Source organism: Malus domestica, chromosome 07, assembly GCF_042453785.1.
Source record: "Malus domestica chromosome 07, GDT2T_hap1".
Taxonomy (NCBI): domain Eukaryota; kingdom Viridiplantae; phylum Streptophyta; class Magnoliopsida; order Rosales; family Rosaceae; genus Malus; species Malus domestica.
The window spans coordinates 32,607,254-32,664,844 of NC_091667.1; the positions used below are offsets into that span (position 1 = coordinate 32,607,254).

The 57,591-nt window shown below is 37.3% G+C and overlaps 7 protein-coding genes and 1 pseudogene across 9 annotated transcripts; 3 read left to right on the plus strand and 5 right to left on the minus strand.

Moving 5' to 3' along the window:
- Positions 1 to 729: 729 nt before the first annotated feature.
- LOC103420770 (21 kDa protein-like) lies at positions 730 to 1,591 on the minus strand. The gene has a single exon (XM_008358805.4). It carries the CDS (start codon positions 1,546 to 1,548, stop codon positions 949 to 951), a length of 600 nt encoding a protein of 199 aa, XP_008357027.1. The 5' UTR covers positions 1,549 to 1,591; the 3' UTR covers positions 730 to 948.
- Positions 1,592 to 13,841: 12,250 nt separating this feature from the next.
- On the plus strand, positions 13,842 to 14,452 carry LOC139197832 (21 kDa protein-like). Its single transcript, XM_070825819.1, has 2 exons — positions 13,842 to 13,854; positions 14,100 to 14,452. Exons 1-2 carry the CDS (start codon positions 13,842 to 13,844, stop codon positions 14,450 to 14,452), a joined length of 366 nt encoding a protein of 121 aa, XP_070681920.1.
- A 9,757-nt stretch (positions 14,453 to 24,209) lies between these two features.
- LOC103428499 (21 kDa protein-like) lies at positions 24,210 to 26,540 on the minus strand. The gene has a single exon (XM_008366600.4). It carries the CDS (start codon positions 25,038 to 25,040, stop codon positions 24,396 to 24,398), a length of 645 nt encoding a protein of 214 aa, XP_008364822.1. The 5' UTR covers positions 25,041 to 26,540; the 3' UTR covers positions 24,210 to 24,395.
- A 2,975-nt stretch (positions 26,541 to 29,515) lies between these two features.
- On the minus strand, positions 29,516 to 31,206 carry LOC108173708 (pentatricopeptide repeat-containing protein At4g25270, chloroplastic-like; annotated as a pseudogene).
- On the minus strand, positions 31,029 to 33,503 carry LOC103439646 (UMP-CMP kinase). Of its 2 annotated transcripts, XM_008378221.4 has the most exons (9): positions 33,264 to 33,503; positions 33,094 to 33,153; positions 32,947 to 32,980; positions 32,741 to 32,858; positions 32,488 to 32,644; positions 32,161 to 32,241; positions 31,974 to 32,081; positions 31,655 to 31,719; positions 31,029 to 31,394 (listed from the first exon to the last, which is right to left on the minus strand). In XM_008378221.4, the coding sequence occupies exons 1-9, from the start codon at positions 33,327 to 33,329 to the stop codon at positions 31,388 to 31,390; spliced, it is 696 nt and encodes a 231-aa protein (XP_008376443.1). In that variant the 5' UTR covers positions 33,330 to 33,503; the 3' UTR covers positions 31,029 to 31,387. The 2 variants fall into 2 exon arrangements, with proteins under 2 accessions (XP_008376443.1, XP_008376444.1); XM_008378222.4 differs by lacking the exon at positions 31,974 to 32,081 and having other exon boundaries at positions 33,264 to 33,498.
- Positions 33,504 to 37,387: 3,884 nt separating this feature from the next.
- Positions 37,388 to 38,798, plus strand: LOC103439648 (MYB-like transcription factor ODO1). The gene is made up of 2 exons (XM_008378223.4): positions 37,388 to 37,674; positions 37,927 to 38,798. The coding sequence occupies exons 1-2, from the start codon at positions 37,412 to 37,414 to the stop codon at positions 38,501 to 38,503; spliced, it is 840 nt and encodes a 279-aa protein (XP_008376445.3). The 5' UTR covers positions 37,388 to 37,411; the 3' UTR covers positions 38,504 to 38,798.
- Positions 38,799 to 41,481: 2,683 nt separating this feature from the next.
- LOC103439649 (probable serine/threonine protein kinase IRE) lies at positions 41,482 to 49,767 on the minus strand. 2 transcript variants are annotated; one of them, XM_008378224.4, is made up of 16 exons: positions 49,215 to 49,767; positions 49,010 to 49,077; positions 48,041 to 48,217; positions 46,613 to 47,932; positions 46,271 to 46,443; positions 45,811 to 46,060; positions 45,558 to 45,650; positions 45,331 to 45,471; positions 45,109 to 45,201; positions 44,620 to 44,907; positions 43,783 to 43,871; positions 43,579 to 43,630; positions 43,439 to 43,495; positions 43,192 to 43,350; positions 42,850 to 42,930; positions 41,482 to 42,072 (listed from the first exon to the last, which is right to left on the minus strand). In XM_008378224.4, exons 1-16 carry the CDS (start codon positions 49,633 to 49,635, stop codon positions 41,983 to 41,985), a joined length of 3,552 nt encoding a protein of 1,183 aa, XP_008376446.4. In that variant the 5' UTR covers positions 49,636 to 49,767; the 3' UTR covers positions 41,482 to 41,982. The 2 variants fall into 2 exon arrangements, with proteins under 2 accessions (XP_008376446.4, XP_028961923.2); XM_029106090.2 differs by lacking the exon at positions 41,482 to 42,072 and adding an exon at positions 42,399 to 42,708 and having other exon boundaries at positions 42,827 to 42,930.
- A 2,031-nt stretch (positions 49,768 to 51,798) lies between these two features.
- On the plus strand, positions 51,799 to 57,245 carry LOC103439650 (mitochondrial intermediate peptidase, mitochondrial). Its single transcript, XM_008378226.4, has 17 exons — positions 51,799 to 52,137; positions 52,237 to 52,318; positions 52,421 to 52,473; positions 52,635 to 52,689; positions 52,811 to 52,949; positions 53,036 to 53,090; positions 53,424 to 53,646; positions 53,817 to 53,912; positions 54,021 to 54,140; positions 54,252 to 54,377; positions 54,505 to 54,660; positions 54,854 to 54,970; positions 55,492 to 55,617; positions 55,712 to 55,779; positions 56,008 to 56,143; positions 56,271 to 56,430; positions 56,693 to 57,245. Exons 1-17 carry the CDS (start codon positions 51,932 to 51,934, stop codon positions 56,944 to 56,946), a joined length of 2,172 nt encoding a protein of 723 aa, XP_008376448.1. The 5' UTR covers positions 51,799 to 51,931; the 3' UTR covers positions 56,947 to 57,245.
- The last annotated feature ends 346 nt before the right edge of the window (positions 57,246 to 57,591 follow it).

Genomic DNA, 57,591 nt, shown 5'->3' on the forward strand with positions numbered 1-57,591 from the left:
AGTCCATAAGACGGATTCGGATCTTCTAGGGATCAACGTACATGGACCGTTGATAAAAAAATCATGCGGCCTCTATTAAATGTTTTTTATATTTTTAAAAGTAAAGTAGTCTTGCTTTGCATGAAAAATATAAAAAAAGAAAAAATTATAGCCACACGATTTTTTATCAACGGTCCGTGTTCGTTGATCCCTAAGATCCTTAGGGAGGGGATCCAGCGAAGATCCAATTCCGTTTTTTTGGTATTTCTTTCTCCTCCACTCTTTAGCTTCTAGTTATCTTCATTGGAAATTCTATTATATATCAATATTGTCTAGACCGCTAAATCAGCATAAGGTTTTGCGTGGCAAACTAAATCAACGTAAGGTTTCGTGTGGCAGACAACACTCTCAGTTTATACATAGGAATTGAAAAATTAACTGCTCATTTTAGTACAATAAAAACTTTTAGGCATTTTGTATACAATAAAAAAAAAGATTTCTAAGCTGACGTTATTTAATAAGATAAGACTTGGTTGTTGTTGTCGTTGTTTGATTTAGAAATATAGTCACTCAATTAACAGGATTCAAATCACGCTCAAGCGGTTAAAATTACTGACAGATATTAGCGTGTGAGTGGTTACCTTATAAGTGAATTGGATTGGTCCAGCTCAATAGGGTTTGTTAATTAGTAAGTTTGTTATAGCAGTGCTCTGTAACTCTGATTTCTCTGTAACTTCGAGACATTCAATATTCTCAACATACAGAGATTTAATCCTTCTTTTCTTCTTCATTTCTCAAATTTATTTATACAAATACAAGACCAATTTCTTACTTGTAGAGACCCATGGGTATATTCACAAAGAAGAACCACACGTACAATTCGAATTTAGCAACTTATAACACAGTTTCTTATCACCCAATATGCTAATTATCTTAAGTAGGGTAGGCTAGACTGGCTAGTTGATTAATTTAATCATGAACTGAGGCGTATATGTTGATCAAAGCCAAAGCATTGCTAGTCAATTGTGCAATCTTGACAATCCTGCCCCCCACAATAGTCTTCAACTTCCCGTTCATCCCATTTTCCTCAAACCCATCAGAGCAGGTGGTCTCATCCGTCAAAGCCGCACTGGCCCATGTTTGTACATCACTTATCATAAGCTGAAAATCAGAGCTTTTAAAGCGTCCCATCTCAGCTATAGACCTCTTAAGCTCATAGACCGAATCACTTAACTCTTCGACACAGTCCCTCATAGCTCCGACTTCTTTAGGCTCCATTCCATGGCTGTGGGAGAGCTTTGACATCATGGTAGAAGTTGATTTGGCAGAGGCAAGCGTCACGTTAAGGGCTGCGCATGCCATAAGTTTAGGGCTTGTTTGGATTGCACCTGCATGGCTTGAAAGAGAAGCAAGGCAAAGCTTTGGGTAGGTTGTTGCACTGCAAGATGTTTTCATGAATTCATTGTTGGTTTTTTGTGCATCGTTTCTGGCTACTGAGGGTGAAGAGAATATGCAGCAAGTAAAAGAAAGTGTTAAGAGAAAAGATGTGACAAAAGATGATGATGCCATCTCCTTTTTGTGTGAAGAGAGATTAGGGAGGGAATGGTGCCAATTTATAGAACTAATTTTAAAAATAAAATAATAGTAATGATAATAATAAAAATGCACGTGATAATTCTAGCCGTCCAAAAAGGAACATGGTAAAAAAAATTTGGGGCCTTGACACTGGAAATACTTATATTTTTCTTTTGAATAATGCTACAAAGACTCTTTTTTTTTTTAAATTAAATGATATATCACAAATTATTTAGTTTTCAAATTTAATTTAAAATTTTGATCTCCCTAACATTTCCCCTTTTCTTTTTGGGGTGTGATATCCACACACCCCATTTTACTTCTCACACACCCTTCTAATTTTCGACCGTCAGATCGGATGAATTGAAGAAGATCAACGGATAGAAATTAACAAGGGTGTGTGAGAAGTAATTTGGGGTGTGTGGATAGCACACCCCTTCTTTTTAAGTTAACAATGGATTTTCATATCTTCACCAAGAACACACGGTTATAAAAACAGGGCATGGTAAAACTACATGGGAAAAAATCCGGTGAAGAAAAAATAGTTAACCCTTGCCAACACAATTACTCAATTATAATAATAGGGAATTGGCACTCCAAAATTTTCATTTTGTATTCTAGACTTTTTATATTTAAAAATAACAAATACACTTGTAAGAAGTGCAAAATAAAATTAAAAAAAAAAACGAATACCAGTTCCCTAATATTATCATCGGATATATACAACTTACGAGCCAAGGTACGTGGTCCGACGATTTCCAATAAGAAAATCCCATTACAATTCTCTCTCTCTCTCTCTCTCTCATTTCAAAAAATCATTCAAAACATCCATTTTAATGGTTTCATCATCCTTTGCAATTGTTCTTCAATGTTACGTAGCACTAAGTAGTACCGAAAAATGAATAGATGAGATAAAAGAATAATCTAATAATTGTAAAAATTTGCTAATGACTAAAACACCCTTAGCATTAATTACTATGTAGCATTGAAATTGCACATCATTCTTTAACCAAACACCAGCTAAAACTTTATTGAATTACTGAAAAATTAAGCTTTTTTATATACAGTTTCACGACCAACTTCTCAATATATACTATTATGCTTGGTTGCTTACAGAACCACACGTACATTTACCTAACAAGAGAGCCACACTTGCAATTCAAGTGTACGTAGCAAATTTAGAACACACAGTTTCTTATTAAACAATATAATATTGCATGCACCTAATTCTTCAAAAATTATCTTAAGCAGAGCAGTTGATATGTTTAACCATGAACTGAGGCGTATCTGTTGACCAAAGCCAAGGAATTGCAAGTCAATTGTGCGATGTTCACAATTATGCCCCTCACGACAGTCTTCAAATTGCCATTCATCAAATTTCCGCCAAACCCATCAGAGCAAGTGGTCTCATCTGTCAAAGCAGCACTAACCCAGGTTTGCACATCACTTATCATGAGCTGAAATTCCGAGCTCCTAAAGTTGCCCATCTCAGCTATGGACCTTTGAATCGCATCAACCGAATCACTGAACTCTTCGATGCAGTCCCTCATGGCTCCGACTTCTCTAGGCTTCATGCCATGGCTTTGGGAGAGTTTCAACATCATGATAGAGGACATTCAACTTTTGGGGCCCAAAAGCTGGAGATACATCTGTTTGCAAGTTGGTTTTTCTGGTTTCTTTGTCATCTTCCTGCTGCAATTTGGTCAATTTGGTCAATTTTGGGTCTAAACTCGAAGGCAATGTGAAACAAAAGAGCCTTACTCGGACTTATCTAAATCATTGTAAATTTGTAATCTATCGATACCAACTTGATTGGCAAGTGAAGACATTCAACTTATTCGTAATTTGCATCTGTCTTTCAGTCGACATGTATTCAAATTATACAATTAAATCTCTCCTTTAATTTAACATACGTAGCACTTCCAAAAGGAATTTAATGCATGAAAGGGTCCATATGGATAATGAAAGTAGCTGAAGATTTTTATGATAGAGTAGAGGTTAGCATCCGGTGACGCATGTTTTATAGTACATCAGTCATAAATTATTTTTTCAAAAAATTAGACGAATTTAAAATCATTAAGATATTCATTTGTAGTTTATACGGTTCTATGTACAAATAAACACTAAGTTTAATCCAATGGTCATATGATTTTAGATTTGAATGATTTTTGGTAAACATAATCGTTGAGGGAAGATCTAAAAAATAGACTGTTCGGATCGTTAATACATTAAGAAATGTGCCTACGAAAATATATGTCAAAAGCTCGTGTTCCCAAATTCTAATTCTATATATAAATATCACAAATGTCGTAACTTAGCTGTGGCTAGCCTTGATTTAATGTTGTAACTTTGTTGTGACTTAGGTGCATTGTAAGTCGCTTTCTATACTGTTTGTAAAAGATTTAAAAACACATCATAGTGCAACCCAATAACAGCTTATAGCTTCTTTGTAATTATATTTAGATTTCGAGTCTTTAAATTTATGTTTTACGTATTTACCGTATTTTATTTAATTCAACCATAATTATAATAATCCAATGATTTATGTGCATGAATATCGTACCTTTCTCAAAACAAAACAAACAAAATACTTAATTATAGGTGATGTGTCATGTGATAAATCGTTGTTTTATTATAGTAGTGGAGATTCAATGAAATGCTAATAAATGAGCATAGTCTAAATATAACCGACTCGGAATCCATTATATGTATATATATTTTTGTGTGAAGGGGATCCATTATATTTAAACTCACCAGTTACAAGTGAATTTTGGTAAACAATATTTAACAAAAAGGTGCAGCATCACCACCAAACAAGAGATCTTTTTCAGCGTGTTGGGCATATAGCCCAATACACCAAGTGTAATAATGCAATTAGTTAAAAATTTGAACAAAAAAAATTACAACTAATTATATTACGGCACTTGGTGTACATGCCGTGTTTTCTGGTACGTTGAAAAACTTCTCCCAAAACATATCGTTGAGTAGACTCTTGTACCCATAATAGCAAACTTAATAAAAGGTGGAAAATGATCCTCTCCAAATCCCTTTCCACCAAATCCATCTACTTTGGGATTCAGACCGTAGGATTTTAATCCAACTGCTATAGTTATTATAACTTTTAAAATGATTCTCGACTCGGATCCTGGACCAGTGGATTTGGTAGAAAGGGATCCGGTTCCCTTTCCATAAAAGGTGATCTTATTCCAAAGCAAATTTAGAATAGGCAAAGTTCTTTAAAAAATTGATCTGCACATTCAACGAGGGAAATAAAGAAAGATACGTACAGGTCATTCATTTGTATTCTTAGTTGTGCCTAAGTTTACTGAAATACAAAAGTGGCTCCAACTTCTGATCCATATGAAAAAACATCCTGATGAGAAGGAGATCATTTCGATCAGGCTTTAACAAAACAAAATATAGAAAATCATAAAAAAGTATAGCATTATAAAAATAAGACTTTAAAATATAAATTCATTTAATTATCTCAGTATAAGACACATGCATTGTGGAAACTTAATTGTATGTTAATACTAATCCACACGAAAATCATGGTGTTGTGAAGTGGGAATATTAATTAATTTTTTTGTCCTCTTTCAAAATGGCCCAAGAAAACACTCACTGGAAATTTTCTCAAGACCATATTTTTCCAAGGCAGAAAAGCTAAAATCGTGAAAAAAGGAGGGTAAACTTGATATTTAAAAAGTTGCAAGGGACCTCTACGTCAAGAAGTTTATGTTTATTTTTTGCTGCATAAACTTCTTGTCTTTGTTTTTGGTACAATTAAGGAAATTGAACCATGAATTTATCCTAATCTTGACGAGAAAACTAATAATTAATGATGATCATTACATTAATGGAAAAAAAAACACAAATCCTTGCTTTCTTCCATAAATCATGTGATTGAGAAGTTAACATTAACAGGTAGACTTGATTGCTTTGAACATTGATCGAGGTGGATGCTTCATAATCCAATTTTAATTGATCAGTTGCTTACGCCGATGAGCGACCGCATCCACAAGCTCCTCCACACCAACCGCCCAGGAACATCGCCCATCGTCCAGCAGCGTTTCGCGCTACTCTAAAGCATTGCATGTGCCATGCGCGCATGTTCTTCTTTTAGGTATCGTTTGGTATGCAGACGGGGCGGAACGAAACGTAATGGGACAGGACGGAACGGAGAGGGGGCAAAGATGTTCTCGGATGAAAACAAAGAGGAAGAAGAATGAGACTGAGAGGTTATAATTTTGTGTTTCACGAATGTGGAACGAGTCGTTCCAGGGGGTGAGACGGAATGTAAATTTACCCAAAATTCGTCCCATGGAACAGCACGTTCCACCAGTTTTAGGCGCACCAAACGTGGGACGGACCGCCTCGTCCCGCTCCGTTCCATCCCTTTCCACGTACTAAACGGTACCTTAGGATTTTGACTTTGCTCTTTATTTACGGTCCTGTATGATTCGTACGTGTCCACATGTGAATCGTGTGATACATCGCATACAGCAACCTTCAACCTCACGCGAGCGGCGGCAAGTGAAGATTAATGAAGAGCCGGCTACCTGCCTCTAGAAGCAGAATCGTCCTTTTAGTAGCAAATGCAAATTATATTCCCTTCAATAAAAATTTAACTCTCCTCAAAAAATATGTCACCCTCAACATTTTCTTTCTTAGCTTATTTGGCACGTTCCTATTCGTTCCATTGGGGTATTGATTGGTCTTGGTTTGACATGATTCATGATGAGTTTGTAATTATGAATTCTTGTGACGTTTTTTCGCATGTGTGACCTCTTGATTATATTCAACATGTTTCTATTATGTACATTTTTTACAATTTCTTAATAAATTCTATATTACCTCAAAAATAAAATTCGTGTAGAACACTAATATAAGGCTTGGCGTATTTGTTACGTGTTAAGCTTTTAAAATGATTAAATGTGTTTTTTTTTTTTTTGTCAAACGATAGATTTTGTTAGATTATATGTTAGATTAGCCACCGACGAGGCTTAAACTCACGTCATCATGTAAGGGCTCAGCACATTTCCACCACTGTAGTAAAGGGCCACTTGCAAATATGCTTTTAAATTACCAAACATGGCTTTGTAGGAGTTTTGAGTAGAAATCTCATTCTATCTCATTGCCCCACATTGGTCACATTTCTCACTTTATAACACTTTGTCCCTCTTACCAAAGTGATTGGAAAGATGGACCATGAAGAGCAAGATTGGGCTAGTTTGGGCTTTGAGTGTGATAATTAATATATAATTTATTAATTTCAGATTTTAATTATATATTTTTTATATCAACAGACTCATCTTTTCAGATGAAGTTTGAAGATGACGAAAGAACACCAAGAGTTACACAACCCTCTGAGCAAATGCCTCCCAGAAATGCATCCCAAATTTATACTTGTTGCAAATAGGCATATATACATTATATATACATCTATTTGCATTGCATTTTACTACACATAAAACCACATCTTTCCCTCTGAAAAACCAAAACCTTCTTACTGAGAGAACCACAATTATACTCGCTAGAAGTCAATTTTCTCTGAGATTTTGACTTAGATCGTTGAATCCTAGTGAAGCAAATGTCTATTGAACTATAAGCACATATTAGAGATGAAATTCTATTTCAAAGACATTGTTGTACGTAAGCCTCGATCATCATTTTTATATGTTTAACATTAATTTTGTTTTGTTCATACTCTCTCAATATACTTAGTTGCAATGATCGTTTATTAGCATATTCAAATATATATATATATATATATATATTATCATTGATTGATTGATTGCTTATTATTATCCAACCGTCTCTAACCATGTGTTTGGGCCCAAAATATTATTTTGGGCTGAGCTAAGAGTAATTCTCGGCCCAGTAGTATCCATCTAGAACGTTGTCATAGGCTGTCTAGTAAGGGTCGGTCGAATCCTACTGCGAAGATGATTGGTTTAGATAAAGGTGAGGTAGTTGAAACCTAGTGCAACAATGAGTCTTAAGGCTAAGGACGCTGAGAATTAGGGGATGAATTTGGTTTGTTAAAGAGCTTGGTTCAAAGTCTTTTTGGAGTTAGAATTGGCTGAGACCTAATCAGATTAGGTTGAGGAGTTCTAATCCGAGTATGATTCTAGCTTGGCCATGAATGGGTTTGCTATTATAAATAGAGGAGGAAGTGCATCATTCAAGTCCTCTCCAATTCAACACACAAATTGACCTACGCAAAGCTTCTCAACAACCTTTGATATTTTATCCTCTTCCCTTTTCTTCCGCCAACACATCTTCAGTTTGGATAAACAACACTGTGAAGGCAACCGACGACATCTTCAGTTTAGATAAATAGCACTGGAGCCGTAAAACCAGCCAATCAATGAGTACCTTCAGTTTGGATAAACAACACTGCTTCGAGATCGACTGGTTATTTATCCAAGTCTTGGTCAACAAGGATTTTCATGTTCTTGTTGGTAGATGTCATCTCATCAGCCTTCTCGGTGAAATGAGGTGTTACATGTTACTAGGCTCAACACATTGAACACCGAGTTGTTTTATGATTGGGTATTCACAAGTATTTTTTAGAGTTCGGCATTCTGATGGCCAAACCACATTTACCATCAAGACATACATCTCTTTCGAGTATTTGTGTTCATAGTCTGGTGCCAGTTCGGCGTGCCTATACTCTCACGAATATAAACACTGTGACTGAACCCGGCGCCGACGATTTGTGAACTTCGCAAAACTAGTAGCCTTATCTTCAGGCTCTATAACCCAAAGGCCGAGACGTGTTCCTTCCTTGGCCGCGATCGCAAGATTAAGAAGTCAGCAGCACGCTCAACGCGACATCATCATATTTTACTCCCCGGCCGAGCTCGGCCATCGAGTTGGCACACCCCACACATAATTGAAGGACGTAGTTAGCTCATTAATTACTCGATATGCGCGCCACGTAGGCTTGATAGTTTTTAAGGTCAACACCATGAATGAAAAAAAAAAAGATAAAATACAAGTGTTTCTGGATCCAAAAGAACAATGAAAGTGTTTTTGTAAAAGAATGACATCCTATGTTTCTCTTTCATGAAGCTATTACCTTCTTATAAACAAATTGATGTGTTTTCCTCATTGTTATTGTTTATACGTTTTTCACTATATTATTAGCTCTTTTATATTCTACTTTTTTTAATCTGCTGGGTCTAGCGCACGAACTAAAATGTACCCTCAAGCTAGCGAATGAACATGTCCCATCTCATCGATTGCTTGTATTTTATTAAAAAACACATAGGGGCCATAGTTTGGATTTTTAAGATGGCTAGCCTGGACTTCATTTATTTTTATTTTTATTTTCAAGAAGCTTGGAGTTTCAAAGTCACCTGAGGGGTGCCTATAAGTTGGTATTGGCATCCTATCACACACAAACCCATCAATCCAAGACAACAAAAATGGGTGCTCAAATTTTCAAAACCCCAACTTCAAATTCACACCATGCTCTCACATTTCTTCTCCCAGTTCTCTTATTGATCATCACAAACATGCAAACAACTGTGGCAACCTCCTCTTCCTCTCAAACCTACAAAACCTACGTCAAAACTGTAGAATTCACAGTTTCTAAATATCTCTCTTATATTAATTCTTTGTTAAAAGTTACAATGGTATGGCAGTGTATATATAAACAATATACTGCCCTTACAATTACAATTATACCCTTGTCTAATCTATCTATTTACATAAGAAACCTAACAAACTTTTAACAAACATCTAACTAATTTTACTTGATCCTTTACACCCCCTCAAGCTGAACTTGGATGCATCAAAAGGACCAAGAGAAAGCTTGGATTGCAGGTATAGAAATCGGGATTTAGACAGAGATTTGGTATGAATGTCGGCTAACTGATCTTGAGAGCACACATACTGAACTTTGAGAAGATTGGCAAGGACCAGTTCTCGAATATAATGGTAATCAAGTTCTATATGCTTGGTGCGAGCATGGAAAACTGGATTGGAAGCAAGAGATATTGCAGACAGGTTGTCACACCAGAGAGAAGGAACATGAGGAAGGTGAAAACCAAGATCCTTGAACACTTTACAAATCCATGTGATTTCAGCTGCTGTGTGGGCTAACGACCTGTATTCGGCTTCAGTTGAGGAACGAGCAACCGTTGGTTGCTTCTTAGCACTCCAGCTGATAAGATTGGATCCCAGAAATATACAATAACCACTAGTAGAGCGTCGATCAAACGGACAGCCGGCCCAATCAGCATCCGAATAGGCAGTAAGATGAATATCACCTTTCTTGAACCACAAACCATGACTGACAGTGGCTTTCAGAAATCTGAGAATGCGTTTAGCTGCTTGAAGATGTGGTTCACGGGGAGCATGCATAAATTGACAGACCTGATTTACAGCAAAAGATAAATCAGGTCGTGTCCAAGTTAAGTATTGCAAGGCACCTACAATGGATCTGTACTCGTGTGGATCAGGTAACAAGGAACCTGTGTGATCAAGGGGGACTGACCCAAGAGGTGTAAGACAGGGTTTTGCACCAGCCATGTTTGTCTTGTGAAGCAAGTCAAGGATATACTTGCTTTGATGTAGGAAAAGACCAGCAGAGGATCGCTGAACCTCAAGACCCAAAAAATAATGCAAGGGGCCTAAGTCCTTCACAGGAAAAATAGTACTGAGTTTCTGAATGAAACTGTGACAAGCAGTAGGATTTGGACCGGTGACAAGAATGTCATCGACATACACCAAGACAAAAATAGGGACAGGTGTTTGAATCACAAACAGGGAAGCATCAGATTGTGATTGATGGAAACCCAAGGACTTCAGAACTACAAAGAGTTTGTCAAACCAGGCCCGATGAGCTTGCTTCAATCCATACAAGGATTTTCGAAGTTTGTAGACATGATGAGGATAATTGGGATCACTGAAACCGGGGGGTTGCTGCATATAGACATCTTCTTGAAGGTCTCCATGCAGAAAAGCATTACTGATATCCAATTGGTTGAGAAACCAATCATGTTGAACTGCAAGAGATAGAAGAATGCGAATGGTGATTGGTTTGGCAACTGGACTGAACGTTTCCTTGTAATCCAAACCAGCTTGCTAATGAAAGCCTTTGGCCACAAGCCTAGCTTTGTATCGATCTATAGTGCCATCCGGATGTTTCTTAACCCTAAACACCCACTTACAGCCAACAATATTCTGATGAGATTGAAACGGAACGAGAGACCAAGTGCCTGTGGACTGTAGGGCATTGTACTCATCCTGTATAGAAGATCTCCAATGGGCATGTTTGGAGGCCTGAAGATAAGTAGAGGGAATAACATCAACAGTGTCGGGTAAATGATGGTTGGTGGCTGAGTAGGCTTTGGGTTTAGAGATACCAGCTTTAGATCGTGTGAGCATAGGATGGATATTAGTGGGAGGAGGAGAGAGTGGAGATAAGGAGACTGAATAGGGATGCACTGGAGAAGGCAGTGGAGGTACAGGAGAATGTGTGCTGGAGGGATTGATCAAAGGAGCAGGTGATGAACTCAAAGGAGCAGGTGATGAACTTAAAGAAGCAGGGGAAGAAGGAGCAGAGATAGGAAATTGCAGGTTGACATAAGGATTTACTTGAGAAGTATCAGCAAAGGAATGAGGGGGAAGAACAGTGGCAGAGGAAAGAGTATGGAATGGAAAAGTGGTCTCATCAAATAGTACATGCCGAGAGATATAAACACGTTGGGTAAGTGGATCAAGACAACGATACCCCTTGTGCTGAAGACTGTACCCAAGAAATACACAGGATTTACTCTTACTATCCAGCTTGGATGTCGTATAGGGTTTGAGCCAGGTATAACAACCACAGCCAAAAACTCGAAGGCGAGAATAATCTGGAGAAGTGAAGAAGAGGAGTTCCCAAGGAGATTGCAGTAGACCACCAAGTGGAAGGCGATTAATGAGATAGATAGCAGTAGAAAAAGCTTCAACCCAAAACATATGAGGCACTTGAGATTGCACTAAGAGTGTACGAGCTGTTTCAACCAAATGGCGATGTTTCCTTTCAACGCATCCATTTTGCTCAGGAGTATGAGGGCAACTAAATTGTTGTAAAATGCCATGAAGTTTAAGAAAATGCTGAAACTGATGACTTGTAAACTCACCCCCTGAATCAGATCGAACAACCTTGATTTTATTACCAATAGTGTTCTCTACATAGGATTTGAACTCCACAAAGGTTGAAAATACAGAAGACTTAGACTTTAAGGGAAAATATCAACTATACTTGCTGTAATCATCAACAATAAGCAAGTAATATCTATAGCCACTGACAGATACAACAGGAGACGGCCCCCAGACATCACAATGCAACAATTCAAGACTGGTTGAAGATGCAGATGGAGTAGTGCCAAAGGGAAGCTTGTGATTCTTTGCCAAAGCACAGTCTTTGCAAAAGAAGTCTGGAGACGATCTGCCTTGGACAGCAACTTTATTTGTAGACAGAACTTTCCGAAAGATAACAGAAGAGGGGTGACCAAGTCTGCTGTGCCAAATGCGAACATTAGTAGAACTACTTACTAGTGCAGTAGGAGAGGTAGGAGCGTTGGAGGAAGAAGAGCCTTGAAAAGGAAAGAATCCACCTCTAACTGAGCCCCGCAAAAGCGTCATCCCCGTAAAACGATCCTTGACAGAGGATCCATGAATGTCAAGAGTCAATGAACAATCATTATCTTTGATAAACTGATAGGCAGAGAGTAGACTGTGTTTCATATGAGGCACATGAAGAACATTGTGTAATTGAAAAGAAGAAGTAGGAGTATGCAAAGTAGATGTGCCAGTGTGAGCAATAGACAGACCTTTACCATCTCCGATGTACACCTTGTCTTCACCATGGTAGGGAGTTGGAGATTGAATATTGGAGATATCATTTGTAATGTGAGAGGTAGCACCCGAATCTATGAGCCAAGAATTGGAGGACTTCGCAGTGTAATGAGCACACATGGCAGCAAGTTTAGCTGGGGGAAACTTGCCTGAGATTTCTGGATTCATTCTGTCGAAGCAATCAAGAGCTTCATGACTAGTAGAACCACAAATTTGATAGGGAGTTTTATGACCTGAAGGAGAGGCATGACGGTTGAATCTAGAATTATAAGAACCACGAGAGAAACCAGAGTTGGAGTTGCTACGATTAAAACCACGATTGGAGCCTCGATTGGAACCACGGGTGTAGCCTCGATTGGAACCACGATTGTAGTTGCGGTTAGAATTATACCGAAAAGAATTCTGAAGTGGTGATGCTCCAAGAGTCTGAGCAGCAAGAGCTTGTGATGGTGTGGGAAGTAGAGGCGGTTGGCCTTGCACAGAAAAGGCATGAAAAGGCTCAGAGGAAGAGATTTTCTTACGACGCTCCATGGATAACTCCTTAGTGAGCAACATGCCATGTAATTCATCCAAAGAAGTAGACGAAAGGCGAAGTAAGATAGAATCAGTAAACGATTCAAAATCATCAGAGAGACCAGCAAGAGTTGCAGCAATGAGATCACGATCAGTGAGAGATACACCAGCAGCATTGAGAGAATCGGAGATCTCCTTGATTTGTTGAAGATAGTCAGACATGGACTGAGAACCTTTCTGAATATTTTGAAGCTTCGAACGCAATTGATGAATGTGTGCATCCGAGACACCACCAAAACGATGCTCAAGTTTGAGCCAGAGATCACGAGCGGAAGAGACACCGACTGTGAACGGAATGATTTCCTCAGAGAGCGTTGAATTGAACCAGATCAGCAGATTCTGATCTTTCTCATACCATTGCTCAAAAGCAGGATTAAGAGAGCGATCAGGAAGAAAGGGAGATGGACAAGGCTCAGTGCCATCAACAATCCCAAGGAGCTTGTAGCGACGAAGAATCGGAGCAAACAAAGCACGCCATGGCAGATAATTGGATCGCCGGAGCTTGATCGGAACCATGCTGCCAATGTTCTGGATCGTGAGAGAATTATACATCTGAGAGGAATTGAGATTTGGGGAAGAAGAATTAGGGTTTGAAGAATTAGGGTTAGGAGGAGGCACCGACTCAATTGGAGATGAGGATGCAGAGGGAGACGCCATTAAGATTCAAGAAAAAGAAGTCGAGAACCTGAATCGGAGTAGAAGAACAACACAATCAATGTCACCGGAGAAGAAGATCAGAGAGGAGCAGAAGAAAATGGCAGGATCGAAGAAGCCGTGAGGCGATTTGGCGATGGTACCATGTAGAATTCACAGTTTCTAAATATCTCTCTTATATTAATTCTTTGTTAAAAGTTACAATGGTATGGCAGTGTATATATAGACAATATACTGCCCTTACAATTACAATTATACCCTTGTCTAATCTGTCTATTTACATAAGAAACCTAACAAACTTTTAACAAACATCTAACTAATTTTACTTGATCCTTTAAAAACCGCCTGCAATTCAACCACATACCCACTCATTTGCTACAAATCCCTCTCCTCGTACGCTTCCAAAATCAAATCCAACCCTCGAAAGCTTTGTATCTATGCCCTCTCTGTGACCCTAACAGCTTCGAAAAATGCCTCTTCCGTAGTGTCAAAGCAGTCTAAGAAGGCAGGACTAACCCCAACTCAGAAAGGGGCCATCAATGATTGTTTAGAAAATATTAAGGAATCCATCGACGAGGTCAAAGATTCATTGACTTCAATGAAGAATTTGGGGGTCAAGGGTGGGGACGTGCAAGCGCAATTAGATGATATAAAGACTTGGGTCAGTGCTGTCCTCACAGACGACGCTACTTGCACTGATGAATTCGATGATGTGAAGGTAAGCACGGCGATTAAGACCGCAATCAAGAACAGCATTGTGCCTGCTGCTAGGTTAGCTAGCAATGCTCTGTCGCTCATCGACAAACTCAGCTAGTAGTGCAGTTAGTTAACGTACCCTTGTAATTCCTCGACTCTTATCTATTTTCTTTTTGGTATTGAACTTTAAATTGCTGGTACGTAGTTCATAGATTTTTACAATTTATGTTTTGGTTGTTTATGTTATTAAAAGTTGTTTGAAATGGTTTTTCTGTAATTTGCTGGAAAAGTAATGTCTTGTTTGTTGTACTATTTTTTTATGTATTTATCAAACTATTGTACTATAATTTGAGGAATTTGATTTTTGAGCAACAAATAAGCTAAGCTGCACGTTGAAGATACGATCTCATGATCCGTAATAATTCTCGATCGATAAAACTTTGACTCCTTAGCTGTCTTATACAATTTTTATCCGGTATATACGAACTTCCGATGTGTGTTCCCAGAAAACAGAAATAGAATGAACAGATTTAATTAATTGGCATTTCAAACAGACATGAGTACATCATATAGGATAACTTCTGTCTTGAACGTTATTTGGTGTTTTTATATGGTATCTGCAATTTTTCCATTCCAATTCCCATGTGAGTTTCACAATGATGAATGAATGAAGATTCCAAGCATGCATGGTTAATGCTTTATTATGATTTAAGGAAAAGATCACACATCTTTTTCATTTTTCATGAACATCCTTATTTATTTCTAACCCTTGAACAAAAAAAGCAAAGAAAAATTAAAAGGCATAAATAAATAGAATTGTACATAAGCAGAACAAGAGGGCAACAAAACTCATTTCCCTATTTCAAATATGGATTTGTCGTGCGTGCGAGTTGTTACAATGAACGGATGGTTATTACCCAATTCTAACTGGCTACAGATCTGCTGTCCCGATTTTGATGTCTCGTTTATGTCTCCCTTCTTATTTGATTGACAGGTGTCCACTACTTAACCCAGTAACTAACACCGTTAACTTTCAATATATTAAAATTAAAAAAAATAAACATTAAAGAAAAGATAAAGAATGCCGGTAGTAAAAGTTCGATCCTTTTCCCCTTCTACTCTCGCTCCAATCGTTGATTCAAGAGCACAGCGACGGTTGACGGAGATGGAGGTGAAGGATTTCGTGAGGGAGAATGAGAGGGAGTGTGATTTAACCGAGGGGCGCTTTAGAGAGAGGAAGAGAAAATTGAATTGGGCGGAGGCTGAGGAGCGGAAGGCGACGGAGGGGTTTGGGGTAGGGATGGGCAATGGTTATGGCGGGCGGGTAACCGCGGTTAATTTACCCATAACCGTTTATGTTCATACCCGCATAACCGTTTACCCGTTGGGTAATTGCCTAAACGGTTATACTCATACCCATAACCGTTTATAAACGGTTAACCATATCCATAACCGCATACCCATTTAACCGTAACCGTTTAATACTCGTTTACCCATTTATCATTTTAAACCCGTTTATCTTTTTTTTTTTATCATTACCCTTTTTTCACCCGTCTACATGTTTTTTAACAACTTGAAAATTAAAAAAAAATTGTCATAATTTTTTTTTTGACAATTAAACACCGTTATAGGTATATTCATCATACATTTCCATATTTTAATTTTTTAAGTCCTTATACCATTTCAATAATTGAAATAATAGTTTACGGACGATATTTTTAACTGTTACCAATGAAGGTAAATATAATATTTGCGAAGTATTATTGGGTTACAAAAATTGTTTAGAAGACATTTCTGTCAAAGCATTTGTTTCAATTTCATGGTTACCCACAAGGAATTTAAATTAATTTGGCCAATTCCTTAATGATGAGAATCATCATTCCTGTAGTAGTGTTATTGAGAAAATGACCGATGAATTCCTTGCTAATTTATTGGGTGCTAAGTATTATTGGATCGAAAACATGATTTGTGTTAGTTTTACATATATAAAATAAATGGGTAAACGGTTGCCGGTTTATAACCGCGGTTAATACCCATAACCGTCCATTTAAATTTCGCGGGTAAACGGTTATATCCATAACCGTTTATTTATCTAAACGGTTACCTATATCTGTAACCATTTAATTTAAATGAGCGGGTAATCGCGATTATCCATAACTAATGGGTATTTGCCCATTCCTAGTTTGGGGACTGATTAGGGAAATGGAGAACGTGGGGTGATGTGGTTTGGAGGGTGGCTGTCGGGAGCATAGATTTAAAAATCGATAATATCGGCGATATTTCGCCGATATTATCGTTTTTTTCATATAACGATATTTCGTGAGTATTTTTTTAATTATCGTTAATATATCGCGATAATATTATCGCGAGATGAACCTAAAAATATTTGAAAATTTCTGAAAAGTCTCAAACATGCACATAAATGGATTCGAACCCCTCACATCTAACTCCTTCAGCGACTTGACCACTATACCACTTACATTTTTGTGAAAACATGCTAAACTATTTATATATATGGTTTTGTTTTGAATTCTTTTTGCAAGAAACAAATTTGCACATATTCCAAATTTTTTGTGGTATTATATTTTAAATTGTGTCAATTAATTACTTAGTCAATGGCATGTGGTTTTTAATTTTTCTATTTTTTATTTGGTCACTTATATGTATGGTTGGAAAAAATTCCCGAAAATCCCAAACCAAACCGAAAAAGTCCCAAACCAAAACCATCCCGAAAAATACCGAAATTTTCGATATGGGATTGGTTTCCAAATCCCATTTGTTTGGTAATCCTGAAATCCCGAAAAATACCGAAGTATTCGGTTTCCTATTGACTTTTGGGTTTCGGTTCTTGAAAGCCATTGCCATGGTTGCTAACTACTCTTCACAATACACTTACTGTACACATAGTGATGATGAAGATAGTGAAAATTTTGAACCTCATAGGAACTCTATGTGGTACTTAGTCACTCATGTATCTTACCATGCAATGTATAAAGTGTAAAATATTGTACTAATTCATTATATATAAATAATTATGGTGTGTTTAAACTTCTTTCATTAATTATTATATATTTTCTACACTCACAATGTTTGCCAGCTCGCTATATAATCAACTTAAATCAGTTAAATCCATCATGCAATGCATTTCCTTCCAATTTTTTGTGATAAACTAATAGATAATTGACTAAATAAACATCCTGCAAAGTTTCAATAAAAATTTCCAAGTTTTTCTTACAATTTCCGTGGTTTCCATGTAATTTTTATCGATATCGATATTATCCCGATATTTCCATCGATATTTCCGTGTTTTCGGACTACCGATATTTCCGATATTACCGATATTTTCTTCATTGGTCGGGAGTTTATGGGGTGGGTATCTGGAGTTTATGGGGGTCGGGTATCGGGAGTGTTTTTCATTTTTTAAAATTTTTTTATTAATTTTATAAAAAGTTAACAGTGTTTTTGTGGAGTTAATTAGAAAGACATTTGTCAAAAAACTAAACAAAAGACACAAAGGAGACATGGAATTCGGGACAGCAGATCCTAAGCCATTCTAACATCCTAATGTACAAATATTGTATGAAAAGTCAAAGATAACAAAGGAACACATGTTTTGTTGAGAGACAAAAGAGGGAACACAGGTTAAGAAGGGTATTATATCTTATTTATTAAATTTTACTTTTCACATGCGACTATGCGAGTATGCATGTGACGATCTAGCTAGAAGGTTTGGGTTGGAGCAAATCTCTTCTGATTTTAAAGTAGTTTATTACGTTTAGCCCGTATAGGAGGAACAATTAAAATACAACCCAAACCCTTATTTTAGTGATGCTTGGTTGCACAAACGAAATTCAACAACATCAGGTGCTCCATTAAGTCTCTTCTGAACTTTGCTGCCCCCACATAACAAAAAATAAGGAAAAATTAGGATACTATCCTTTATTTACAACATCAAACCTTATTGGTTTTCAATTTTTGATCTAGGGCATTTGACTTTCTCCACATCAGCATTTTTGCATTTAAAACATGACATGTCACCATCTTGCTTAAATATTTTTAATTTTTGTTAACCTAAACAACCCATCAAATATATTATTGTATTGACTCATTTATGCATATTAATTTTCGAATTTTGATACCATGAATTGAGATCTATCTCCTCCTACAATTTAGGCAGAATAAATCATGGTTAAGTTAAAATCAGAAAGTCCATTTGAAATCAATGTCTCTCTTTCGTGCAAATTAAAGTCTGTTCTGTTCGCTCCCTAAATCCGCCATGGCACCTTGCGGGCAAGCCGGGGATTTACTTCACATACGAGATTGGTGGGTGCGGGCGTGCCACTACTAGATGCCGCTAGTAGACGGGATTTGAATGATTGAGGTTGCGCCTTTTGACTTCAAATCAAGAGATTGTGTCATTTGAGTGGGAGTTGCTCAAATTAAGGTTCTTTGTTTGCCTTAAAAATAAGGACTTTACTTATATGGAGAGATAGAACAATATGTAAATGACAAGGTTGCTTGGAAATATAAATGACAGAGGAAAGTGACTAAAATTGCAGATTGCTTGTAATTTATATGGCTGGAAATGAGAACATAAAAGCTACAAATGAGATCGATACCGCAAGTGAGCAGCAGAGCTAATAAACTAGATAAAAGAAGGCTTTTGGCAAATCTGGTTTGAGCAGAGTTTGTGCTTTTGTTTGTTTGTTTGAGTATCTATAATCCTTGTGCATCTGCTCCTTTATATAGAAGTCTGGAGGAAACCCTCCTGCTAAGGTTTTGTACTTGCCCGAAAGAGACTTGGGCAGCTTGCATTTCATTGCTTGGGCAACTTGTATCTCACTTGCCAACTTGCATGGAGAAATAATATAAAAAAAGGGAACTTGCATTTTCACCACATGCTTTCATCACATGTTTTCCCACTTGTAATAAACTAACATTAAAAAGAAGCAAGTTGTCTTCTTTCATCACACATTCTTGCCCGAAAGCATGCATAGTGTCTTTCCACCCACTTGCATGAAAAAGCATGCACTTATCTTGATTAAACAATTCTCTTGGCAAACCTCCACCACCCAAACAAATGGGAGAAACAATATTATAGTGCCAAACCCCTCTACTTGAAGCCAAATATCTTTCTAAATTAGCTTTCTTGCATATTAATCCTTCAAATACCATATTTTACCCAAATTGCCCAAATAAGTAAAAATGGGTATATTTTGAGTGCAAACATGTTCTTCCTCCTGTCATCTTTTTCCTCCATGACCACTTGCCTCACCTATGCTTGTAAGCTCCCATCCAAAACGATCACCCCTCTCTCTCTCACCTATGCTTGTAAGCTCTCATCCGAAACGGTCACCTCTCTCTCTCCCCAGTACACACAGACGTAGCTTTTGTAGTCTGTTTCTTTTTCTTTTTGTGGGCTAATCAGTTTCATATGGTACATGCCCTTGATTTTATTTGACAAAAAAAAAAAAAAAAGGATAAGTTTCTTTTCGTTCTCAATGGATTCATTTTTTTTTTCAGGAGTACATCATGGGTACAATGTTTTCAAGAGTATGTAATGACGGTGATTGAATTTGTACCCACAAATTAATATTAGAAAACTTTATTTTAATCCCTAAAAAAGATGAGTTTTAGATTATAACCATATGTAAGATTAAAATTCAATTGTAGTCCCTAGCACATTTAATCATATCATTTATTAGTTGTATTTTGATGTTTTATTTTATCTTTTTATTTTTATTTTAATGTATTAATTACATTTAAATTTTATTTTTATTTCATTCATCATAATATATTTTAATGTCTACATTTAGGCAACTAAATTTTTTATAATATATATTCCGATAACAATTTTGTATGTTCTTCATTTAGGTACATTAATACATTTGAATATTTTGGTATATCTATCGGTACAAACATGTAGTTACATTGATTCAATAAAATGCATTTCGATCAATATAATGCATTTCATTACATACACTTTGATACACACACTTGAGTATTGACTTTTAGGTACATTAATTCAATTATTATTTCGGTAAATACATTTAGGTACATACATTTTGGTATTGATATTTAGGTACATACATTTTCGGTATTGACATTTAGGTTCGTACATTTTGGTACATACATTTCGGTATTGACATTTAGGTACATTAATTCAATATAATACATTTCAATACATACATTTAGGTTCATTATAATATATTTCGGTACAATCATGTAGGTACAAATATTTTGGTACAAAAAAGTCAATTTTATATATTTTGGCACAATCATTTATGTACACTTATGTATCTATATATTTTTGTATCACAATTTTTTTTTAATATTTTCTCATTTACGTTCATTTCTAATTAAAAAAATTAAATATGTGCATATTAATAAAATTAAAATTTAATATTGAGAGATTAAATAAAAATACACATTAAATAAGAAAAAATGAATGTAAATTTTGATAAAAGTACACTCAAGGGATTAAATTGAATATTTAATTTAGCATCAGGTTTTTTTAAAATTTTGATCTTTTGCAAGGACTAATGTTCAAAAACCCCAATTAATATTTATGTGTTTATTTAGAATATTTAAGTATTGTATCCATGTTTATATTTTTCAAGCTTTCTGTCTTGTTTATGCATTTTTTATGAGTTGGATGTATTTTTCAGTCACATGGGTACATTTCTATTGCAAAATGTACCGCAATTTTTTATTCGTTCATTTTGCATTTGGTTCCGTGTGTAGGAGTGGGTACATTGTTATTTCGTGTGTTGGACTTGGAACTGATTAATGGTACATTTTCCAACAAAAAAGGAATGAGAAGAATGGTAAATTAGTACAAACCATGCTCACAACAACAATACTTTCTGAAAAAATATGAGCATAGCCTGGAGCCGGAGGGTAATTTTTTAACCATGATTGAGGAGGGTAGTCACATGGGCACATTTTGTAGCTAGGTAATGGGTACTATATTGTTTTGCTTATGGGTCCATTTCCTTAATTACTTTATGATCAACAATTTCAAATTAGTTGGACGAAAAATCCTTATTTGTTTACAATTTGGTTTTCTTTGAATTTAGATGATGGAGATAAGAATTTTGAATTTCCATGATTACATTGAATTCAGACAATTAATTATGCAAATTGAGTGAGCAAATTAAATATTTGCAACAAATACATTTTTTAATTTAAAAAATGAAAAAGCTGACATGGAAACCTATTAATACTAATATGTTGAGGTGTACAAAGTCAAAGAGAACTTTGATAAAAAAAAATTAAAAACTAATAAGGTTTCAATTAAAGAATATTAGTAGTCGGGGACCGTATCAAAAGTCTTTCAAAAAATAAAGGTCATTAGAGATTTATGGTCTTGGTCAATGGTCTTCTTAAAAGAAACAAAAACCAAGCTTGGAAGTTACAACTAATGTTAAATTTATTACAAGAAGGAGATTGTTTGAAAGTATTACAATAATTCATTGAGGAGGGAGTTTTGAACCCGAGATGTATGGGTGAAAACTCAACACCCTATCCACTAAGATATTGGACCTGTTAATGCACAAAACCGGAGGTCTTGGAACAACGTAAATCATACCGTGAACCTGCATGAAATGTAAATAACACAGATGTATCGTGGTTCACCCCAAGGTTTGGACTACGTCCACACTGATTATGTATTTATCTGAGAGGTGAGGGAGAGAACCTCTGAATATGAGAGGGGATGTGAGAGGGGTGAGAAAGCTTAAGGAATCGCCTTCTCTAATTGTGAGGGTGATGTGTCCTTTTATAGAATAAGGACTCCTCACTTATTACATATTTGCCAATTCCTTTATCACATAATTACATTTAAGTCCCCCGAGTATTTGTACGAGATTTAAATATGGAGGCCCTAAATATGGTATAAACCGGACCAAATGATACATTATGTTAGAAAGTATATTACATGGCTGATTTTATTACATTATAGGAAATTGAACCATCTTCCATTCCTATTCTAATTCTAAACAAAGAAATGCTAAGGAAATTCTCTCAAAGTGTGACTCTCTATGCACTCTATGTCACCTCACACTTTAAGGTTTATTCCCGTGCGAAGATATAAAACATTGTGCAAAAAACATAAAGTGGCAGAAAATCCATAAAAAGTCTCACTTTTAAAAAAATCTCCCCAACATTTCTCTTCTAAACATTACCTTACGCTCACTTCATTATTTCCTCACTTGGGGTAACTTTAAAACCTTAATCAGTGAGTCAGCACTCTTTATTTGCAGTCAAATTTAGTGTGTCCCGAATAAAAAATGGACATACACATATATAGATCGATTGAGCACATGATAAAATTAAGGAGCTTCTAGAGCATCTTGAATCATGACCTAACAAGCTCTTATCTAAATTGAAATTTGAATAAACAGCACTAAAACTCAACTCTAACCATTGACTAAGTACTATATCGCCAAACTATCTAGCCCGCTCTCATCGTGAAAATTGTTGTAAATATTAGTTCACTCATTCCACACCACCTTCCCAAACTTGGCGTTTCTCATTAACAAGAAGAACATGAGTTAAACAAAATGTTCCTTTATTAGAACAATATATTCCTCTCTATATTCATATTCAAATCTCGCTCTTCATATTAACTGAAATATAGTTAGAATATGAAAGACAATATACAAAAAAAATTTCAAATCAAATATTAAGAAGGGCAAAAATGGTGGCCACAATCATGATTGGTGGCATTAATATATAGTGCATGTAATTTAATATCTTAATGGATATGATGTTGGGTTCTATTTATGCGTCCCATATTTAAAATTTTTCTCTCCCTTAAATTAATGTTATGGTCTCCAACTCTTCTATTTTCACAAATAATAATAAATTAAAAAAAATTAGTGTAGTGTGCCCCAATGCAATCGATATATATAATATGGAGTCGATTCTTGGGACAAATACATGCTAAGAAGTTTGCCAATCGTCGCTCTCATTTGCCAGCGTTCTTACGTGCCCACTCACGTGCTCACCGCCACAGGCGAGTCCCCACAACCACCACCCCCCCCCCCCCCACCACCACCACCATTGTCTGCTCCCTTTAACATTTTCACACTTATCCTATTTAATTTCTTTTCCTGCTCCTCCCCCCCCCCCCTCCTCTCTTTGTCTTGCTTCCCTTTAACATTTTCACACTTACCCTATTTAATTTCTTTTCCTGCTCACTCACTACTCGGTCCTCAACCAATTATTGTTTTACATCACGCCATAACGTACTCATGAGTTGGAAATAATTGTGTAGCCAATGCTCGACTTAATTGTAGTTTTTTACCAAAACAAATGAAGAATTATTGCATGTTTAGGAACATAGTCTATGTGTTAAACAAATTTTGAATGTTAATATTTATTGATATTATACTTCGCCATCTATTCATATTATAACAAATTGAACTGATTCTACTGTATTGTATTTCGGTTTTTATCCCTTCAATCAAGGATCTCATTTGATTAAATCCAAATTACCCCTTTAATGTGACATCCCACATCGTTCAGGGGAGTGGATCCTCTAAGCTTTATATGTATATTCTCATCTCTACCTAGCACGAGGCTTTTTGGGAGCTGGCCTCGGGTTCCATCGGAACTCTGAAGTTAAGCAAGTTCGCACGAGAGCAATCCCAGGATGGGTGACCCACTGGAAAGTTCTTGTGTGAGTTCCTAGAAACAAAACCTTACGGGCGTGGTCGGGGCCCAAAGCGGACAATATCGTGCTATGGTGGAATCGAGCTCAGGATATGGTGGGGGCCAGACCGGGATGTGACATTTAATCAAGGATGATCATTACTAATTTAAGCTCCAAAACAGGTTTAATTAAGTTCCAAAAGATAGAGATTTACCAATTACCAAAAAAGCAACCAACATAACTTCACATATGGGAGATTCAAAACATTTGAGCATATACTATATGCCCCATATCTATATAACTTACTGAATATGCCAACTATACATCAAAACCAAACAACATCATCAAAACAGTTCTAAGAAAACCAAACCAAAAACAAAATAAACAAAAACTCAGCAGCTCATCAGTGCTTGCCCGCAAACCGGTTGCACAAGGAGAGTGCATTACTAGTGCACTGAGCAACATTAAGCACCTGAGCTCTAACGGCCGACTTGATCTTTCCGTTCAATGTCTTCCCGGAGAACCCATCAAGACACGTGTTATCATCAGTCAAAGCAGCACTGACCCAAGTCTCCACGTTGCTCATGTGCCACAAGAAATCCTGACCCTTGGATTTCCCCATGTTCTTCAGCTCCTGTACGGACTTGCTCAGCCTATCCACGGTGTCCCCTATCTCCTCCATGCAGTCTTTGATGGCTCCGTACTCCCTGGATTTTAGTCCCTTAAACTTGGCCAACTTGGTCACGAATGTTTTGGCGCTCTGTGCTTTTGTTAGGCTGACGGACAAGGCGGCCTGGGCCAGCTGGCGGGGGCTTTGTTTGATTGAACTGGCGTAGGAAGAGAGGGATTTGATGCAGACTTCTGGGTAGGTGGTTGCGCTGCATGAGTCTCTGATGAAGTTCGTAGGAGTTGTGGTGGATGAAGATTTGGCTGTGGAAACAAAGTAGACAATGGGGAGAAGAAGAAGCAAGACAATTGAGGCTTTAGCCATTGAAGAAAGTTGGAGTTGGAGTGGGAGTGGATTTGGGAAAGGTTGAGATCTGTGCATGGGAGATGACTCAGATGAGTGTGAGGGGGTGCGTACTTATAGAGATATGATGTCCGCACACTATCTTTCTTTGGTGGATAGGAACGTGGAAGGGGCAAAGCTAAATGTGTAAATAAAGGGCTTATGATTTTATATTATCTTTGTCAACTTCATAGAAATTTAGGCACATGATCAGTCTGTAATTTTCAAAAAGTACCTAATGTTTTGTCCACCGACGGGACACGGTTTCTATTTTTATAAAGGTTAATGTTTTTTACACACTAATTTTTACTTCTTAGTCTTACGTACATTTTTCAATTTCTGATCGTCAAATCAATAAAGTGAAGTCAATAGTTAAAAAATAATAAAGATATGTAAAAAATAAAAAGAATTGTACGAATAGTTACGAATACAATTCCCGTAAGGTTTGCTAGTTAAGTGGGATCCACATATTACTCGGGAAGCAGCTGTTGATTGAGGCTAAATATTGAAAGAACAATAAAGTCCCATCATGTGATAAACAAGAATATGAGATTAGGGAACAAAGTGTTTGCAATTCCTTTAATTAATTCCTTTTCTTAAGCAGGTTAAGGTTTTTGGGAATTGTTTAAACATAAGCTGCCAAAGTGTGACACTATTTCTAGTAGAGGATGACTTTTCTAAAATTTCTGCTCCGACTTCCTCTTCTCAACCAACGCATGTTTACGGGCAACAATTTGGGTTCCATTTTACCGAATTCAAAGGCATCAATGGGAATCTAACAAACAAAACACAAAAACAAAAAATAAAAATGGAAGCCAAAGTTTTTGATAAAGTGATATTTGTCTTATAAGGTATTAGATAATTCATATATTTTTTATACGTTTTATATATTTGGTTGTGAATGTTTTAGTATGTTGTAATATATTTTTGACAGCCCTATAGTTCATACGAACAAAGAAGAAATCGAAAGTGGGAAAGCAAGCAATGTGAAGTGAGGCGCCAAAAGAACAAAGGCTTAGAGCAACTCCACCATTGGAGTTTGCTCAGGGGACAGGCAAGGAAAAAGGGCCCTAGAGGCCGGGCTGTGGACTCCAGCATGGGGGAGCCCGAGGGACTGTGGAGGCCAGAGCAGCGAGCCTGTGAGGAATTGCCAGCCCGAGAGCTCGAGTGGATCTGACGCAGGGCTGACGTCAGGGCGACGTCAGTCATAATATAAAATTAATAAAAATAAAAAATATTAATAAAAAAAAAAGTAAAATTAAAAAAATTAAAAAAATTGTAAAACCCAGCTTCAAACGCAACGGCTCTCGTCGGAGTTCGTCGCCGAAGTGATGAACACCCACAGACAAATGGCAAAGATGGGTGGCTGAGGTGTGGGAGCTGCTGAGCTTGAAAAATGGCACAAAAATATGGGAGAGATGGGTCGTCGGAGATCGGGACTATTGATGAAGGCTGAGGTGGGTGGGATGGTGAAGATGGAGGAAGAGAGGTGGCAGTGGGGGTGGTGAAGATGGAGGAAGAGAAGCGAGGAGGGATTGGTGCGTTGGGGGCGGGGGGGGGGAGACGGGTTGAAAACTGGGTGTGGTGGGGGGGGGGGGGAGGATGCGTTGCTGAGCTTAAAGAAAAAATGGTGCGTTGGCACCATGTGAAAAGAAGAAGAAAAAAAAAGGTTTTGAAATGGTGTGCTGCACCATATGAAAAGAAATAATAAAAATAATTTTTTAATAAAAAATCACGAGATCGATTAAATATTTTATCTGAAATTACAAATAAAATTATTTTATATTATTTAGAAAAAAAATTAATATTTTATTGTCTATTGCCAGACTATTGAAGGGCAATGATGGAGAGCAAAAGTGTAGTGCCTGGAGGATTACTGTTTATTAGAGCAGTTACTGTTCACTGGATGGACAACATAGTGTATTACCTGGGAAGATAGTTCCAACGGTAGAGTTGCTGCAAAAAGTGACCAAAACCCTAATAAATAAGGGAAAGAAACAAGAAAACAATGTGAAAAGAGATGTGGAACCCACAATTACAACGAACAAAGTAATGTGAAGGGGACATACGTACCTACCTAACTTCATGCATGTAATGATTTTGCTTGTGTTTTTACCGGTGAATTACATTTCATCAACTACCAAGAGAAAGAAAAGGTTGCCACGCCTTTTGCTCAAGTCACGACTCCCGATTATCAAAAGGCCGAACCTAAGATTTATGGGATGTGCTATCCACACATCTAATTTTACTTCTCACATATTTCTTGATAATTTCTGTCCATTAATTTTCTTTAATTCATCTGATCCGACGACCAAAAATTAAAAAAAATGTGAGAGAAATAAAATAGGATGTGTGAATATCACACTCCAAGATTTATTTGCAGAGAACTATAGAGATTTTTCAATATGTCGACCAAGTTTAATACTACAATTGTTTAGAAACTTGAAGAAAAAAAATTTCAACCGATCGTATTATGATACTAGTATACTAAACTATATTTTTGGATCATTTGAAAATTTTATTCTGTAGAGATAATTGGAATACGCTGCAGAATAAGTTAACGGTGATTGCTCCTACCACTGCATAATGTCCCCACCAAACTGCATTATTTGAAAAACAACATAGTCATGTGATCAACAAATGAGCTATAAAGTAAACAATTCAAGCACAATATTATGACAATTTGCAGCCGACAGGCCGCTATCAAGGTTTTTGCTGGCTGAAAAAAAATGGCCACTGGTACTAATTTCCTTTCTTAAGCTGAAAAAATGGGCACTGGTATGAAAATTTGGGCGTGACTCTTTAGAGAAATGAAAAAATCAGTTACACCTATTCTATGGTGTTAAGCAGCTGTCTCATTGTTCAATAATGATTTGGTTTGAAGAAAATATACAACTAATTATGAAACATAATTTTTTCGGAAGAAGATTGATGCTTTAGCTTTGTTACTGTTAAGAAAATAGGTTGTCCATACCATGAGCAATTATTGGATTACTAATGTAACTAGAGCCATGATGAGCATGATTATACCAAAGAAAAGAGAACGTTTTAGACTGATCATGAATAACGAGAATCAATTATTCGTCGGGAACGTTGAGCTTAAGTAGTATACCAAAAGGTAAATGCTCGTTTGTAAGTGCTTTTAAAATGACCTGAATCTCTTTTAAAGAAAATTCTATTGGATTCCAAAAGCAGTCGAACTGTTTTTTGTGTTTCTTGCATGAAGTACTTAATGCTTTTCTAATATTCATTTGTATTTTAACTAAAAATTAATTTTAAAAATATTTTTATCAAAAGTTTTTTTCAATTATTTTAAAGGAAAACTAATAAAAATGGCTTGAAAACTTTGAGTTTTAACGAAAATGAAAAAATAAAGGGTAAAGTGAATAGTACAATAATTGACTTTTTAGTATAAAAATTTAAATTTTCGTTAAAGTAAACAATACCGAAAATTTTTCGTTAAAGTTCCCTTATTTTAAATCACTTTCAAACTATCCAAAGACTTTTTAAGATATAGAGACCGAAAGCAAAGAATAGTACAAGACTAGCTAGCTAGAAGTATCTGTGGAAAAAGATATATTTTTCTTTTAAAAAATGTTGAATCATAACAGTGCTATCTTTCTATATTAACACAAATTAATTGAAAATTGCATAGTGGTAGTGGAGATTTAGGTTTGGGAGCCTAAGAACTGAATAATAGGCTTTATAAAGTTTTGATCATTTGTCCTTAATAATACAAACCATAAATGTTACTTAAAAAAAAAACAGTTTAAATTATAAGCGCTTTTACTAAAAGTTCTTTCATTAGAAGCATGAATTTTTTTAAAAATAAAAACTTAAGTGCTTCTTAAGAGCATCTGGTACTTATCCAACATGTTTTTATAACTCATAAAGAGTTTTAACGTTTTCAATCAAATCTTATCAAAATTGCTTTTAATTATCTAAAAAATTTAGCCATCTTAAAAACACTTCAAACATGCGGGAATCTAATCTTTTTACAGAACAAACAACAATTGCTTGAACACTAGAGAAATTCTAAGTGAAGGGAAAAAGAAATGAATGTGTTTATTTTTCTCTTATGTTGGACATGTACAAGTAATATTAGATATCAGATTTCTTCAGAAGCTTTTTGCAATTGCATGCGTCTTCTCTGTCACAACGAAGACACAGAAAAAGATGAACAGGTAGGGTTTTTATAGCCACGAGTAACCCACATTCACTTGTCTGCGGTCCTTCAACTTTGTATCAATTTTGAACCAGAAGGACTCAAGGGCCAGCTAAAATTAGTGGCAAGACAACCACAAGATTTAAATTTTGTGGGTCTATGAGTCCAATCCTCTATCCACCATCATCAATCTATCTCTCTCTGCATCCTCCAACCTACCCACATTGCCATAAACCCTCATCAAAAGCTCGAAATTACACTCGTTATCCAGCTCCAGATCGAAAACCCTCTGCAGCAACCTCCCCGATGCTCACATTGCCGTGAAGGTAGCTAGCATACAGCAATGCACCCCACAAAGCCGGACCAGCATCGAAGTCCATTCCATTATGATCCCTTTAGCTTTTTTGTTTCGGCCTGCCTGCCCTTCCGTAAAGATTCACCATACAAGCATAATGTTCCATCATTGGATTAATTCTGTATCTATTTTTTCATGACAGAAAATAGTCTCTGGCCGTCCTTCACCAAACCCAAATTGGCGCAAGCCGATAAGATTGACACAAATGTGGTATTGTCTGGCAAAGCACCGTCCTTCTCCATCTGATCAAAATACAGCAAGGCTTCCCGGCTTTTAGAATGAGCTGAAATGATTGTATCCCATGTTACAACATCCCTCTCCGGCATATGACTAAACAACCATCGTGCTCAATTCAGCTCGTGATGTTTGGAATATGCAGCAATCAAGGCATTGGCAACGGACAAGTTCCACTCAACTCCATGTCGAACTACCCATCTGTGGATTTGAACAACGAGCTCCAATGATGGGACCGCAGCGAGGACTGTAGATGTAGAAATAGAATCCGGATGGTGCCCTTTATCAAACATTTAGCGAAAGATGTCCAGTGCCTGCAGCAAAAGCCCGCCACGCATGTAACTCGTGAGCATTGTGTTCCAAGAAACCTTGTCCCGATTAGCAACCTTATAAAAAACTTTCCGAGCTTTCACAATGTCGCCACATTTGGCATAAATGCCCACCTGTGCATTAAGCACAAACCTATCATTCAACAAACCCAAACGCACAACATGCCGATGCACAGCCTCACCAATCTGAATGAACCCAATTCCCCAAAAGCCTTCAAAACTTGAGGGAACGTGAACCGGTCTGGTTCAATCCCCTCTTCCTCCATTTGAAAGTACAACGCCATAGCATCCTCGTACAAACCCAATTCCGCATACCCGAGATAAGCGCATTCCATGCAAAAGCCAGCACGTCCCTCTAAGGCATTTCATCAAAAACCTTGTGAGCCTCCTCCATAAGCCTACTTGCAACATAAAGTCTATGCAGCTTCGGCTAGAGGCCTACCTTTCGACGCAAAAGGCTTCTGGGAAAGAGCTTATGAACCCGGAAGCCATACTCCATTGCTTCTAGCTGCTAGCATATTCCAAAGGGAAGCAAAGGTTTGGGTGTCGATGTTTACTCCTTTGTCAATGGATGTTCCGAGGTCCTTAAGAACGGCGTCGAGGGCTTGAATCTTGGTCTGGGCAGGGGGTTTGGTAAATAATGTGGGGGGTTGGGGTTGAGGAGGGATTTGGTGTTCTGATTTTGGTGAAGTTGTTTCTGCTTCTTGTTCTTTTTGCTTTTGGAAGAAGAGCAGATGCTCAGTTTTGCTGTGTGGAAGCTTAGCAAGTGAAATGTGGTCACCAATTTTTGAAATATTGTTTGCAAACTTTCAATTTAAAAGGGCCTATAATCTACTGGGCGAGTACACTGCTTTTCACCAACAGGGCGGATGACACCAAATACTTGAAAAAAAATTTTAAAAAAATTTAGGTACTGCTCTGACCGATTGACTTAACTCAGGTAGGCAACAAAATTATAATCTTTTACCGTACTACAGTACATGCATCTTAAGTATCAGATTAGTTTTTGGATTAACAGTAATGAGATGGGCCAGACCTCAGTTATACATTTTTCACTTGCTGCATAGTTTTCCTTCCGGCTAAAGCGGGGTACATGCAACCATCAAAGTGACAAAGTGACATATCCGGGGCAGATAAAATTAACCCAGTTGATAAGTAATTGATTTAGATTTCACCATGCTTTTTTTAGTAGAAACTTCCACTCGTCGAGACTCTTGTGGACAGCAGGCTAACCTCTGGTGATCTTTCCCAGAGAGAAGAAAGCATGAAATCTTGCAAGCTCTGCTATCTTTTACTCGAACGCTCATTTGCTGCAGAAAGAAAAACAAGTTATTGACTCATTGGCCCCTCATACCAACTAAAAAAAACCTCGTTAGCCTTAAATATGAGCAGAGGCTAACTTCTGGCACAAAATTAAAATTCTTTTAGGCTGTAATCTACGTTTTCATGTCATATATAAGTTTCTAATATAAAAAGGGTACAGAACCTGGATTATCAAGGACATTGAAAATGGAGGATTACCAAGGACGATGAACACTGAAAACAGGATATGGGGAATAACAGAATGTACCTCAGCGCAGCAAAAATTGGCCGAACTTTTTCAAATATGTCATCCACCGTTCCCACTGCATTGATCTGCACACATGAACTTATCAATTTATACTTCATGCAATATAAGTTAGACCCGAATCAAAATGGTGTGCAACAAACTCAACAAGAAAGACACAAAGAAGAAGTAATTAACAATTAAATACACATGTGAACAAAAGATGAAAGGGAAATTATCAGAGATCAGCTTCTCAAGGCTAGAAAACTTCAGACACGCAAGAAGCTCGAACTATCAAATGCCACGAACCTAAAAGCATTCAACCCGTGAATGCGCCGTTTACCTTGTGAAGTTTTCCCGTTTTTGAATAGTGATTGATAACGGGCCAATTTAATTCGTCAAATATTTCAAGACGTTTTTTTATTGTTTCAATATTATCATCAACTCGGCCCTGCAATAAGCATCAGACATTAAATAAATGCAGGCACATACACAATCCAACCCTATAGAAAAACATAACACATAAGCACCTGATTACGATTTAGCACTCGCTTCACCATCTCCTGTTCAGGACAGTCAAAGAAAAGCACAACACTTGGTTCTGTGCCAATCTGCAAGTTTGATGAAGCTAGGAATGAGGAATAATTTGGTGGAAAGTGAAACACTGCGGTAGATTTCACATTTATGTGCATGACATGATCTAGCAACTTTTCTTTCGAAAACACTTAAACTAAGATATTTAACTGCTAAAGATTAAGTTGATCCTGGCAGCAAGGTCAAACAAGACTTGAATTTTCTGAAGCATTAAACAGAGTCAACATTGCCATATTGGCTCACAAGAATAGAAGGAAACTTACAATTCGTTCAAATGCCTCGCGGTTCTGCTCGCTTCGAGGGAAGCCATCAATGAGAAACTTATCATTGTCACTTGATTCCATCTCCTTTTGAATGAGCTGGACCGTCACTTGAGAAGGAACAATTCTTCCTTCTCTAATTGTACCAAGAATCACCGAGCTGAAATAATAATTCCAACCGCAATTGAATTAAGAAGACCACGAAATGCACAAAGAAGCTAACCATAAACAAACAATGAGAACGAAGAATTATTACCCATATGCGCTATTGGAAGCTATCTCCCTCCTCAACAGATCCCCTGCACTGACATGAGTGAACCCAAATGCCTCGACCATCTTCGCACACTGAGTACCTTTTCCACTACCAGGACCACCTAAGATTCAGAGCACCACAGTTACAATCTCTACGGCTTTCCGAAAAGATGCATAAAAAAACATAAGATAAGCATCCCAAAATCTTACCTAGCACAAAAGTTATATACGGAGCAACCCTTGACTGCATCAAACAACATAATCAAATCAAACATGATAAAAAAAACTGCATCTTTCTTACATCATAAGATCCCATTCAACAATTCGTAACTTGGGTTAAATCTACAATTTCCTTACCGGCGTTGGAATCTCGGATTCCGAGGAAAACGATTCCCAAACCTTGAATGTGCATGCTTCCTGCGGTCGGTCAGTAATCAATAACATTTCATCGGGAAACGAATAAAAATATCGTAAATTGGTGATTGCGATTGAATGCGAGCTGAGGGAGAGTGTGGAGTTGCATATACCTGGCAAAGTTTTGAGGGTTTCGAGCGAGAAGCCAGAGGAGAAAGAGAAGCCGCGCGCCTCCACATGTCTCTGTAGCGTTGAGTTGCTCCGATTGTTTTAGCTTTTTTGGGTTGACGTTTTTCACCGAAGCATTACGTCGAACAGGTAGATTGCGTCATTGCCTCCTGGTGGGGGTGCACCGCACGTTGGTCCATCTTCGTTCAGAGGGAGACGAAACAGAATTCGAATGCTTATGGGCTGTTAGAACTTTAATCCACCAAGTCCATTTCATATTTCAATTGGGCTCCAAGATGAATGGTTAGCGGAAAATCCCAACCCATCAGAAAAAGAAGCCCAAAATTCATCATCCTCATCTTCATCATCTTCAACATCATACCTACATAGCACTCTTTTTATGGGACTCTAACAACGTTCTCAGTTGGACATTCTCGGTTCTTTTTTTCATTCTGTAATATTGTTTGATGGTTAGAATTGTCAGTTATTTCGAATTTAGTTAATTTTTGCAAAAGTTTAAAAGATAACTTGAAAAATAAACGATTCATAAAGTCTGTTTCCTCCTCGGGATGAGAAATAGAACCAAAAAAGTAGAATGAGAAGGTTGTTATTCATGCTCTTTCTATGAGCTAAATTTAGCGGCACACATGTGTAGGCTAATTCTAACTATTGGTCACGTGAGATTCACAAATGTATTAATGGTTAGAATCAATTAATCGTACGCGCGCGTACAGACTAATCTCATTGGTAATATGCGTGGAGTTCACAATTTATCAATAACCAGATAGTTGCCAACACACAAAATTCACTTGGCCATTACATTATTATCATACCGTCAATCAAAACCGAACTCTACTCCGAAGCAAATCAAAAGTTAACAAACTCAAAAACACTCGACAATGATTTGATAATTGGGAACTTTTCATTTGATTTAAGATTTTAGATAATGTCGGCTTTGGTGAATGATGGGTTTAACATTTTCTTTTTTGCACGCGAGGAGGTGATTTGAAAGAAAACTGTGGACTGCATGGCCAAAGACAAAAGGGATGTTATCGTTTGCTGCCGAAACACTCAAAGTTCATGTCGAGTTTATTAATATTTTGAGAGCAAACAACTCCCCCCACCACAACCCACCAACATCTTTGAAAAATTGAACACCACACCTGTTGAATTGATTGGACAAAGGTGAGCTACTTGAAGTTTTGGAAGGTTAATTATGTTTAAGTTTTAGCTTAATGACGATGGATGAACTCACGCATTACATCACTAATTTGGATAATGATATCAGTAGTTGTGGATCTTAGCAATAACAAAAGGGTTTTGATATGCGAAAGTTGTGTATTCAAATGCTTATTGTTTGCAAAGAGATTGTAGCTTAGCTGGTTAAGAACATTTATTCATTTTTCTAATACCACATGTATAAAAATAGGTTTTTCCAGCTAAAATAGTCTTTGAAATTGTCATAACCCTTCACTTTGGTTCCTAAGATTTAAAATCGATAGAAGTGATCCTTAAGATTGTCCACGGTCTATTGTTTGCTCGTTATATGAAAAATTTCTATTAAATTGAAAAAATCACCAGTTCAATGAGAGGGTTGATATGACAAAAATTCTTTCAATATAACAGAGATTTTTCACATAATGACCAAATGATTGCTGGTGGACTATCACATTGACCATTTCAATCGATTTTAAATCCCAACGACTAAAGTGAGGAGTTATGACAATCTCATAAACTATTTTGGCTAAGAAGTTTACAATTTTATAAGGGATAGATCCTAGGGTTAGTGGTGCTGACGATATGGGTGATGGAGTGCTTAAGTAAGAGTGAGACTAGGGTGACTGTGAAAAGGTATAGAAATTGGAGTATAAAATTGAAAAGAAAAGATAATGGAAAGGAAACTGTGGAAATGCTTAGGTGTAGCTTTGTGATTGGTTGAACCATTTGCAATGGAAGACTCCAGAACCAAGAAGGACAGTGGAATAAAATCGAATGGAAATAGATAGATCAATCAATTTCAGGTCCCATGTGCACTTTCTGTTTATTCCCTTCCACCAAGCAAGTGCACTCACGCGTCACTAGATTTACTTTATCCTCATAATTGTTTAATTCAAGCAATAATTTACATTAAAGCACAAGGCAAAGACAGAGAAAAAAAACATAGAGAAAAATTTAAGAAGATTTGCAAAGATACTTCAAGAAAAGAAATAAAGTATTTGGAGTTAACGGAAAACTTGACAGACAACATAATGCAGTAATATTTTAGAATTCGTATATATAGCCCGATTTAGCAAGACAAAACTTTGTTGTTGTTGTTTTGTTGAACTACATTAAAATATGAAGGACTAAACTATTTTAGCCATGGTGACTAAGCTTAAGTCTGTTGATAAACGTTTATATTGTGTACAATTACAACATAATCTTTGGACTAATTAGGGTTATCAGGCATGCAATTGCAAAGTCATTTTCTTGTCATGAACTTATCCTCACAAGTCACAATGCAACTGGAATGATACCTTGGAAAGGACCTTCTTGTTGCTCTATTGGGACCAAAGTTTCACTAATTAAATATGTTTTTTTCCTATACATTCATTAATATATTATTTAAAAAATATATATACACACATACACACTTTTAATTTATTTATATTAGGAACCACAAAAGGACTTTCTTTCTATTTGTATACTCTTCAATTCTTATGTGACGGTGCATGCTCACGAAAAGTGTGGATAACACTCCCTTTGTGCGGAAATATTGCACATGGAAAAAGGGTTTCTTTACTTGTTTCTTGGTTGATGATGGCAAGAGGTAAAAAAGTAGGTTGGCATATGCATTCTTCAAAAACAAAGGTAGGGAAATATGTCAAACATGAAATGATGGACATGACCAATACCCGTGCGTGCAAGGGCAGGATAAATTTTTTTTAGTGACGAGAACATGGGCGGTAAATCACGTATTTTTATATAAGTGGTGAGAAATATTTTTTTTTTTTTAAGTTATAACACACATATCTCATCATTTGTATAGTGACACGTTATGTATCACCTCATGTGCCGATCACACTGAAAAATTTCTCAGTAAGAATTTTTTTTATTGTGACTCTCTCCAAGGGTATAAATAAGAATTTTCGTATTGGTTCAAATACTTGCATTAGGCTGGAGTTGGCTTTTGTCTAACAGTAGATACATTTTGGCTACGTAAGAAAATTTTGAGTATAACCAAGGTATAAAATATCGATGATATCGGAAATATCGGTAGTCCAAAAACACAGAAATTTTGATGGAAATATTGGGATATTATCAATATCGATAAAAATTGAATAAAAACCACGGAAATTGTAAGAAAAACTTGGAAATTTTTATTGAAACTTTGCAGGATGTTTATTTAGTCAATTATCTATTAGTTTATCACAAAAAAAATTGGAAGGAAATGCATTGCATGGTAGATATAACTGATTTAAGTTGATTATATAGCAAGCTGGAAAACATTGTGAGTGTAGAAAATATGTAGTAATTAATGAAAGAAGTTTAAACACATCATAATCATTTATATATAATGAATTAGTACAATATTTTACACTTTATACATTGCATGGTAAGATATATGAGTGACTTAGCAAGGTCTGAAATATCGATGATATCGGAAATATCGGTAATCCAAAAAAATATCGGTAGTCCAAAAACACGGAAATTTCGATTGAAATATCGGAATATTATGGATATTTTAGATCATAAGTATAACTGACAATATATCCCTAAATGTCTCATTCAGCACTAATACGTTTTCTATTATGAAGTAGAATCTCTTTCGCCCCATGCATGAGAGAAAAAGACGGTTGATGCTACAAGAAACAGGATTTTTTAAGTTGGTACCTACAATTGATGCTATAAGATAGTAGATATATTACCTGGATATATACAAAATATTTGCCAAAAATTGCTAAATTCCATGGTAACCATCGTATCACTTTTAATTTGTGGTCCAATATTCAGTTGTGGCATACACGCATACAAGTCAAGCGTGAGACAACCACATTTTTTGTTTTTCCGTTTTTTTTTCTAATTTTCCCTAAAAGCATGGCAGTCACCACACTAGTATATAAAGGTGGGTGGAGTGGGGCTTTGGCTTAGGAAGTTGCCTAGTGACAAAGTGATGGGCAGGCAACCTTGTTGTGACAAGCTTGGAGTGAAGAAAGGGCCATGGACTGCCGAGGAGGATAAGAAACTGGTGAATTTTCTCCTCACGCATGGCCAATGTTGTTGGCGGGCTGTCCCCAAGCTCGCTGGCCTCCGTCGCTGCGGCAAGAGCTGCCGCCTCCGGTGGACTAATTACCTCCGCCCCGACTTGAAAAGAGGCCTCCTTAATGATGCTGAAGAACAACTTGTTATTGACCTCCATGCCCGCCTTGGCAACAGGTTCTTCTGTCTTTCTAAACTTCTACCTTAATGCAAAACTTTTCTGATAGCATGCACATTCAATTCCTCATTGGTGAATTTATTTCTAAACTTCATTTTTAAACACGACGACGATATTATAAACTATTGTAATTTACAAAAAATTAAATTTAAATGTTCACGTCCGAGCATACTGCTATAGTCGACTGATCTAACCTAAATCTGCTTATGTCTAAATGTCTTAGCACAATTCTGAACTATGATTTTGTGTAGGTGGTCTAAAATTGCAGCAAGATTGCCTGGAAGAACTGACAATGAGATCAAGAACCATTGGAATACACACATCAAGAAAAAGCTTATCAAGATGGGGATTGATCCAATTACTCATGAGCCTCTCCACAAACAGGCCATCACCCCAGAAGAAATGCCTTGTGAAGCAAGCAATCAACCTGCAGGCTCAGACGTGAATATTCCGCAGAATATGGATATCCCAGAACATGAAGTCTATAGCAACAGTGAAGCAAGCAATCAACCTGCAGGCTTAGACATGAATATTCCGAGGAATATGAATATCCCAGAACATGAAATCTCTAGCAACAGTGATGGTGGTGGCTCTGCAAGTGAAAATTCCCCAAGCAATGAGTCTCAGTCAGCTGAGCCAAACCCTAATTACAGTGAGGAAGATGACCCATTGTTGAGTTTCATATTATCCGATACATTTCTCGAGGATTTAACATGGGACTTTTCGACCTCGTCAGAAGACGGCTCAGCTGATAATCCAACGGAGGAGAATAGCTTAGCATGGTTCATGGACTGTAAGGATTTTGGAGTTCAAGATTTTGAGCTTTGATTGTGTGAAGGGGCGTGATTTTCATACATCATTTTTTTTTCTTTTTTCACACTATGTTGATTTGTGGCATTCGGATCGAACAAATCAAGGGAAAACAAAGAACAAAAATAAACATGTGTGAAAGAAGAAAAAAAATGAACATATGAAAATCATTTTCCTTTGTATGAATTAATACACGTGGACATATTTTATATTTTCAGTACATAGCCAAAGTAACAAAAAGTGACTGCTTGCTATGGTGACTGATCTGTTTTTATTCTATCTTATAAATGATGAGGCCATGGAAACGAAGAAACCCAACTTGTTAAGAAATTAGGTTATTGTCTTAAGCGTTTTTTAATTCCCACTAACATTATAATTAGTGGAACTTGTGTAATTCAAAAATGTAGAGAACTTTTGAACACTACAATTAGCCAATTCCATCCAAATATGGGTGGGTTGGTAGAGTGTCCTTTTGCTACAAAGCCATTCACTTTTTGTGGTTTGTACTTCGTAGTATGTTAAACAAAAGCTACCATATCAATTGAAAAATAAATTAGAACGATCTAATTGTCGAATGATATTCGGTCTTCATTAAGTTGAAAGTCATAAATTTGACTCACACGAATGTTAAAAATGCGAAGCTATACAATGTGTATTTGTATTATGCAATTAGTTGACACTTATTGTTGAATGGTTATCAACCCGTTGTGGATAATTTTTGTAACCCCACAATTTGACAAAAAGAAAAGCAAAAATAAAAATGATTTATATGTAACTTTTTGGTACAGTTAATATTATTCTTCATATAAAAATGTGAGAAGATAAGGTGAAGAGAATCATGGTTGATCCAACTAATATCTTGTACCCTACCCTTCTATTATTTTGTCACCAAGTTGTGTATATAACTCTAAAATGGGAATTTGGTCCCCAATTCTTATAAATTCTAAGGTGAGATAATAACCAAGCCAAAGGCAACGTATAACGGGCAAAGTTTTAAAAATCGCTAGGTGCTAATCAAGTGGCAGGCAAAGGCTTAGCGCCTAAGGGCCTAGACGGGTTTTTAATTTTTAATTAAATTTAAAATAAATAACAACAAAAAGATATAAATAAGTGACTACAATTGCTTGAATACATAAAATGAAATATGTAGTAAGAGTTATTTTACAAGAAAGAAAGTCTAGAGTTTGAATATTATGTTCAAACCCTTAACCTAAAAAAAAAATAAAAATTGAACTGCCTAAAGACTTCACTGATTTACTAAATGCCTAGGTCCTAATCGAGGCACCTGACCTCCGCCTAGTGCCTAAGCCGCTTTTTAGAACAATGATAATGAGAAGAATGATAATAATGTGAGGATGATATACCCTAATCAAACACAAGAAACCCCTCAATGAGTGGCCAACTCCAAAATAAAGGTCGGATTTCTTTATCAGAAAAGTAAAGGCCTACTTTCAATTGAATTTTTTTCCTATTTTAATGTACCTATCCCCTAACTATTTTGTTGAGTAATATTTCATTCTCAACCTATTTTTTGTTGTTTTTCGACCATTTGGTAGGCATGGAACACAAGATATTCTTCATTTTTAACTCTTCTATCGATCAATTACATGTTAATTAGAACATTACTTTTTCTTTTTTAAGAATAAAACAAACAAAAGAAAGAAGAGGGTCGACCCCTCAAATGGTGGGTATTTTGTATGATTGTATATGACAATAACGAAGAAATTGTGTGAAATAATAAAAATCAACTCATGAAACGGGTTTACTTTTGGGTTTTATAAACACCTAATTATGGCATATCCCACCAAATCCAAAATAATGAGGCAGCTACAGCCTATACCAAATGATCCAAATGTGGATTCATAAAGTGAAACCCTAATTTAAAATACATTCCAGTACCCGGGCAAGGATCCTCTCCGGATCCTGTCAGTGCGGAGCCTTGGGATCAATTGATCTTGTTCGTTCAAAACAAATGGAATGGCTACAATTCTGCAATCTTCTGTTCGCTACCTTCTCTCTCCTCTTCTTTCAATGCCTTCTCTTCTCTTGTTCGCGAATCGAACGAATTCGCAACAGAAGAGGCATGTCGTCATAAACTGCGCCAGAATAGATGCTGCGATCCCCGACGAAGGCGCGCTTCGTGCACAACGAGCGCTTAGATCGGAGACGGTGCGCTCCAATGGCGTGATTTGTTTTTTCACCGTTCAATCTGTGGTGAATTAGCAGGATCAATTGATCCAAGGCTCCGGACAAACAGGATCCGGAGAGGATCCTATTCTCCAATACACCACCATTAGATGCATCACTACCATTGTTCTCTGACATAAAGAGGCAACGATGTATCACATCCGGGTTTACCTATTTACATGTTTGTTTCAACTCCAGTGTATTAAAAGCGTGAGGCGTGGGCGAAACGTCCGAAGGATAGCCCGGCTTAGACGTGAGGCATGAGTCGAAGCAGGACCTAAATTTGTAAAGCATGAAGCGAAGCCTTATGGAATCTAAATTTTTTTAATATATACACTGAATGTACACATATATTATATTAAAAAATAAAAAATTATTAACCAATAATCACTGTGACACATATATAGACATATATGATATTATATATATATATATATATATATATATAAAATAAAGAATGAAAAGCATAATTAGCGCATATATAACAATGCATACAAACAGCACACATCCAATATATAAAAAATAAAAAAAAGGCAGAGACAATAGTGCAAGGAAGAGGTATGAGATAGTTAAAACCTACCCAAAATTTGAGTTTGGGAGTTTAAAAAAAAAAAAAAAAAAGCCATGAGGCACGCCTTCCACCGCCTAGGCGGCTCCGACTAAACCTTACGCCCACTCCCTCAAAACAAAAGCGGCAACCCTCAAGCCGAGCCTCAGAAGGCGCCTAGGCACGTCTTGAGACGAGCCTTTTAAAACATTGTTGAACTCACACATTGATTAACATGTACAATTATGTAAAAATAACAAAATAATAATAAAATAGCGCATACTATTCAAAAAGAAAAGAACTACATGATAAGGTTTAATCTAAATTCCGGAGACTAACGAGTCGTTCTAATGTCGAGAAGGTTACATCCAACCATCCAACAGAACCATGAATCTGAATCCAAGTCTGATTTTTACCCCGCCGATTTCGAACAGCTCACTAAAATTAGAAAAGGGTACAAAATTTTCTACCGGGGGAAAGATATGTACAAGAAACGCATCACGCGATAAGGCCTTTTGCTGTGATATACATTTTTAGGACGGAAAAGTAGCGAAACAGTTAAGTGAGATTAACTAGACCTGATGCAATAGCAGCCCACCTCCGCCTTCAGGATGAACAACCGCTATTTGCTGAATGGATGCCGCGCTTCCTGGACTATTCACGTCGAAGACCTCTATCCAAAATCCCACATTTGAGGGGACAATAAGCTTGGAGCAGTAGGCCGGAACACAGATTTGTTGAAGCTTAAAGAAAAGCTCTCTTGTCACGGCACGGATGACTTAGAGGCATCCGGTGACTCCTTGGCGTTCTTCACAACAAGATCATAGTTGATAGAAGCCAGCTGTGACAAATTCTGAGAACACAAATAACACATTAGCAACGCTAATATTAACGGACTGCAGGAATAACACAGTGAATGCGAAAAGAGGCGTGTAGAAAATGTTAAAAGAGCCCAATCCCAGCCCATTCCACATAAATCCAAGTACCAAAGTCGGTGCAGCATATGCTAGATAATTCTAGCATTATCTCATTAAGTCAGGTGGATGTGTGTGTATAATCATGTGCTAGAATGCTCTAGCAGCTTGTACAAGTGTGTGGCTGCCATGCAAAGCCCAAAGGCAATGGGGAATTGTAGTCGGCAAACACCACCTATAAATAGGTGTGTGATGTTGTGAAAGCAATCAACCAACAAGAAAGAAGTAATCAAGCAAGCAAGCAAGCAATCAAGTGAGAGTGAGAAGTAAGAGTAGTCTTGTGAGGAGTGTGAGTGATCTAGAGTTTGTCTCTAGAAAGTAAGTGAGTGCCATTGCTTCTAAAGTGTGTCTTTGTGTCCTTTTGAGTGTTGTAATATTTTGTGTGTGTAATACAAGTAATTTGTTTACTTGTTTTGTCTCTCAAACACTTGTGTTAGAGTTGTGTACTCTAAATTTTTCCTCAACAGAAAAAACCACCATCACTCATTTTCATCCAGCATCGGAAGAAAAAGAACCTTGGGAGCAGCCTCTTCATAAATGGGGGTAAGGCTAGCCGACATTCACCTCTTCCAGACCCTGCGTAAAGCGGGAGCCTTGTGCACTGGGTACGACCATCATCGGAAGAAAAAGAACAGCTTAGGGTTTATATGCCTTACCTTGAATGAAAAATTACTGAAAGTGTACTGCATGTCAACGGTTGGAGCACCAAAGTCCACCAAACTACCACATTCATCCCCCTGAATCAGACGTACAATAGTCAGGTAGCTAAAATAATAATCCCACTGGGATTAACCAGGTTCAAATTTGGATCAGATGGATGATTGTGTCACTAAACATTTATGAATTCAAAGTCAGATTGTTAGCGGCTTTTGGGTACGCTTCAGATCTTTGGTACATCCTTCTGGTCCATATAATTCCATATCAAGTTGGTTGCAGTAAAAGTTATGGATGATCCCTCTATGTGCATAAAGAAATATCTTATATAGGAGCATACATACATCTTCGTCTTGTATGTTGCTACATGAACCACTGCTGTATGTTTCAGTCATGTCATCAAAGTCACTGGCGCCATTAACATGCTCATCTTCTGGGTTCCATGCGTACCGGCTCATGAAATAACTTGTATCGTGTGCATCGGTAGATGGTATGAACATAGCCTGCAGCCAATGATGGTACACTCCTGACTATCACAGATATATGTCAACAATCATTGAAAAACTAAAACAAGTTTAAACTTGAATTGACCTTCTGCCTAGCAAGCGTGTCCCAGTTAATATCCTTGAAAAAAGAATGTTGCTTCACCTGCCAACAGTCGCAACACTTAATTTTATCATCATTGTAAGTTCTTACAAATGAACTTTAGTCAAGGGTAGTCAGCAAATTACCTCCCTGGTACCTGTTGCTCCAAGTCTTTGAACTGGGTTGTCGGTAAGCAGTCTGACAAGGAGTGCAGAAGAAATATAAGCAAGATAAAGGTTTCTCTTGAAATATGAAGGCATGGTAACAAAATCCGCATAAGAAAGAAGTCAAAATAGCATCGTAACTAATACATCCAGAAAATGCAACTGATCTCTTCTAAATATTCTTACTTGTCAATCAAATCGTACGCCTCAGGGCTCATCTCCTCAGGTACTTTAGGCCAGGGGATGTCTCTGTTTATTATATTGTTGAAAATTTGCTGCAATAAGTAGGATCTATAAGTTACAACATCAAACTGCTCCCTCATGATTATCAAATGATATGATATAGGAAATGATACCATTCACGGAAAAAAGGATCAAATAATCCATTCAGATGTTGAGGAAACTAAGTTAGTAGAAAAAATGCACCTTATCTTGGTTCCATGAAACACATGGACCAATGCTAAACAGAATTTACCCTATTGCAGAGAATATTCAAAGAAAAGTACAACCAGAGAAAAAAACAAATTAATACAATGTTGTGCAGAGTTGAACTTAATCCTTTCTGAACAATAACTAAATTCATGAGATCAACCCAAAAAACCTATTGGTACAAACTCTTACTAAGAAAAATTCTTAAAGGAACGAACCAGAAATCAACGAACAACTTAAAATGCATAAGCAAATTATGCTTATGGTAAATACGCCAATGTAAGGGATGGGAAAGAAAGATAACGTTCATAAGACATTCATGAGTTTACTGAAGAGTGTAAAGAACAAGTTAATATATGGACAATTGAGATGCACTGAAATGTCTCCCATCATTGTACATCCCAGTTGTCCATCCAAGTTTTAACTACTGAGAAACAGAACCTTGTTTAAGAACCTTGGAGAGAAGACCTGCATACATATCACATATGCATGACATTTTTACATTCAGTAAATACAGAAGATAAAGTTCATTCTATTCTGTGCAATAGTCGAAAACCAAAATAACTTTATGCCCGCAATAATTAGACTGCCTACCTGTGGATGTTCTGCATTGAATGGTGGAATACCGACAAGCAGCTCAAAAAGAATAACCCCCACAGACCACCAATCAGCAGTTGCACCATGCCCCATGCCAAGAAGTATTTCAGGTGCCAAATAATCAGGGGTCCCAACGACTGAATGCTTTTGGCGCTGTGCCCTTTCCGATGAAGACTCAGATTTTGGTTCATCATCTGGGACAAAACCAGTACCACTAACTGATGGACCTGATAAGTCATCAGTGCTGCTGATTAGACCAACGTTGGAGAGCCCAAAATCTGTCAACTGTAACATAAGGGATTAGAGATTTGTGAGAAGTGACAAGTAAACTCTTTATGGCAGAACAGAACCTACACAAATAATCCACCAAAAAAATAACAGCAGATGCATGATATAGTGCCAGAATGCGTATACTATGCCCAAACTTATCTCCAGTAGTATAAACAAAATACTAAAATAAAAGAACTGACACTGCAAAATATTGACCTTGATATGACCATCTTGACCAATCAACAGGTTGTCTGGCTTCAAGTCTCTGTGGATAACGTTTAATGAATGCAAATACTCCAAAGCAAGAACCTTTAAGAAGAAAAAGGAAAAAAAAAATTACTTATGCTGTTTTTAACATCAGTGAGAAACTTTTAGAGAGAAGACATGAGAAAGTGAATCCGGAGATGGGAAAAAGAAAAAAAGTAGTAAATCCCTTACAACTTCTGCAATATATACACGGGCCATATCTTCATCCAAGCAGCCTAGATTTCTCAATAAAGAGTAAAGATCTCCACCATTTAAGTACTCCATGACCAGATAAAGATTTTCCGTGCAGGTGAAAGAATAGAAAAATCGGACCTGTTCATCATCAGAAGTACATGTTAGGAAAAACTTTGGACGTGCAATGCATTCTTAAAGTGAAAAATACATGGGGACCCACTCACCACAAAAGGATTGCGGACCAATATAAGGATGTTACGCTCCGCCAAAATACTCTCAACGGCATTTTTACGGATCATATCAGCCTTCTTCAATACCTGCAGGAACGTACCACCATATAGACTGTCTTGAAACATTAACTTGCAATTAAAAGATAGATTCCATGGGAATCTTTTTGCTCCAATTTTTCCACATGAAGGTCCAGAAGGATCAATGTGCACTATTTCTCTTAAAATTAAAACACAGAATCAAACAAACCTTTATAGCAAATAAGTCACCAGTCGCTCTTTTTCTGGCAAGAAAAACTCGTCCAAATGCACCCCTGCTTATTGGTTTTATTGTCTCAAAATCTTCAATAGAAGTTCGATCCTTAGAACATGGATTGATGGGGCTGGCACGTAGACTACGAACGGCTTCATCTTCCACTGAACTTTCTTCATCAGCCATACCATTTGATGAATCCAATTTTTCATCTTCTATCTGCCCACAAAGATGTACATATTTTTCCCTGTAAAGTTCAGAATTATAATTTATCAGAGATGCTTTAATTAGACTTTAAATAATTAGCTAACCATTTGAAGAAATATGAAAAAACAATGACCAGAGAAGCTAAAAACTACACAATTTTGTTGATGCTCAAACCAAGAAAATATTGAGGGGAATTCACATTTGTACAAAGCACAAGATATATCTCTAATGAAAATAGGCCTAAACTCACTGCAGCAATTTTTCAATACGCCTTCCAAAAGTCTCTACAACGAGTGCATCCACCTTCCTGTCCTGGATAGCATATTTTAGGTCTTCCAGTCGTTCAAGCATGTACTCCAATGCAGTGTAGTCACAATTGCTAACATTTGCGACAGAACGAGCGATGTCCAGTAGATTGTGTATCTGTCAATCCATGGTCTGATTAAAATACAAACATCAAAGGAGCAGCTGTCTACAACTACCCAGTTCCACCAGAAATAGAAACTTAAAATAAAGCATAGTAACCTCATATTTAAAAGAAAAAGAATTAAAAGCAGAATTTTCGGTCAGATGAAAAGGAGAAGAAGGACACCTGCTGATAACTCTCAAGTTCTGGTATTGCTCTCCCTCCACTCAGCAACATTTCAATATGACTGGTTCTTGGTGTTTGTAATGGTGATCTTGGTGTCGAACTTCCTGCTGACGAGGTTCTGGTGCCTTGTTCAGGTATCAAAGCAGAACGTGCATCACATGAGATGTCAGGCAAAACATTCAGATCTTCCATAACGTAAGAGTTGTCAACACCAGGAATGCAATCAAGACTGCCTTCGGAGAATCGAGACAAGTCAATTCGCTTTGGTGACAACTCATCTAAATCTTCATGCATCTGTGAGGGATACACTCTTGCAGCATCATAATTTCCTCGAGTTTCAGTGCCTTTTGGTGTCCAAGATTCCATTATCCTTTCAAGAGCTTCAGCAACTCTCTCAAGTCGTTCATTCACAGTTAAACCCTTCAAGTCACACCTATCAGCAATCGTACATATACGAGAGTGTTCCTCGACATGTACAGTTGGTATTTCAACCTCACATATTCGACAAATCATCACATTTTCATATGCAACATTCTGCTGGTCCATCCATATTCCCCAAGAGACTTTTTGTGCACTTGCAGACACCTCTGAGTGTTCAGGATGGCATGAAGTACTCAAATTTTCCGTACTGTAGTCACCACAAGTTTTTGTGTCATCTTTGGCATGCAAACGATCTGATTTTTCCTTTGATTGTGTGTCAGCAACATCATTGCCTTTCTGATTTTTCTCAGCAGCAGATGGAAGTTTTTTCCAAGAGGACATCCTATAGCTGCCAGTAGATTCAACACTTTTGGCAGTGCAAACCTCCACTTCCTCAGCTCCACTAACTTTTTCCTGCTCACGAGACTTCTTCATTTGCTTCTCATTTATTTCCTTCCCACCCAGTGAACCACTATAGCTCTGCTGTGCAGCCTGCAAAATTTGTTCTGGATAAACACCAAGATCACTGAACTGATGAAGACTGAGAATGTGCTCTTCCTCATAGCCACTCTCTTTCTGGAACTGCACAAGCCGTGTACACCGAGTGAGAATAAAAAGAAGACGGGTGTGCGCTTGTTTGAGGGCCCCCATTGGTAGCTCTTGACGCCGGTCATCCAAACTCTGAACAATGCCTTCACATTTGACCCAAAATTCACCAGACGACATCTTTGCACACCTCCGGGCGATAACCAACAAATCCTCAAAGTTCTCTTTCCATTCAGGATTAGACTGTGTAGACCTTTCAAGCATTCCGACCAAATCACCAGCAAATGCGCCTAAATCAAGGTCAACCTCTTCCTTTAACTTCTCAAATCTTGCCTTGAGCGCCACCATAATCTCCTAAAAGAATTTATAGTAACTGCATAATTTAATGTGATTGACCAAAACAAAATATACTCTAAAAGGCATAAAAATTGTATACAAACGAGGGCAAGGCAATAGTATTACCTCCATATGCCCGAAAGCACGAGACTTCCACACAGGAAATGCTCGAACTCCTTTGGAGTTGAGCTCATGAGAGAAACTCTTAATTTCAGGTGTTCTCTTCTTTCTTCCACTCGTAACACGCAGTATTGCCTGAAAACGCGGCGACTGCATTTCCTTTGCAAAGGCTGCATGATTACCCTACCAATATATACATTACACACAAAACAACAGCATTGTCAAGCTTGCGAGCTACCCACATTTCTCCAACGAACTAACTGTATGTGTGTATATATATATTATATAAATATTAGAGGAAATTGTAGCAATGGTCCTTAACTTTAATCAAATTTGAACAATGGTCACTCAACTAAAAATTCATTACCATTGGTCCCTCAACTCATCAAAATGTGTCTTCGCCCATGAGCGGTAGGTCTCGGGTTCGAGCCTTGGGAGCAGCCTCTCCATAAATGGGGGTAAGGCTAGCCGACATTCACCTCTCCCAGACCCTGCATAAAGCGGGAGCCTTGTGCACTGGGTACGACCTTTTATTAGTCCCTCAACTCATCAAAATGTGTAACTATGGTCCTTTTCATTAACTTCGTCAGAATTTTGTCAAAATAAGTTATGTTGGAAGGACTATTGCTACAATTGGGTCCCTCAACTCATCAAAACGTGTAGCTATAGTCCTTTTCGTCAACTTCATCAGAATTTTGTCAAAATGATTATGTTGGAATGACCAGTGCTACAATTAGGTTAAAGTTGAGGGACCATTTCTCCAGTTATATTAAAGTTAAGGAACCAAGGGTAATGAATTTTTAGTTAAGAGACTATAGCTGAACAATTTGATGAGTTTAGGGACCAATGATAATGGATTTTTAGTTGATGGACCATTGCTCCAATTAAGTTAAAGTTCATGGACCATTGTTTATTCTAAATATAAATATACATACATACATATATATATAAAAATTTCACTGAAAGTTTCCTTACCTCCAACACTGGATTGAGTAGTGATGCATTTCTGAGCGATTTTGATTGATTCCACTGCATAGATTCCGCTATAAAGAAATCGAAAGTTAAAATTTAAAAAAAAATACACTTGAAATTAATAATATTTGATGATCGAATTCATTATTGGGCAAATTCAATCAAAATTTCCCAAAAAAATAATATAAAATTAAATATATATATATACCTGGTTGTAAGGGCGCGAGTTTAGGCTTTGGTTTGACGGTGTACTTGTCCTTGCTCGATTCATCGCCGAAATTCAACGCGGCGCATACGGAGGATGAGAATCGAAGCGGCGACGGAGCCGACCGAGTCCGAATGTGATTGAGGCCGAGCGAAGACGGCAAGACGATAGGCGGATCGTCTGCTCTGCGCTCCGCACTATCATCGTCCTCATCTTCCTCGTCATCTTCGAATTCCTCGCCTTCGTGGATCGTGTGCCTAGGGCTTCGATGAATCGGGATTTGAGGGATCTTAAGGAGCTTGGCTCTGGAGGGGGAGGGCTGTTGAGTCGGGGAGGAGACGGAAGACGTCGTTCCGGGGTCTGATTTGCCGTCGGAGATGGAAATCAGCGGCGGGTTTGTAGAAGGCGGAGGAGGGCTCGACATGGAGACGACGATTCGGGTTTAAATGCGGATCCGGATTCGTCATGGGATTGTGGGAGAGGAGAGAGAGGGGGAGGGGTGCCTGTGAGGAGATTATCTCGCGGGAAAAGAGAGAGAGGGCGTTAGAGAGCGACGCGAATCGGTTGCGGGGTTTGAAACGTGCTTCCCGCTAACCATGAGTCTGGGCCGCGTTCCCATGCGGAGGGGACTAGCGTAACTACGGAGCTACACTCGCGTGTGGACGGGACCATCGTACCTAACTGTGTGAACAATCAAAGCCTTAGTCGATTTTTTTTGAAAAAATCTGATAGCATTTGCTTACTCACATATATGTTTAGAGTATGTCTATTCATTGGTGGAAGGTAAAGGCAAAAGCAACAATGTCGCTCTCTAGTCCAACAAAGTAACGGCAAGTCGTGAGCCAACCACTGCCTGCCCAAAAGCATTAGCTTACTCGCATAAATGTTTAGAGCATGTCCACCGTTGGTGGAAGGTAAGGGCAAAGGCAACAATGTTGCCCTCCAATCCAAAAAATATTTTCCAGCAGTTCAACAAAGCAAGGGCAAGTCGTGAGCCAACCAACGCCCGCCCAAAAGCCCATGCTTCTCAAGCCTTGCCTTGTGCCAACGGTAGATTGATTTCAGCCACGATTTAATTTTTTTTTGTCAGGCATGTGTAACACAAGCATGAAGAAGAAGAGTGGAGCTGAAAAAACTACAACAGCGGCCCCGTTGCAGCAGACCACTCATGGCTTTCCAATAACTCATACACGTGGCGCTTAGGGATTTCCAACCGTCAAATAAATTGAAAATGTTACTGTCAGGACATGAGGTTTTAATTTTTTTCACATTACATTATATTGTGGTTAGAAAGTAAGGATAAACACATTTTATGTTTTTAGGTTTGAGGTGATTTCAAAATGGGTCATGAGGTTTTAATTTTTTTCTTTTCATATTATACTATATGATGTTTTGATACTGTATCAATTTACACCTTAATATGTATGTTTTAACATCTAATCATCCATTAAATTGATTAGTGTTTTTGCCAATGTAAATGTGACTTACAAGTTAATTCATATATGAATTTCATAATTATCATGTCATCAATTTAACGAAAGATCAAAATGTATGAATTGATGCAATTTCAACAACTATTTGGAAAAAAAATTAAAACTCTGTAGTCCATTTTATAAATATCTCTAAAGAGCAACTTCACTCCTAAAAAATGAATTGGCCCAAAATCAATTTAATCCACTCAAATGAATAGTAATTGGCCAAATGCATTTCCATCCTTAAAACTAAATAACCTAGTTCATTTTATTAAAATATTATTAATTTTTTATTATAAAATAATAAAAATAGTTTTTTTTTTAATTTCAGACATTTACTTTATTTATTAAAAATATAATTAATTTATGGCATTTTATTTATTTCTTTCTTTAAAGTTTTTTGGCCGAAAAATCTGGACCTTTTGATTTGAAAATCAAATGGTCTAGATTGTGCCATGTCACTATAACCGTTGGGTTTGAATTTCAAAATTTTTTTATCGTTGGAAATCCAAGGGCTTAGAAAACTAGCAATTGGAAATCCAACGGCCAAGGCTTAGCCACGTGGCACATGTCATGCGCCCTTTAGTGTCCCTGCAGCATGGGCTCGGTGCCTATCGCCTTGTCGGGGACACGCGATCAAAGGCACATGTTTCCCACACACTTGACGCAAAAAAAAAAAAAAATTTGTGTTGTCCGATAACGTCATGCTGGTGTCAGCATGACACCAAATAGGCTGGTTCCTACCTCAGCCTATTTTGAGCCAGCCTACAAACTGGCTTGGACTTTGAGCTAACCTATTTTTAAGGGTGGAATGATTTTTTTGGATGCCAAACTATTTTTTTAAGGAAAACTAATGAAAAATGGCTTGAAAACTTTGAGTTTTAATGATAAGGACAAAATAAAGGGTAAAGTGAATAGTACCAGGATTGACTTTTTAGTGTAAAAATATGATTTTTCGTTAAAGTAAACAGTACCGGGTGTTTTTCGTTAAAGTTCCTATTTTTTTTAGGCTTTCGACCAGCTTAAAAGATAGGGCTGGAGTTTCTCTAAATTAGGGGTGTAAATTAACACGAAGACTATTTGAGTCTCGCGCGGCCCCGCGCGCAGTCCATATAAACCCATTTCCAAATGTAACTAAACCCGATCCGGTCCATCAAAACGTCCGTTCGATGAGAAACCCCGACCCGAATTACGCATACCGAACATAAGAAAGCTAAACCGACCTCAGCACGCCGCCACGGCAAAACAATGCTGAGTCTTCTCCGGAGGTCCGCCGGAAAGCTCCGGTACGAACCCGGTGCCATTTTCAACTATTCGGACCCTCTCACTACCCGGCGCCAATACACCATCGCAGTCCCACAAATCAAATCCGCCACCGCCACCGGTCTTTATGGCTTCGACCACTTAAAGTCCCCCAAAGGCTTTCAACGTTTCGTCGACGATGCAATCGAAAGGTACGGACTTTTCCAAATTAAGCGAAAACACGCAAACTCCCAATATATATGAAGTTTTAACTTCAAATTCTCTCCAAAAATTAATTTTTTCGTTTGTAGGTCGGGAGAGCTGGTTGCATACATTGCCGGGATGCCTTCGTCGGCGGAAGTAGTTAGAGCCATGGATGAAATTTCTGACACAGTATGTGATTGGAATTTTAAAATTTTCACAGTTTTGCTACTTTGTTCATAAGTGTGTGTGCTTGAACTAATTTTCTTATATTATTTGTCTAATTTGATGTAGGTTTGCTCTGTCCTTGACTCCGCAGAGCTTTGTCGAAACAGTCATCCTGACAGGTTGTTATTCTCTGGATTTTTCGCTTTTTCGGTATTTGGATTGTCATTGTAATTGATTCAGACATGGATATTCAACATACAGAGTTTCGATTTTTTTTACATTGTATTCGTTGATATTCAGTTTTTGTGCTTTTTGATTTGTATTGATGTTTGTACACTAGGGAATTCGTTGAGGAGGCGACCAAAGCATCCATGAGAATGAGTGAATATCTACATGTGAGGTGACGGTGAATCGTCTTTGCAAATTTTTGCTCACAATTTTGTTGTCTATATGAATTATAGTGTCTGAGCCATTGTCTGAGTTTTTTTTGTTTTGTTTTTAATCACTGTGTTGTAGTTTCTGAATACAAATCATACTTTGTATAATGCCGTGAAAAAAGCTGAGCAAGAGGGCCAATTGCTTACAGCCGAAGCTCAAAGGGTTGCACATTTCCTCCGCCTTGACTTTGAGAAGGGTGGAATTCATCTTTCTGATGGTATTTACTTTTATCTTCTTGTTTTATGATGCTGTTGCGGCAGGGATTTTATTTCAGTCAAATAACGTTTCACTTACGCTTTGCAGAGAAATTGGATAGAGTGAATGAGCTGAATATAGAAATTTCCAAACTGTGCAGACAGTAAGTACACTACTTAATTTACTTTTCCAATGGTTAGGGCTTTTAGGACCGCTATAGAGTGAATGAGTTCATTTCTACTGGTTTGTATGATTAATGATGCCACACAATTATTCTGTTTGTAATATTTGATCATGGACATAGCTTGGGCCCCTTCTGCCCATTTTCCATTGAACCTTAGGTCCAAATGTATCATATTCAAATTATGCCACGAAGTATCGTTGGAGATTTGTTTTTAATTGCTTGTTGATGCTGTGCCATCTTTTTATTTTTACTTTTTAACGAGTTTGTCTGATTGACTTACCTTTGCTTTAAATGTATTTGTTTTTGGCTCAGGTTCAATATAAATATTGACACTGACCAAGGTGCTGTAGATATTTTCCCAGCATCACGTATACCTCAAAATTTGCACCATCTCCTTAAACCCATCTATCGTTCCACATCTGTAATTTCAAGGGAATCGTTGAGGCCCAGGGCTAACATGAATGAAAAGGGATTTCGTATAACAACAGACCCACATACTCTATCCTGTGTATTGCAAGGGGCACAAGATGATGAGGTAACTTCATTGTTTAGAAAAACTCTTTTTTTTTTTGGTTTTCTGAATTGTTGTTGCTGAAGGGAGTTGAGGCAGTGGGTCCATATATTGCATGTCATTAAAGTTTCTCTCCCAGTTTCAGATACATGTTTTATGTTTTGTTTTCTTTAATCAAATGAATTTGGTTTCAGGTTAGGAAAATGGCATATATCAAAGGAAACTCTGTTCCTCGTGCAAACCTTAGTGTTCTCGATAAACTTATAGTTGCCCGTCATGAGCTAGCTCAGGTTAGTTATCTTCATATTTGGTGCCTGCCAAATATTTAACATGTCATGCAGTTTAGTTCTGTTGTATTTGTATTTATGGGCATTTTTTGGCCTTGTTGATGAATGCAGATAATGGGTTATAGATCTTATGCTGAATACACCTTGAAGCCTAACATGGCTTCATCACCAGAAGTTGTGATGTCTTTCTTGAAAGAGATGAGCGAGATGGTCAGACCTAGCGCTGATGAGGTATTATGTCCTTAGGAAACATATTGTAGTGTTTGCAAGAATTGCTGCAATTTTGTTTTGGCTGTAGATCATACTGCAGCTTTTGTCTCTTAATGATCACTTTTACCGTAGGAGTTTAAAAAAATTAGGGAATTTAAGAGAGAAAAATGTGGTCAGCAATCTGGTAATTTAGAGCCATGGGATGAGGCATACTACACAGCAATGATGAAGTCTTCTGCCTATGACTTGGACTCTTCGGTATGCTTTGTTCTCCTGTTTTCTTTTAAAGTAAAGAACTGGAACTGCAAAGTTTGCTTGCTAACACATCATATTGAGGGTATGGAAGCAAGGGAAGTTATCTTGATTCTCTTTCTCACCAATGCAGGTTGTCGCATCGTATTTTTCTCTTCCACATTGTATCGAGGGTTTGAAAGTGCTGGTTGAATCATTATTTGGTGCTACGCTTCATAGCATCCCCCTAGCACCAGGTGAATCATGGCACCCAGATGTGCGTAAAATGGCACTTCATCATCCTGAAGAGGTATTCACATGGATAATAATGGACATGAATGTTTTATATATATATGTTACACACTTCAAGAGAATTTACAGCTTGTGAATGCTTCAATTATATGCATAATTCTGTGTAAACTCTTGTTCATGCCTGAATATGATTGTACTGGTTTCGTCTTCTCTGACACGTATATTCATCAGGATCTATGTACTTGTTACAGGGTGATTTGGGGTATCTGTACCTTGATTTGTACTCAAGGAAGGGCAAGTATCCAGGTTGTGCTCATTTTGCAATTAAAGGTGGCCGCAGGGTTTCTGAATCAGAATATCAACTTCCTGTATGTAAATATTTTTGCTTTACTCTGACTTTTATTTTTCATATTATGCGTCTTTCTAAAGGCTAAAGAGTAGACTTGATAATTCTTAGTTAGATTCTTGAAAATGGAATAAAGCGAATTAGGGACTTTAAGTACTTTTTTGGACCTTAAAACCGTTGACACTAAGGCGGTTTTGCATTTGTGTTGGAGAAACTCTCCTATTGGATGTGAGAACATAGTATTTTGGAATTAATCCCCCTTCTTTGTGAAAAGGTTTGAATTAAGTGAGACTATTTCAGAACATCAACAATAAAATCATGGGAACTTTAACGAAAAGCTCCCGGTACTGTTCACTTTAACGAAAAACCACATTTTTACACTAAAAAGTCAATTCTGATACTATTCACTTTACCCTTTATTTTGTCCTTATCATTAAAACTCAAAGTTTTCAAACCCTTTTCATTAGTTTTCCTTAAAATCATTCAATGACTTACTACATCATCGCTGATTTCATTGGGTTTAAACTCTGCTTTGGTGCACAGGTTGTTGCTCTTGTATGCAGTTTTTCTGCTTCACGTCATTCATCAACTGCGAGGCTAAATCATTGCGAACTGGAAACTCTGTTTCATGAGTTTGGACATGCTCTCCATTCGTTGCTTTCAAGAACGGTATTCTAGAAACACCTTATGACTGGGAAATACAATATCTACATCATTTCCTCTTCTCATGAATTAATAGTCAACTTTTTATTATTTCTGGCAGGATTACCAACACTTTTCAGGTACCAGGGTGATTTTTGATTTAGCGGAAACACCTTCAAACCTTTTTGAGTAAGTTCAATGATCTGATTATTTTCCAATCATCCTTTTTATATGATGATGTTGTTGAATATATTTGACATGATGGTTTTAATGTGTGTAACTCTCTGAATTATCACTGTTAGAAACGGTAGTCCATTTTGGGGATTTTGATGATAAAATATTTAATGTTTTGTTGATAATAACCTTCGTGAAGATAGGTTTGTAATGCGCTGACAATAATTCTGGCGCTATATGTAGGTACTTTTTATGGGATTACCGAGTTTTGAAGACATTTGCCAAACACTATTCAACTGGTGAAATTATCCCTAAGAAACTTGTAGAGTCAATGCAGGGTGCCAGAAAAATGTTTGCTGCAACTGAATTGCAACGTCAGGTTATTGTCCAAGGACTTATCTAAATTGATACCACTTGACCAATTTTTACTGATAGAGGAAAAGTTGCAATACCACAAAGAAGGAATATATTGACCCATGTTTACTTGCTTGTTCTATGTTCTTCAGATTTTTTATGCTGCTATTGACCAAACATTCTTCGGGGAACAGCCAACCCCACCAACAAGCTCTATCGTTGCGGATTTGAAAAGACAGTATACTAGTTGGAAGCACATTGAGGACACCTACTGGGAGACCCGATTCAGTCACCTCTTGAATTATGGTGCAGGTATGCTGAATTTTTTTCAAACATATGGAAGAGAAAATTCAAAAAGTTCACATGGCCAATTAGTAATGCTGTGTTCAGTAGTACAACTTGTCTGTAAACACTCTAGAAAATCGGCAATCCGATCTTCATCAGGTTGCTTGCAAGTATCTGGGATCCACTTTGAGCTTTAGAAGTACCTCAAATCAGGAAAATTATTATAAATAATACCCTTGTTATTGTGTCCGAGTTCGTTTTCATGGCTGATAAGCATACATTATTGCAGGTTATTATAGCTATTTATACGCCAGATGTTTCGCCGCAACGATATGGCAGAAGCTGTGTCACGAGGATCCACTATCATTAACTACGGGAACTGCTTTAAGAACAAAGTTGTTACAGCATGGGGGAGCAAAAGATCCAGCCGATTTGTTAAACGGTCTTGTAGGAGATGGAATTTTGAGGGATTGTAACGGAGGAATAGTTCCTGATATCACCTGTCTTTGCGACGAAATGAAGCTGGGGGTGAAGGTATGGTGAACAGCCGCTGCCGTGAACATTCGAGCTCTCAAGAACTAGTCAACTAACAGCAACAGGAGGAATGAAACTGAGGGAGATGAAGGGCTCCTCTTCTAGGAGGCAATGTCGAGCTCGGCCGGCTGGGCTTAGCAGCTCTGGATTCCGCTCGGAGTTGTTATGGCACAAAGGCATTTGATTTTTGGAAACTTGCATTTGAATTTTGACATGGATGAAAAAGAATCAACGGTACAGATCATTTACGTAAAAGAATTATGTTACAGATTGTTGAGGGTAAAAATTTAGTTACAGGTTCCTACTAATTGATTATTTTTAAAAGAAGAGATGAACGAAAACTGAGAAAAATCCTTCCCTTCTACTCAGAAACTACTCGAAGCTAACAGCCGGAAGTTTACTGCTCCGGTTCACTATCCATACGCGAATAATAGAATTCACTTCGTCGGGCAGTTGGTCGTGCGGGCAATGACCTTATTTTGATAAGAATAAATTGTAGCAATGATTCCTTAACTTTAACTCAATTGGAGCAATAGTTTTTCAATTAAAAATTCATTACCATTCGTCCATCAGCTCATCAAAACAAGCAGTTATGGTCTCTCAACTAAAAATTCATTACCATTGGTTCCTCAACTTTAATTCAACTAGAGAAAT

Bases quoted from the DNA above. Each gene is read 5' to 3' on its own strand.
- LOC103420770 (XM_008358805.4), bottom strand. From the start codon at position 1,548: ATGGCATCATCATCTTTTGTCACATCTTTTCTCTTAACACTTTCTTTT.
- LOC103439648 (XM_008378223.4), top strand. From the start codon at position 37,412: ATGGGCAGGCAACCTTGTTGTGACAAGCTTGGAGTGAAGAAAGGGCCA. The intron at 37,675-37,926 runs GTTCTTCTGTCT...GATTTTGTGTAG, and splicing joins CATGCCCGCCTTGGCAACAG to GTGGTCTAAAATTGCAGCAA.
- LOC103439646 (XM_008378221.4), bottom strand. From the start codon at position 33,329: ATGTGGAGGCGCGCGGCTTCTCTTTCTCCTCTGGCTTCTCGCTCGAAA. The intron at 32,981-33,093 runs GTAAGGAAATTG...TGTTTGATGCAG, and splicing joins AATCCGAGATTCCAACGCCG to TCAAGGGTTGCTCCGTATAT. The intron at 31,720-31,973 runs GTAAACGGCGCA...TCATGTGTGCAG, and splicing joins AAACGGGAAAACTTCACAAG to ATCAATGCAGTGGGAACGGT.
- LOC103439650 (XM_008378226.4), top strand. From the start codon at position 51,932: ATGCTGAGTCTTCTCCGGAGGTCCGCCGGAAAGCTCCGGTACGAACCC. The intron at 53,091-53,423 runs GTAAGTACACTA...TTTTTGGCTCAG, and splicing joins ATTTCCAAACTGTGCAGACA to GTTCAATATAAATATTGACA. The intron at 54,971-55,491 runs GTATGTAAATAT...TTTGGTGCACAG, and splicing joins AATCAGAATATCAACTTCCT to GTTGTTGCTCTTGTATGCAG.
- LOC103439649 (XM_008378224.4), bottom strand. From the start codon at position 49,635: ATGTCGAGCCCTCCTCCGCCTTCTACAAACCCGCCGCTGATTTCCATC. The intron at 45,472-45,557 runs GTGAGTGGGTCC...GATGATGAACAG, and splicing joins TGGTCCGCAATCCTTTTGTG to GTCCGATTTTTCTATTCTTT. The intron at 42,073-42,849 runs GTAAGGCATATA...TTGTGTTCTCAG, and splicing joins TCAGTAATTTTTCATTCAAG to AATTTGTCACAGCTGGCTTC.
- LOC103428499 (XM_008366600.4), bottom strand. From the start codon at position 25,040: ATGCACAGATCTCAACCTTTCCCAAATCCACTCCCACTCCAACTCCAA.